This window comes from Aegilops tauschii, chromosome 5 (assembly GCF_002575655.3).
Source record: "Aegilops tauschii subsp. strangulata cultivar AL8/78 chromosome 5, Aet v6.0, whole genome shotgun sequence".
NCBI classification, from domain to species: Eukaryota; Viridiplantae; Streptophyta; class Magnoliopsida; order Poales; family Poaceae; genus Aegilops; species Aegilops tauschii.
In genome coordinates, this window is record NC_053039.3 from 296139903 (window position 1) to 296211991 (window position 72089).

The 72089-nt window shown below is 43.4% G+C and overlaps 1 protein-coding gene across 2 annotated transcripts; it reads right to left on the minus strand.

Moving 5' to 3' along the window:
* Positions 1 to 25590: 25590 nt before the first annotated feature.
* LOC109754694 (bifunctional aspartokinase/homoserine dehydrogenase 2, chloroplastic) lies at positions 25591 to 38505 on the minus strand. Of its 2 annotated transcripts, none has more exons than XM_020313602.4 (19): positions 38236 to 38505; positions 36965 to 37027; positions 36507 to 36571; positions 34940 to 35317; positions 34117 to 34205; positions 32534 to 32837; positions 32295 to 32347; positions 31806 to 32011; positions 31415 to 31502; positions 31219 to 31332; positions 29994 to 30092; positions 29722 to 29916; positions 29039 to 29121; positions 28215 to 28440; positions 27632 to 27777; positions 27200 to 27335; positions 26459 to 26542; positions 26279 to 26371; positions 25591 to 26103 (listed from the first exon to the last, which is right to left on the minus strand). In XM_020313602.4, the coding sequence occupies exons 1-19, from the start codon at positions 38313 to 38315 to the stop codon at positions 25858 to 25860; spliced, it is 2748 nt and encodes a 915-aa protein (XP_020169191.1). In that variant the 5' UTR covers positions 38316 to 38505; the 3' UTR covers positions 25591 to 25857. The 2 variants fall into 2 exon arrangements, with proteins under 2 accessions (XP_020169191.1, XP_020169192.1); XM_020313603.4 differs by having other exon boundaries at positions 34940 to 35314; positions 38236 to 38454.
* Between the last annotated feature and the right edge of the window lie 33584 nt (positions 38506 to 72089).

Here is a 72089-nt window from a genome sequence, read left to right on the forward strand (position 1 = left end):
TCTATCTCTATAGATCTTGATGCCCAATATGTAAGCAGCTTTATCCAGGTCTTCCTTTGAAAAACTCCTTTCAAACAACCTTTTATGCTTTCCAGAAATTCTACATCATTTCGGATCAACAATATGTCATTCAAATATACTTATCAGAAATGTTGTAGCGCTCCCACTCACTTTATTGTAAATACAAGTTTCTAACAAACTTTGTATAAACCCAAAAACTTTGATCACTTCATCAAAGCGTATATTCTGACTCCGAGATGCTTGCTCTAGTCCATGGAAGGATCGCTGGAGCTAGCATACCTTTTAGCATCCTTAGGATCGACAAAACCTTTCTGATTGTATCACATACAACCTTTCCTTACGAAAACTGGTAAGGAAACTTGTTTTGACATCCATCTACCAGATTTCATAAATGCAGCTAATGCTATCATGATTCCGACGGACTTAAGCATCGCTACGGATTAGAAAATCTCATCGTAGTCAACTCCTTGAACTTGTGAAAATTCTCTTTGCCACAAGTCGAGCTTCATAGACGGTAACATTACCGTCCATGTCCGTCTTCTTCTTAAAGATCCATTTATCTCAATGGCTTGCCGATCATCGGGCAAGTTCACCAAAGTCCATGCTTTGTTCTGATACATGGATCCTATCTCGGATTTCATGGCTTCTAACCATTTTTCGGAATATGGGCCCACCATCGCTTCTCCATAGCTCGTAGGTTCAGTGTTGTCTAACAACATGATATCTAAGACAGGATTATCGTACCACTCAGGAGTAGTACATATCCTTGTCGACCTACGAGGTTTGGTAGTGACTTGATCTGAAGTTTCATGATCACTATCATAAGCTTCCACTTCAATTGGTGTAGGTGCCACAGTAACAACTTCCTGTGCCCTGCTACACACTAGTTGAAGTGACGGTTCAATAACCTTATCAAGTCTCCACCATCCTCCCACTCAATTCTTTTCGAGAGAAACTTTTCCTCAAGAAAGTACTCGTTTCTAGAAACAATCACTTTTGCTTCCAGATCTGAAATAGGAGGTATACCCAACTGTTTTGGGTATTCTATGAAGATGCATTTATCCGCTTTGGGTTCGAGCTTATCAGCCTGAAACTTTTTCACATAAGCGTCGCAGCCCCAAACTTTTAAGAAACGACAACTTAGGTTTCTCTAAACGGTGTCGTCTCAACGGAATTGCGTGGTGCCCCTTTTAAAGTGAATGCGGTTGTCTCTAATGCCTAACCCATAAACGATAGTGGTAATTCGATAAGAGACATCATGGTATGCACCATATCCAATAGGGTGCAGTTATGATGTTCGGACACACCATCACACTGTGGTATTCCAGGCGGTATTAATTGTGAAACACTTTCCACAATGTCTTAATTGTTTGCCAAACTCGTAACTCAGATATCTCTATGATCATATATAGACATTTTATCCTCTTCTCACGACGATCTTCAACTTCACTCTGAAATTACTTGAACCTTTCAATAATTCAGACTTGTGTTTCATCAAGTAAATATTCTCAGCATCTACTCAAATCATCTGTGAAGTAAGAACATATCGATATCCACTGCGTGCCTCAGCACTCATTGGACTGCACACATCAAATGTATTACTTCCAACAAGTTGCTCTCTTGTTCCATCTTACTGAAAACGAGGCCTTTCAGTCACTTGCCCATGTGGTATGATTTGCATGTCTCAAGTGATTCCAAACGATCCATCTGCATGGAGTTTCTTCACGCATATATACCAATAGACATGGTTCGCATGTCTCAATCCTTTCAAAAACGAGTGAGTCCAAAGATCCATCTACATGGAGCTTCTTCATGCGTTCTATACCAATATGACTCAAATGGCAGTGCCACAAGTATGTGGTACTATCATTACTATTTTATATCTTTTGGCACGAACATGTGTATCACTGCGATCGAGATTCATTTTAGGTGCAAGACCATTGAAGGTATTATTCAAATAAACAGAGTAACCATTATTCTCCTTAAATGAATAGCCGTATTGCGATAAACATAATCCAATCATGTTTATGCTCAACGCAAACGCCAAATAACAATTATTTAGGTTTAACACCAATCTCGATGGTAGAGGGTGCATGCGATGCTTGATCACATCAACCTTGGAAACACTTCCAACACATATCGTCGCCTCACCTTTAGCTAGTCTCCGTTTATTCCGCAGCTTTTATTTCGAGTTACTAACACTTAGCAACCGAACCGGTATCTAATACCCTGGTGCTGCTAGGAGTACCAGTAAAGTACACATTCATATAATGTATATCCAATATACTTCTGTCGACCTTACCTGCCTTCTCATCTACCAAGTATCTAGGGTAGTTCTGCTTCAGTGACCGTTCCCCTCATTACAGAAGCACTTAGTCTCGGGTTTGGGTTCAACCTGGGGATTCTTCACTAGAGCAGCAAATGATTTGCTGTTTCATGAAGTATCCCTTTTTGCCCTTGCCCTTCTAGAAACTAGTGGTTTTACTAACCATCAACAATTGATGCTCCTTCTTGATTTCTACTTTTGCGGTGTCAAACATCGCGAGTTGCTCAAGGATCATCATATCTATCCCTGATATGTTATAGTTCATCACGAAGCTCTAATAGCTTGGTGGCAGTGACTATGGAGAACCATCACTATCTCATCTGGAAGATTAACTCCCACTCGATTCAAGTGATTGTAGTACTCAGACAATCTGAGCACATGCTCAACGATTGAGCTTTTCTCCCTTAGTTTTCAGGCTTAAGAAACTTGTCAGAGGTCTCATACCTCTTGACGTGGGCATTAGTCTGAAATCCCAATTTCAGTCTTCGGAACATCTCATATGTTCTGCAACGTTTCAAAAACGTCTTTGGTGCCACAATTCTAAACCATTAGCATTATGCACTGAACTATCACGTAGTCATCAAAACGTGTATGTCAGATGTTTCACAACATCTACAGACGACGCTGAGGTTCAGCACACCGAGCGGTGCATTAAGGACATAAGCCTTCTGTGCAGCAATGAGGACAATCCTCAGTTTACGGACCCAGTCCGCATAATTGCTACTATCAACTTTCAACTAAATTTTCTCTAGGAACATATCTTAAATAGTAGAACTAAAGCGTAAGCTATGACATAATTTGCAAAGACCTTTTGACTATGTTCACGATAATTAAGTTCATCTGATTATTTAATGAACTCCCACTCAGATAGACATCCCTCTAGTCATCTAAGTGATACATGATCCGAGTCAAACTAGGCCGTGTCCGATCATCACGTGAGACGGACTAGTCATCATCGGTGAACATCTCCAAACGTAGCAGAAATTCAAAATTTTCTACGCATCACCAAGATCAATCTACGGAGTTTACTAGAAACGAGAGGGAAGGAGTGCATCTAAATACCCTTGTAGATCGCAAGCGGAAGCGTTCAAGAGAACGGGGTTGATGGAGTCGTACTCGTCGTGATCCAAATCACCGATGATCCTAGCGCCGAACGGACGGCACCTCTGCGTTCAACACACGTACGGAGCAGCCACGTCTCCTCCTTCTTGATCCAGCAAGGGGGCAGGAGAGGTTGATGGAGATCCAGCAGCACGACGGCGTGGTGGTGGAAGTAGCGGGATTCCAACAGGGCTTCGCCAAGCGCTGCGGGAGGAGGGAGATGTGTCACGGGAGGGAGAGGGAGGCGCCAGGGCTTAGGTCTTGCTGCCCTCCCTCCCCCCACTATATATAGGGCCAAGGGAGAGGGGGGCGCAGCCTTGGCCCTTCCTCCAAGGAAGGGTGCGGCCAGGGAGGAGTCCATCCTCCCCAAGGCACCTCGGAGGTGCCTTCCCCCTTTAGGACTCTCCCTTTCCCTTATCTCTTGGCGCATGGGCCTCTTGGGGCTGGTGCCCTTGGCCCATATAGGCCAAGGCGCACACCCCTACAGCCCATGTGCCCCCCCCCCGGGGCTGGTGGACCCCCTTGGTGGACCCCCGGACCCCTTTCGGCACTCCCGGTACAATACCGATAATGCGCGAAACTTTTCCGGCTACCAAAATAAGACTTCCCATATATAAATCTTTACCTCCGGAACTCCTTGTGACGTCCGGGATCTCATACGGGACTCCGAACAACTTTCGGGTTACCGCATACTAATATCTCCATAACCCTAGCGTCACCGAACCTTAAGTGTGTAGACCCTACGGGTTCGGGAGACACGTAGACATGACCGAGACGACTCTCCGGTCAATAACCAACAGCGGGATCTGGATACCCATGTTGGCTCCCACATGCTCCTCGATGATCTCATCGGATGAACCACGATGTCAAGGATTCAATCAATCCCGTATACAATTCCCTTTGTCTATCGGTATGGTACTTGCCCGAGATTCGATCGTCGGTATCCCGATACCTTGTTCAATCTCGTTACCGGCAAGTCTCTTTACTCGTTCCGTAACACATCATCCCGTGATCAACTCCTTGGTCACATTGTGCACATTATGATGATCTCCTACCGAGTGGGCCCAGAGATACCTCTCCGTTTACACGGAGTGACAAATCCCAGTCTCGATTCGTGCCAACCCAACAGACACTTTCGGAGATACCTGTAGTGCACCTTTATAGCCACCCAGTTACGTTGTGACGTTTGGTACACCCAAAGCATTCCTACGGTATCCGGGAGTTGCACAATCTCATGGTCTAAGGAAATGATACTTGACATTAGAAAAGCTCTTAGCAAACGAACTACACGATCTTGTGCTAGGCTTAGGATTGGGTCTTGTCCATCACATCATTCTCCTAATGATGTGATCCCGTTATCAACGACATCCAATGTCCATGGTCAGGAAACCGTAACCATCTATTGATCAATGAGCTAGTCAACTAGAGGCTTACTAGGGACATGGTGTTGTCTATGTATCCACACATGTATTTGAGTTTCCTATCAATACAATTCTAGCATGGATAATAAACGATTGTCATGAACAAGGAAATATAATAATAACCAATTTATTATTGCCTCTAGGGCATATTTCAACATGTTGTTATGCGGTTTGACCAATAAAGATCTTCGTAGAATATGTGGGAGCCAATATGAGCATCCAGGTTCCGCTATTGGTTATTGACCGGAGACGTGTCTCGGTCATGTCTACATTGTTCTCGAACCCGTAGGGTCCGCACACTTAAAGTTTCGATGACGGTTATATTATGAGTTTGTGAGTTTTGATGTACCGAAGGTTGTTCGGAGTCCCGGATGTGATCACGGACATGACGAGGAATCTCGAAATGGTCGAGACATGAAGATTGATATATTGGAAGCCTATATTTGGATATCGGAAGTGTTCCGGGTGAAATCGGGATTTTACCGGAGTACCGGAGGGGTTATCGGAACCCCCCGGAGGTTATTGGGCCTCATGGGCCCAATTGGAGGAAGAGGAGAGGCGGCCAAGGGGCAGCCGTGAGCCCCTCCCCCCCCCCCCAATTCCGAATTGGACAAGGAGGGGGGCGACGCCCCCCTTTCCTTTCTCCCTCTCTCTCCTTCCCTCTCCTCTCCTAATCCAACAAGGAAAAGGGAGGGAGTCCTACTCCCACTGGGAGTAGGACTCCTCCTGGCGCGCCCCTCCTGGCCGGCCGCCTCTCCCCCCTTGCTCCTTTATATACGGGGGCAAGGGGCACCCCATAGACACAACAATTGATCATTGATCTTTTAGCCGTGTGCGCTGCCCCCCTCCACCATAGTCCACCTCGATAATACTGTAGCGGTGCTTAGGCGAAGCTCTGCGTCGGTAGAACATCATCATCGCCACCACGCCGTCGTGCTGACGAAACTCTCCCTCAACACTCGGCTGGATTAGAGTTCGAGGGACGTCATCGGGCTGAACGTGTGCTGAACTCGGAGGTGCCGTGCGTTCGGTACTTGATCGGTCGGATCGTGAAGACGTACGACTACATCAACCGCGTTGTGCTAACGCTTCCGCTTTCGGTCTACGAGGGTACGTGGACAACACTCTCCCCTCTCATTGCTATGCATCACCATGATCTTGCGAGTGCGTAGGAATTTTTTTGAAATTACTACGTTCCCCAACAGGAGCACCGTGAGGTCAGTTGATAGCAGGTTCCACTAAAATTGAGGTTTGTGCTTCTGTTTGCACAAATAGACAACATATGAAGATAGACAACCCTATTTGCAAAAATATGTAATTGGGTTATTTAAGCAGTGTCATTTTCTGCAGTGGCATATGATTAACAGCAACATCTTGCTATGAGCTGTGTTGGGATGTCCTCGAAGAAGAGAGGGTGATGCAGTACAGAAGAGATATGTATTTCCCTCAGTTAAGAACCAAGGTTATGAATCCAGTAGGAGAACCACGCAACACCTTGTTAGCAGTACCTACACACAAAATAACAAATACTTGCACCCAACGCGAACCATGGGTTGTCAATCCCTCGGTGGTTAATTGCAAGGATCAAATCTCGTAGTGATAAATAAATAACTAAAACACAAAATAAAATAAATAAATAAAAATTGCAGCAAGATTTTTTTTAATATATGATAAAAAGTAGACACTGGGGCCATAGTTTCACTAGAGGCTCCTTTCTGAAAATAGCATACGGTGGGTAAACAAATTACTATTGGGTAATTGATAGAAAAGCAAATAATCATGACGATGTCTAAGGCATTGATCGTGTATATAGGCATCACGTCTAAGACAAGTAGACCGAAATGATTCTGCATCTACTACTATTACTCCATACATCTACCGCTATCTAGCATGCATCTAGAGTATTAAGTTCATAAAGAACGGAGTAACGCCTTAAGCAAGATGACATGATGTAGACAAAGTAAACTCACACATGAATAAACCCCATCTTTCTATCCTTAATGGCAATGATACAAATACGTGTCATGTCCCTTTCTGTCACTGGGATTGAGCACCGCAAGATTGAACCTATCACAAAGCACCTCTCCAATTGCAAAAAATATCAATCTAGTTGGCCAAACCAAATTAATAGATCAGAGAGAAATACAACGCTATAACAATCATGCCTAAAAGAGTTCAGAGAAAACTCAAATAATATTCATGGATAATCTGATCATAAACTCACAATTCATCGGATCCCAACAAACACACCACAAAAAGTCATTACATCGAATAGAACTCCAAGAACATCGAAGAGAACATTGTATTCAAGATCAAAGGGAGAGAAGAAGCCATCTAGCTGCTAGCTATGGACCCGTAGGTCTGTGGTAAACTACTCACACATCATCGAAAGGGCAGCAAGGTTGATGTAGATCCCCTTCGTGCTTGATTCCCCCTCTGGCAGAGTACTGGAGAAGGCCTCCAGATGGGATCTCGTGGGACAGAAACTTGCGGCGCTGGAAAAAGTATTTCCGGCGCCTCTCTAATGTCAAGGGAATATTTGAGAATTTATAGAGGCGAAATTAGGTCAAGAGGTGCCATGAGGGACCCACAAGCCTGGGGGCGCCCCCCTGGGGCGCGCCTCCCGAGCTTGTCGCTCCCTCATGGCTCGTTAGGTCTTCTCCCGAACCTTCTAGGGTCTCTTATGGTCCAGAAAAAATTAATCCAAAGTTTTTTCTCCATTTGGACTCTGTTTGATATTGATTTCCTGAGAAGCCAAAAACAAGCAAAAAAAACTGCAACTGGCACTGGGCACTAGGTTAATAGGTTAGTCCCAAAAAATGATATATAATTACACATAAAACATCCAAGATTGATACTATAATAGCATGGAACAATCAAAATTATAGATACGTTGGAGACATGTCAAGTATCCCCAAGCTTAATTCATGCTCGTCCTCAAGTAGTTAAATGATAAAAACAGAATTTTTGATGTGGAGTGCTACCTATCATGTTCATCATGTAATTTCTCTTTGTGGCATGAATATTAAGATCCGAGTGATTCAAAGCAATAGTCTATAGTTTGACATAAAAAACAATAATATAAGGCATACCAACAAACAATCATGTCTTTCAAAATATCAACACTAAAGAAAGTTATCCCTACAAAATTATATAGTGTTATCATGCTCCATCTTCTGAACACAAAGTATTTATCATGCACAACCCCGATGACAAGCCGGGCAATTGGTTCATACTTTTTAACGCGCTTCAACTTTTTCAACTCTCACACTATACATGAGCGCAAGCCATGGATATATCACTATGGGTGGAATAGAGTATGATGTTGGGGGTTGTATGGAGAAGACAAAAAAGAGAAAGTCTCACATTGACGAGGATAATCAACGAGCTATGGAGATGCCCATCAATTGATGTCAATGCAAGGAGTAGGGATTGCCATGCAATGGATGCACTAAGAGCTATAAGTGTATGAAAGCTCAAAAATAAAACTAAGTGGGTGTGCATCCAACTTTCTTGCTCGTGAAGACCTCGGGCAGTTGAGGAAGCCCATCATTGAAATATACAAGCCAAGTTCTTATTATAATGAAAAATTCCCACTAGTTATATGAAAATAAAGCATAGGAGACTCTCTATATGAAAAACATGGTGCTACTTTGAAACACAAGTGTGGAAAGGATACTAACATTGCCCCTTCTCTCCTTTTCTCTACTTTTTCTTTTCTTTTTTTTCTTTTTTTCGTTGGGCTCTTTTTTTGCCTCTTTTTTTGTGGGCTCCTTTTGGCCTCTTTTATTATTATTTTTATTTCCCCACCTAGGACAATGCTCTAATAATGAATATGATGATCATCACACTTCTATTTACTTACAACTTGAAAGAAAATTACAACTCGATACTAGAACTAAATATGACTCTATATGAATGCCTCCGGCGGTGTACAAGATGTGCAATGATCTAGCATAACATGTATAAAAATGATGAACTGTGGCTGAGCCACAAATACTATGTCAGCTATATGATCATGCAAAGCAATATGACAATGATGATTTGTGTCATAATAAAACTGAATGGTGGAAGTTGCATGGCAATATATCTCGGAATGGCTATGAAAATGCCATAATAGGTAGGTATGGTGGCTGTTTTGAGGAAGATAAGGAGGCGTATGTGTGATAGAGCGTATCATATCACGGGTTTGGTTGCACCTGCAAAGTTTGCACCACATCCCAAGGTGAGAAAGGGCAATGCACGGTACCGAAGAGGCTAGCAAATTGCGGAAAGGTAAGAGTGCGTATAATCCATGGACTCACATTAGTCATAAAGAACTCGCATACTTATTGCAAAGGTTTATTAGCCCTCGAAGCAAAGTACTACTACGCATGCCCCTAGGGGGATAGATTGGTAGGAAAAGACCATTGCTCATCCCCGACCGCCACTCATAAGGAAGACAATCAATAATAAATCATGCTCCAACTTCTTAGCATAATGGGAGACCATACGTGCATGCTACGGGAATCACAAACCTTAACACCAATATTCCTACTAAACCACAATTACTCACTAGCACAACCCGCATATTACCACCTTTATATCACAAAACTATTCCAAGGAATCAAACTTATCATATTTGGTGATCTACATGAAAGTTTTTATTATATCCCTCTTCAATACCTATCATATTAGGATCAAATTCATAACCCATACTAATTTCCATTACTATTATCAACTCTCAAAAAGGTATAAGTGAAGCATGAGAGTGCAACTATTTCTTTAAAATCTAACCACCGCCGTGCTCTAAAAGATATGAGTGAAGCACTAGAGCAACTGTCTAACTTAAAACATATAAGTGAAGCACATAGAGTATTCTAACAAATCACGAATAATGTGTGTCCCTCTCAAAAAGGTGTGTCGAGCAAAGATGATTGTGACAAACTAAAATGCAAACAAAGAAAAGACTCATATAATACACGACGCTCCAAGCAAAACTCATATCATGTGATGAATACAAATATAGCTCCAAATAAAATTACCGATAGTTGGTAGAAGAAAGAGGGGATGTCTTCCGGGGCATCCCCAAGCTTAGATGCTTGGGAGTCCTTGAATATTACCTTGGGTGCCTCGAGCATCCCCAAGCTTAGGCTCTTGCCACTCCTTATCCCTTCATCCATTGTGATCTCCCTCAAAATTTGAAAACTTTAGCACACAAAACTCAACAAAACCTTTCATGACGGTTACCCTTGACGAAAGCACTTCCATGTCGCGGTAATTATCGTCATGAAAGTTGACACTTTCGTAATGATAATTTAAGTATTGTCATGGAATACTTTTACGACAGCACAGATATGACTATCTTGATTCTGTCATAAAATCTTCACAGATATGCATGCATGACAGCAAGCGTGATCTACTGTGACAAAGATGTATCATCATGGAAGTGTTTTTTTTTTGTAATGGCATCAAAGGAATTTCTTTTTGAAGACCAAAAAAATAAAAAATAAATACATTTAGAAATTTCTCATGGGAAGAGGCCCAGGGGTGCCTGGCGCCTACCGGGGAGAGGCCTGTGGGGCCCATGCAGCCCCAGGTCGTGACCCCCTGGGTCGTGAGCCAGAATGTTCAATTTTGTGCCAATGTCGAGCACTGCAACTGTGATATCTCGCCCGGTCGTTCATGAGGCCTACAACGGGTGCTACTGACAAACGCATCTTCACATCCATATGGTTAACATGACAAGTGACGGGTCTCATAGAGGAGGAAACGGGTCAAAGGAGACCGAAATGAGTCCTGGCATGCCGGCAACCGGCAGAAATGGCGTGCAGGGGTATATACCTAATTTATTTGCATTCCTTAGTGGCACAACCACAATTGAAATTCTTTTATTTAGTTGCACAATTGAAATTCTCGTGGCAGCCTTCGAATATCTGGGTCACTTTGCTTAATTGCACGAACCAATTTTACTTTTTTTTGTGGGGTGAACCAAATTTTCCTACATAAAATTGCCTTCGATGACCAGAACCAAATATATTTCTCAACATGCAAAAAATAAACATCAAGCCTCACCTGACAAACAAACTGCTAAACTAGTCATCGAGTCTCCGATGCATGCATCACCTGAAAACTATTTCTCGGAGTCCTTGTTTTATTTTTCCCTCTCATTATTGAGATGATAAGCATGTTTTATTTTCTCCGAGCAAGCGTGCAACTTGGTTGGAACGACCTGTAAGCAACGATGAGGTGAACATCTCACTCCTTTTCAAGGCCAAATAAAAAATGCCGTCCACTTGGTCATACTAATGCTTGAATTAAGCAGCTGGCCCTCCACGCACGGGTGTCGAATCCAAAGATTTATTTTACTTTATAATGTGCATACGCCATACTTGATACATTCATGCATGTGTGATGCAATATATGCCTTCTTTTATTTATGCTTTGCTTCTTCTAACTAGAAAAATGCAACTTCCGACGAGTAGTAGTTGAACACAATACCATAGAAGAAAATACAGCTCATTGATCGATCAATGAAGACTAGGAACATTTGAGTTTTGAAAAAAAAAATACATCTTATATTTTAAAGTGGAGGGATTATTATGTTTATTTAGCAAAAGGGATTTTTTGCGAATCATTTATCAAGGAAATTAATCGAGAGTGATTTGTATATGTTTAGAGAGGAAACCAAGAGTTTTTGCATGACCTTGCATGTTGGTCTAGTCTAGATATCTAGACTAGATAAAAAGGCGCTTTGTGTGACGATCCAAAAGACGTCGCCGTCGACGTGATGGATCAGCGGCGACAAACACCGGTATTCGAGCGCGTCACGCAACATCGCTCCATATTCTTATCGCCAACATGCATACATTTTCAAAAGGGGACGCAGCAGTTAGGCGTACAAACGCGACGATTATCTCTCTCCAGTAGTTGACTTGCTCTCTGCTCTTCCGGCCGGCCGGCCGGCCAGCCCTTAAACTGCTAACTGCTCGTTCACAGTTCATATCTTACGGGCATCTCCATTGTGTAGACACGTAGAATTTTTTATTTTTTTTTAAACACAGTATAAGCGCAGATGCTTACATACACGCACATACACCCACCGTTAAATATAGAGGACCTTGTTCGTGTAGGATCGTATTGCATAAAAAAAAAGGTCCCTAGCTAAATGGCTATGTGTTCCTCAAAAAAGAAAAAAGCTAACTTTTTTTTGAAAGACCGGCAAATCACCGGCTTCATTGATTTAGCAAAAAGCAGTGGAAACATGTAGATCAAGTGATCAAGTGGATGAAATTAGAAAAGTACAGCTATCTCCCCTCTGATTAGGCTAATTTTCACTAATTGTGTCCCCGAAGGGAGGCTCTATGAATTTGGCTCCGGCCAATCTCCATTGCTCGATATTGGTCCTAATCGCCGCGATGACATCTTCCACCCGAGGTGTTTTTGCCCGGAAAACGCAGTGGTTTCTTTCCCTCCATAATTCCCAGGCGATCATGATGATCAGAGTTCTGATTCCGCGCCTGTTTGCGGTAGCAGTCTTGTTGATGAGGAGTTGGCAAGTCTGAGCCAAGCTGAGCGGAGACCTCGTGTCTGGTGCAAGCGAAGAGCAGCCCGACCATCTGGCACATTTCCCCCAAACCTGTTGCGAGAAAAAAGCTAACTGGCTATGTGAGATCGTGTCAAAGGATGCATAGCACGTACGTTCACACACCTTTCTTTTCGTTGAGGCTGCGTACGGTCAGACGTTTGTTTATACCATCGTGCCTAATCGGATTGGGTATATATGTTTGGTGGCCAAATTATTCTTAAGCAATATTATCACTTCATCCTTCAACGTCAAGCTACATGAATGCATGCGTCTCAGCCACGGCGCCACGCCACACACAAACATGCTGTTCTTGCTATGTGCAAGAGGTGCTTACTATTTGAGGCCTTAGTGCTAATCAACACTGTTAATCATCTGATTAGTCTGGAATAAGTCAAATTACGGAGGATTATCACTTCTTCTTTTCTACCTCCTCTGTCTAAGTTTATTGGCAGCCCTCATATTGTGGGTCGAATTTTAACCATCTATATGACTAACAAAATATGAGCTGTATGCTACAAAAAAGTACGACAATGAATTTGTATTCGAAAGAGGTTTCTTGTGATATAATTTTTGTGGCATATAGTTCACACTTTGTTGGTTCAATTTATGATCAAAATTTGACCCAAAACACAAGGGGCTAACAAAACCCGGACAGAGGAATTATTTTCCTAATTGAACACAATTAGTCAAATAGCATTATTATACATCACGAAGGTCACCCTGACCAATGGAGTTGCTGCCACAGGATAGACAGCACCCTGGGTAGAGGGGTTGAGACCTTGGTAACTAGCAAATTATTAATTGTTCTTGGCTATGTGTGGAGTCTTTTCCTTGTTAAACACTTTGTTTACTACATTTGATATCTAAGCTTGCTTCTCCAATGCAATGCATGATTACCTTTTCCCTTGTTTTGAGGAGGCGTGGGACAAAACTTTCACTCCTTTTAGTGTTTAATTTCTTCCTCCGTGGGGATGGGTGCACCAAAATATTTATGTAACTTAGAATTATCTTTAAAAAATATTTTAAGGAATTATTTTACTATGACTCAAGGTGCACAGTCGATAAATCATTTTAAAGCATAAGTATAATACCATTTTCAGGAAATATGCAATAGGGGTGCCGTATGATGCGGCGTCTGAGAAGAGATGTATCTTCCATTTATCTAAAAAAAACTAACAATGTTGGCTTCAACGCTCAAAATTTTGTGATCTTAAGCTTATTGTGTCAGTATGGGGTTTTCCCAATATAGCAAGCGTGCGCTCTGCCGATTTTACTTTGGGAAAAGTAAGAAATACTACAAACGTTATTTACATAGAGTAGAGAACTAAAACTAAAGAAGTGCATGCCGGTGGCAGTTGCAGAATTGCCAAACCGGACTTATTAAGGTCCTCCTTTACAAGGTAAGCGACATCAACCACCGGAAGGGAAGCATCGTGAAAGATACAATGGTTTCTCTTATTCCACACATGCCAGAAAACGTATGTGTGCACCTTACAGAAAAGTTTCGATGTGACGATTTCAGAGACTCGATATACATGTTCCACCAATCCGCAAGAGATGGGAGATCCGGGGCCAAGTTCGAAGATATCGTTATTATGTCAGTATGTCAAAGTATGGTATAGTACATATATTTTTTTAACAAAACTTTATACAAATAAACATTGGCTCCTTTGAGAATTATACAATAGGTTTTGAAAAAAATATCGAGGCACCAAATGACCCCTTTGGACACATCAGGTTTGGCTTGTACAAGAGGCATATCATATGTTGGGTGTGGGTGCCACAGATGCTGGTGCTTCTGATGACACATCCATCAAAGTAAATGAATTTAGCACCAATATGTCGTTGAGCTCTGTGCAAATAGATGGCTTCTTTGGCATCAAACAAAGCAAAGGACTCACCTTTTCGCCCCTCTTTCCTCCAATAGAATAAGTGCACAAATCAAAATGACCTTGTAATATGTGTATCTTGAAACAAGGATCTAGGACTGACCTTTTTTTTCCTACTCAATGTTATTCTACTACCAATTACTTGCATTGGTAACTAGAAGCAGTATCAGGCTACTATAGGGATGGCAGGAAAATAGGACTAGCTTTGGACCTTTTCCTCTTAGCTACTCCATCACTATGAATGTTCACCGCGACATGTTCCAACCTAACATTCTGTTTTAAACTTCACCATTTTGAGATGTATATCCATTCTGAATCTTGCTTGGTTGTCATCATGCAACACCATGGTAATTACTCCCTCCATCTCATCATATAAGAGCATTTTTGATAGCTTCCCAGATCTGCGAGGAATTCCTTTAGGGACCCATGTTTTGAAGAGACAGATACATACTCCAGAATGTTTGATTGGTAGCAAATCCGCTTTGCTATAACTAAACCCATTGTATGCAAACCAAAATTGTTAAAGGACAGTACATACGAATCGGAATTTATCATGTACGTGTAAATTGCAGCCTGTTGTTCCCATCATGATTTAGTCATGCAATGTATTATCATGACACTCTAAATGGTAATCTTCAATATGATTTTTTCAGTCAGGTGAAAAAAGGATTTTGTGTAACCATACAAGCTTTTGGATTGGTCACTATTCAAGATACGAAAATTTCATCCGTCAAAAAAGTATATATGATAAGTTTGATGAGATTTGACCTCAGTTTATGGTGTGTTAGAAGGGATAGAGAGGGAATTGGTGGAATGAATATATATTGCTTGAGCCTCGTGGGCATATATATAGGAGTACATGATCTATTTGGAGTACAAGACAAGCCAGAATACTTCCTAGTCCATCCTATGTTTCCAAACTAATCATGATACTCAACATCCCCCCACAGTCACAACGGTAGCGACACAGACGGTGAGACTGTCCGAAGGTAATCCGACGGACATCCCCTCCACGGTAGTAATGGTCGATGCATCGCGGAAGTTGTGGCTGGAGTAGAAACCAACGAGGTTGCTCAAGCAAGGCGGCAGCCCTTTGTGCCATTTATCGAGGTAGCCAAGAGCATGGGTGGTGTAGCCGTGGTCGATGTAGCCGTGCGAATAACGCCGTGGTCGATGTCGAGTCGGGGTAGCTGGTGTCGAGGAAGTCGCCCAGGAGCCACGGGCGCAAGGAGGCGCCGAGTTAGTCATGGGCGCAGTGGTGTCGAAGTAGTGGTGCGCCGGGAAGAAGACGTTGTTGACGACGCTTCGCACCGGGTTTGCCAAGCCCGGGGACACATCGTGGACGAAGGCACGCATCGGTGTTGCCAGCACCGGACATGCGTAGACGGACAAAGACGAAGTTGACGAAGCGTCGCACCAGGCTTGCCAAGCCCGGAGACACGTCGTGGACGAAGGCATGCATCGGTGTTGCCAGCACTAGGCATGCGTAGATGAGGGACCTACACGAGCTGTACGCCATGTCGAGGAGTCGGAGGGGCCAGCAGAGAAAGAGACTCGACGACGGTTGTTGAAGGAAATATGCCCTAGAGGCAATAATAAAGTTATTATTTATTTCCTTATTTCATGATAAATGTTTATTATTCATGCTAGAATCGTATTAACCAGAAACATAATACATGTGTGAATACATAGACAAACAGAGTGTCACTAGTATGCCTCTACTTGACTAGCTCGTTTATCAAAGATGGTTAAGTTTCCTAACCATAGACATGAGTTGTCATTTGATAAACGGGATCACATTATTAGGAGAATGATGTGATTGACTTGACCCATTCCGTTAGCTTAGCACTTGATCGTTTTAGTTTACTGCTATTGCTTTCTTCATGACTTATACATGTTCCTATGACTATGAGATTATGCAACTCCCGATTACCGGAGGAACACTTTGTGTGCTACCAAACGTCACAACATAACTGGGTGATTATAAAGGTGCTCTACAGGTGTCTCCGATGGTACTTGTTAAGTTGGCACAGATCGAGACTAGGATTTGTCACTCCGATTGTCGGAGAGGTATCTCTGGGCCCTCTCGGTAATGCTCATCACTATAAGCCTTGCAAGCAATGCAACTAATGAGTTAGTTGCGGGATAATCCATTACAGAACGAGTAAAGAGACTTGCCGGTAACGAGATTGAGCTAGGTATTGAGATACCGACGATCGAATCTTGGGCAAGTAACATACCGATGACAAAGGGAACAACGTATGTTGTTATGCGGTTTGACCGATAAAGATCTTCGTAGAATATGTAGGAACCAATATGAGCATCCAGGTTCCGCTATTGGTTATTGACGGAGACGTGTCTCGGTCATGTCTACATAGTTCTCGAACCCATGGGGTCCGCACGCTTAAAGTTCTGTGACGATCGGTATTATGAGTTTATGTGTTTTGATGTACCGAAGGTAGTTCGGAGTCCCGGATATGATCACGGACATGACGAGGAGTCTCGAAATGGTCGAGACGTAAAGATCGATATATTGGAAGGCTATATTTGGACATCGAAATGGTTCCGGGTGAAATCGGGATTTTACCGGAGTACCGGGAGGTTACCGGAACCCCCCGGTAATTGTATGGGCCTTAATGGGCCATAGTGGAGAGAGAGAGAGAGGAGGCCAGGGCAGACCGCGCGCCCCCTCCCCCTCTGGTCCGAATTGGACTAGGAGGGGGGTGGCGCCCCCCCCCCCCTTTCCTTCCTCCCTCTCTCCCCCTTCCTTCTCTCCTAGTCCAACTAGGTAAGGGGGGAATCCTACTCCTAGGACTCCTCCAGGGCGCGCCATAGCTAGGCCGGCCCTCCCCCTCCTCCACTCCTTTATATACGTGGCCAGGGGGCACCCCATAGAAACACAAGTTGATCATTGATCTTTCTTAGCCGTGTGCGGTGCCCCCCTCCACCATAATCCACCTCGGTCATATCGTAGCGGTGCTTAGGCGAAGCCCTGTGTCGGTAGCTTCATCAACACCATCACCACGCCGTCGTGTTGACGAAGCTCTTCCACGAAGCTCTACTGGATCATGAGTTCGCGGGATGTCACCGAGCTGAACGTGTGCTGAACACGGAGGTGCCGTATGTTCGGTACTGAGGATCGGTCGATCGTGAAGACGTACGACTACATCAACCGCGTTGTCACAACGCTTCCACTTACGGTCTACGAGGGTACGTGGACAACAGTCTCCCCTCTCGTTTCTATGCATCACCATGATCTTGCATGTGCATAGGATTTTTTTTTGAAATTACTACGTTCCCCAACAGTTGTGGCGCCAATCGTCATGGGGCAGATGTCACCAACGGTGGTCAGAGTAGACGAAGTAGTCAGGGAAGATAGCGGCGACGCTGGCGACGGGCTGGTGCTGGACGAAAACGAAGGGGGTAGACGGGTGGCGGCGGCTACGGGGTAGCAGCGGCGTCAGCCAAAGAAGAGCATCGGCAGCATCCTGATGGCAGCGGCGGCTAAGTTAGGAGCGCGGCGGCGGTGCCCGAATTGGGCAAAGAACCCGACGGCGTGACGAAGACTGGCGCGGACGGTGGCGTTCCCGCGCCAAGGGAGGCGGCGCGGTACATACCATGGGAAGTCGACGTGCCGGGACAGCGGAGTGGACCATGGGCCGCGGTGCTACGGCCCGAAGGGGCGACGCAGCGGTAGCAGGCGGGTCGGGTGACGGCAGGAAGACCTCGGGGTGGCGGCGTGAATTGCGGGCCGCAGCGCTACGAGCCGAAGGGGCGACGCAGCGGTGGCGCGCGAGTCAGTGCAGCAGCGGGGACGGCCTCAAGCGGCGGCGGAGACCGCGTGCCACACTCGCTACGGCCCGATGGGGCGACGCAGCAGCAACGCGAGGGTCGGTGCAGCCACGGAGGCGACCTGGATAGGACGACCTCGGGGCGACAGTAGATCGCGGGTCGCGACACTACGACCCGAAGGGGCGACGCAGCGGCAGCACGCGGGTCAGTGCAGCCGCGCGGAGAACCACGGGACAGCAGCGTTGCGGCCCGACGGGGCGACACACCGGCAGCCCGATGCTCGATTGGTGGAGGGGTGCGCTGTACTCGGGACAATCTTCACGGAACCTGCTGAGGCGCGCGCAACCGACGGGCCCGATAGGTCGCACCGCGCGGGCGGGTGATCAATCTGATCGCGCGCGAGGTCGTGGACGTAGCTCAGTGGAGGCGGGGTGGCAGCGGAGTCCGAGCTGAAACCGGCGATGACTGTTGGCATGCGACGACGTGTGGACGAGCGCGTCCGCGCCAGCGCCCGGGCAGCGAACGCAGCAGCGGCGCCCGAGCGGCGAACGCAACTTCGTGTGGAGGCGGCCCGGGGTGGTATGGTCTAAATTAAACTTATTTAACTTTGACCAACCCTACAAAAAATGTGCTAAGGTCTACAACAGCAAATACACATAGTATGGTTTTTTATGGAGAATCTCCTGAGACTAATTTCATGTTCTACGTATTTACATATTTGATGTAGACTTGATCCAATTTAACAAAGCTTTTTTACGAGAAAACTTTCGATTTTTTCATAAACGATCAAGATAGTGCAAAGAATACCAGAAGTAAAAAGTTACATCCAGGTCCGTAGACCACCTAGCGACGACTATAAGAATTGGAGCGAGACGAAAGCACGCCGCTGTCATCGCCCCTCCCTTGTCGAAGCCGGGCAAACATTGTTGTACTACACAGTCATTCGTCGTGCTAAAGCCATATAGGACCAGCGCATTAAAACAGCAACCGCTGCTAACGAAGAGAAGTATAGATCGGAAGGATCCAAACTGCATACATAGACGAACGAAGACCGAATCCATCGAAGACAGACGCCAACCGGATCCCACGAAATTCGCCGGAGACACACCTCCACACGGCCTCCGACGACGCTAGAAACTCCACCGGGATGGGGGCTAGGCGGGTAGGACCTTATTCCACCTTTAGGAAGCCACCACCAGCTCGTCTTCCTGAGCATTGCACAAACCCTAACAAAACTTAAAAAAACACCTACAAATGAAGCCCTCCTACCGACAAGGGCCGATATCCACCGTGCTTCCATGGTCCAAGAACCATAGAAGACGAGGCGGACCAGCGTCGACGGTGGCAAGAGGCAAGGAAACCCTAGTGCCTTGGTCATAGGAGACTAGAGCTTATTTAACTTTGACCAACCCTACAGAAAATGTGCTAAGGTCTACAACAGCAAATACACATAGTATGATTTTTTATGGAGAATCTCATGAGACTAATTTCATGTTCTACGTATTTACACATTTGTCTGTAGACTTGATCCAATTTAACAAAGCTTTTTTACGAGAAAACTTTCGATCTTTTCATCAACGATCAAGATAGTGCAAAGAATACCAGAAGTAAAAAAGTTACATCCAAGTCCGTAGACCACCTAGCGACGACTATAAGAACTGGAGCGAGCCGAAGGCGCGCCGCCGTCATCGCCCCTCCCTCGTCGAAGCCGGGCAAACATTGTTGTAGTATACAGTCATTCGTCGCGCTAAGGCCATATAGGACCAGCGCATTAAAACAGCAACCGCTGCTAACGAAGAGAAGCATAGGTCGGAAGGATCCAAACTGCATACGTAGATGAATGAAGACCGAATCCACCGAAGACAGACGCCGACCGGATCCCACGAGATCAGCCGGAGACACACCTCCACACGGCCATCGATGACGCTAGAAACTCCACCGGGATGGGGGCTAGGCGGGGAGGACCTTATTCCACCTTTAGGAAGCCACCACCAGCTCGTCTTCCTGAGCATGGCACAAACCCTAACAAAACTTTAAAAAAACACCTACAAACGAAGCCCTCCTACCGACAAGGGCCGGTATCCACCGTGCCTCCATGGTCCAAGAACCATAGAAGACGAGGCGGACCAGCAGCGGCGGTGGCAAGAGGCAAGGAAACCCTAGTGCCTTGGTCATAGGAGGCTAGAGCGAAGGGGTTGACTTTATTAGAACGGAGTCAATACGTTAATTAATTTGGAGTGGAGGGAGCGCGCATATCAAGAAAGGTAATTATGATCGAACAAAAAATGTACTGTTTTTTCTCAGTTTGTATGATGTGATTTGTGTTTTTTAGAGTATTTATTGTTACAAATTTGGTGTAATAGTCAATCGATCGAAAGCATCACGTTTAAATGTATTCTACTGGAGATAGCAAGCTTGTGCTTTGCATAGATTCAAAAAATACCTGAAAATTTTACTGATATTCCTGCTTCATTTGGCAATCATATAGACGTCTTTCAAACACAAATATCTGAAAACACAATATTACAGTGTCATGGGTCTTAGGAGTACATACGTGCTCGATCCTAAGTGTCATGGCTATCTACCATCTCTCCTGTTGAACTTTGACGTACGTGCTTGATGTTGATGTTGTGACTGCATATACCCTCTCTTTCTCGTTAAACTTTCACGTTGAAACATCTTTCCTCGCAGATTTCCTACTCAGATCTCACCAACTCTTTACCCAACTCCTTTTCGGAGGTCTGTCCAAGGCTCCTTTCAAAGATAAGAAAATGGATGTTGTGACGCAGTCTTCCAGTATTTTCAGAGAATCCTTTACTTGCTTTAGTGATAAATCTGAGTTTGTTCACCAACCATAATCGACTACCAATGGTAGCCATCTATTGTATACGCTAGCAAATCGTGCACTTCTGAAAGTAGTATATGGTAACACGCCAGGACCGGCATGCTCTCTTCTACTTGTCCTTTTAGGTTAGCACTTGCATGGAATTCGCCTTGAAGTGATTTTACCCTTTGAACAAACATGTCGTACAATAAGTTTGTGTTTTTCTGTAAAATATGAGTGAAAATATAACACAATAAGCAAGGCCGTCTCTACGAATTTGAGACCCCCATGTGAAATGCAAAATGTCGGACGTCAGACAGTTTGCTGTGGCGGGACAAGGGTGCATCGGCGCATTGCTGGGTAGCGGATGCATGACCTGGAGACGAACAGGCAAAATGAAACGAACAAGGATCAAAACAAATTCATGGGCGTTGAGCACTTGACGCTGATCAGAGACGCCGAGGACCTTTTTGGATAAAAGATAATATATTGTTATCAATTACATCTTGTCTTTGCAATAACATAATGTCAAAAACTAGTCAAGATATCGAGGATGCATACAACCACATTACTAAAAAAAGGAAAAAAAAAACAAGCGTAACACCGAAATGACACGTTGAAGCTATAAATCACACATAGCCACAAACAACCACATTTGCCACCACCTTTGAAAACACACATACCACAGCGACAGTCTCTATATGGAGGCGATTTGATGGCTGGCATGGTTCATGGTTGGGGGCGCATTGGTTATTTTTCTCCCAGCAGTGTGACCCCAGGCTACTAACCGTCTCTATGGGGCGTAAGGTCGGCGGGTTTCAATCTCCGTATTGGAGGTTCCTGGCGGCCCACTCCGGTGATTGGATGTCTCCCACTTGGTGCATAGGTTTTGAGTGCTCGACACGGTCCAACATGGCATCTGCGACAGTAGATCTTGTCGCTGGCGGAGCCACATGTATTCCTGCAGGGGCCATGCCCCCCCTCCCCCCCCCCCCCCCCCCCCCCAAACATTGATAAAATATCTGAAGAAAAATAAAATGAAAGTGCTTAATTAGAAAAAAGTATACTCTTTGGCCTCCTCAAGATTGATGTATTTGCCTTTCGCCCCTCCATCATTTCCTCTCTAGCTTCGCCAGTGGATCTTGTGACTCAATTTTTGCTAGATGTGTGGGTTCCGCCCTTGTTTTAGGTCTCCCGTGAGACTAGCCTAAATTGAGCCGAACGAGGTCTAGACTCTCGGTGGCATGGGATCGGTGGAGATGACAGGGAGTCCCTACGCGATGCTCGGCAACATGTGTTGCGCGGGGATGGTTCCAATTGGGTGGCTAGGTCCACCAATGTTATACGTCTGTGTGGTGTGTAATGATGGATTGACAGGTGGTGGTAGCACATGGCAACGTTGGCCAGGTGGTGCTCTTTGAGTGCAGGGCTCGAGTTCTAGGATGTAAAGTCTAGGTTTCACCTTCGGTAGTTGAAACTGACAACAGCGTCATTCACACGATGTTTCCTTATTTAAGACATTGCATGGAGTTTGCTCGGCCTCCCCTCCAGGGTGAAAACTCATGATCTCGCCTCGGCGGTTGGATCCAACAGCGGCTTCGCCCATGCATCATTCTCTTACTTGAGGTGTCGCTCTTGGAGCACCTATCATGTTACCCGGGGTTGCCATCATTGATGGCTCTTGTTGTTTGCTGCAGGTTTTTGTTGATCATTTTTTTTCCTTTTTATGATTTGTTTGTGTGTATCCTCGGTGTCTTGAGTAGCTATTGATATGTATTGATGCAAATGCTATGTGTAATTGCTATCTTCTCAACATTAATATATTCCCTTTATTAAAAAAAACACCAGACCTTAAATGTAAGAAATATCTAGTGTTCACTTGCAATGTGCAATTGTAGAGGACTTGTTATATTGTCCAAACCATGGGAGGCCGTACGTGTGACAGTGAAATTTTAGAAAAGAAAACAAAGCATTGGCCGTCCAGCATGTGTCACGAAAACGCAGACGGCCGGCATTAGAGGCTAAGAGATAAAGTTGTTAAAGTAACGTAAGAACATTTTTCTCCTTTTTGCTGAAAGGGGCTGGAATGATACAAGTATTTGTCACTACCAGTTAGGACTACTAATTTGTATACACGCCATGATAGTCAAATGCTTAATGTCACTTCACTATAATTAATTACTAGATTTCAAAAGTATAAACCTACAATACGTGTAGATATCACACCATCTCATTGACCAAGTCATATGCATGAATGTACGGGAGTGCCTTATAAAAGATACACATAATTAAGCTTTTCCTAGAAGATATGTGCACATGCAGGCAATGCACCACACAATTCAAGCACCTTGATTTTGGTTGCTTCTGTTGACTTCCCTGGATTGAGAGATTTTAAGAATGTTTTATGGGAAGGCATAAAAACACTTGACGTGTTTGCTTGTTCTCTTGCTATTTCTTAAGTTCCCTGTTGTCACAATAGTAAAAGAGAAGGTGACATATGGCAATATATAAGCCAGGTTTGGACTATGTGTGGTGTCTAGACATCTCTACGTACTACCAACAAGAAATGAGTTTAATTTGGTTGGTGCCAATTTCATCACACGGATGTTCTAAGAGCAATAAACTTCATCACAGCTATAGTTCACTAGACATCGGTGGCAGTGGCGGTGCCCAAATCTAGAGCTGGAGGCTTGTGCTTGTCGCGGTCCTCTTGGATGCCTCGTGGTGGCACGGATGAGCTGCCGAGCGAAAGCTCCGCGTTTTGGCGCCGATGGCGGCAACACCCGTAGGTGCCGCTATTATATTGAGGATGTTATCGTGGTTCTCCTCTCTGTGCCAGGATTCCGGATGAAAACCCCTTGCCCGTCTTGGACTCGGCAGCGGCGACGCTTCGCACCGTACACCTTCCTATGGGCGTTGTCGTGGAACTTAGGTGTCTTAGGGCCTCTCGTGGCATAGTTATCCAGGTCTGCCTGTGTTAGCTTCCAGCAGCGTAGTCGCGTGCGTCTATGTCGGCCGGTTATCTCAGCTGTACGAGAGCCTCCTCGTTGCCTTGTATCATTCGGCCATGTACTTTGTGTTGTGCTCTCTATATAAAGCGGGATGAAAGCCTATTTTGAGGACAGTTCACTAGACACATAGTAAAAAACTATTTGGTCGGCGTTTGTATGTGAGTAGTAAAAGTTGATAGATTGAGGGGCTGATTACAGATCGGTTCTTTTGGCCGATTCTCATATAATCTTGAGGATTGGACCCCTCCCTAGATTCTCTCAGAATCTTAAACCCATTTTTTTTTACAATCCAACTAGTTAGTTACGATTGAAAAAAATATGGGTCCAAAATTTTCGAAGAATCTATGAGGGGTCCGGTTCCCAAGATTCTGGGAGAATAGGCCGAAAGAACTGGGCCTACATCCGATGCCTTGTGGACTGGCCTGGCGTGGTGCTAGATTTGTGTTGATGTCTAGCTCTCGGGGCATCATGTCCCATGGAATTCTTGAGGCGAAAGATGGATAAATATGTTGTGTTTCATTTTGCTAAATGATATCAATTTCATGAATTGCATATAGCAATGAATAAATCAGAAAAATCCTTTCTAATATTTTAGAGCAGGGGAAGACCTAGGCCAAGGGCTATCGTGCTTCGTTCTTGGGCCTACGAACAAAACAACTAAGAAATATCTTAAAATTCTGATCCTATATATACCTAAATAGTTCATCCCTACTACATATATTATCTTAACATACACACATGCCATCTCATCAAAGGCCCACCACAACATGCATGAGAGTTTTTTCTCCATTATTAATTGATCTCAGTCACACATTTCATTTCATCACACATGTCACCTCGTTAAAAGCCCACTCAACATGCATAGAAAAGTTTTTATTATATTAACCATTTATATACAATAATTAAATGCAATATACAATATGTATTTTTAGTTTTTGTTCATATATTACTAATTTAACTATTCATGTTTCATACAATCAAATCATTAAAGAAATATTACAATCGATTCCCGCAGCAATGCGCGGGATGTCCTCTAGTTTATATGATCCTAGCCCATAACAAGTAGCTCAGCTTGGGGCGTGCTCACTAGCTTTGTTCCACCCTTCCTCGACGGAAAAAAAATATACTAGCTTGCTCCATCCCTTATCAGGCCTTCATTTCCTGAAGCTGTCGGCTCATGTGGCCCTTGTATACTTTTGATGTCAGTTTAATTTGTGTTGTTTGGTTTACAAAATAGCTTTTCCCCCGAAGGCACGAGGAAAAGCCGAGATGAGTAGGCTCGAGGTGTATATATATTAAAAAATGCAGGGAGGTGTTAAGTCCATAGAACCTTGACGAAGAAAAATAGAGCGGTGGTATGTTTGATTCCGAACACTGATATCTTTTCTGGAATCCACATCTTCTCTCTGAGAGTTGATGACACTCTCTACAGTTTACTAGGAAGAGAAAATCAGGAGTCCACATGGATTCCACATTCAAACAAATCCTTACAAGTAGGAAATGGGGGCAAGCAAGTTAATTCACCTCCCCCCTCTCGCAGTTGCAGATATTTGATTCTATATTCTCAGAACTAGCACTTGCTTGCAGTAAGTTGAAATATATACCAAGCCAACAATAGCAAAGCACCAAGGCCGGCAGTTGTAGAAAGAGGCATTCCCTTCTTTATTATTGCATTGATAATTTAGTAACAGTTCTGGCATGGCCTGGGTGGCAAACAAAACAAAACAAAACACCTGATCCCTACACCCGCTACCAAGGAACAGCGCACGGCAAACAAAACAAAACACCTTATTTGCTTTCCTCGCAAGTATTCAGAACAAAATACTACCAGGTCCAATATTGTGGAAGAAGAGTACAGTTGCCGTCCATCTACCCCGGAAAATCTACCAATACAGTCACAGATGTCTATGAGGGGGCGCCGAGGTAGGACGCCAGCCGCAGGATGTCGCAGAAGACGCCTCCGGCAGTCACCTCCGCGCCTGCGCCCGGCCCTCGCACGATCAGCGGCTGCTCCTTGTACCTCGAAGTGGTGAAGGCGATGATGTTGTCCGAACCAGATAGCTGGGCGAATGGGTGGTCCCTCTTGTACCTCTGCAGTTCTACCCTTCCCTTTCCGTTCAGCACGTCCACCGCTCCCACGTACCGCAGTACCTTCAGGTTAAAAGACTCAATCACCTCTACTCAAAAAAGTTTGCAAACATCCAGAGTAGATGTATTGCAGTGGGCAATTTAGATTTGGGAATTTGAACAATTCTGGTTATAGTCACATGCTATGAATTGAATTAAACATGGGGGCAATTTAAGAAAGTGAAAAAGGTTTACTCACTTCGCCTGCAGCCTCAGCCTCATGGCGCTGTCTGGCCCAATCCTGGTCAAACGATGGTAGCTTTTGCATGAATTCATTTGGCGACGAGCATGACTGCAGGCGAACCCAGTTAGCATGTGTAAAGCTGTAGATGTGTAACAGGGTGTTGGCTATTATGAATAAGATATAACCGGTCCTTACCTTTAGCGCCTCTGGCACAAGGCTCTCTACCGGGATATCTGAAAGCTCAAGTCTCAAACCAGACTCCCTTGCAAGGATAATGACCTGCTCACCCAAAAGGCCACAAATTATGATGAAACACTTGACAATAAATGTTAATGGAAAACATAAGTTCGTAATAAAGATTGGAACAACAAAGTCGAAATTATTAACCCAGTATATTTTTTCTCATTTTACCCAAGTCATCAAAGAATATAACGTCTGTCAGAACTACGTTTTGGTTTGCAGATATGGCATTGTCTACCTAAACAAGGAAAAGCTAGAAACCTCGTCAAGTGATTGGATATGAAATGCGAGATCAACATTGCATTCGAGAAGCAGATGGAATAGTAAGCTTGAGAGAGATTGAAATGTTAACCAAGGGCAAGTGAAGGGAAACTGCATATGGGAACACCTGTTTATATGCACAAGACTAAATATATACTTGAGAGGAATCCTGCCAGAGAAATGGGCCAAGGAAGAATGTGGAACCTTGGATAAAGGCTCCAAGGGCATATCTGGTACCCAATGTCACCCAAGAGTATTTGACTTGGCTAATAGGGAAGGCTTAGTCCAAATCAAAATAGATGTTGCAAAGTTTATTGTTGATATGAAGATGGGAATCAGAAATGAGTCGACCAAATTGATATATCTGGGTAGAGCAGTATGGTAAAAAGTAGCATGGAATTTCTGGCAGTATCTTCAAAAGAAATCAAGATCTACCTTTCTGGCAACATCTGTTCCAGATAGATCATCTCTTGGGTCTGGCTCAGTGTATCCAGCTTCTTTTGCTTCAGCAACAACATCACTAAAGCTCCTTGTTCCTTCAAAATTGTTGAAAATATAACTCAGAGTTCCACTGCAATTGAAACAGTCAACATTGTGTCAGCCAGCATCCTAGTACTATATTTATTAACATAAAAAAACGCTGTGCCAGTGGACTGTTGTTCGCCCTGCTGCTATTCTCTTGTAACCAAAACATATTTCTCCTCTTAATGAAAAGGTGAGCAAAAGCTTTTGAAACAAAAACCTATATTCACGAACAAAAAGAGCATCTACTTCTGCAAGTAATTCCACTGACATATCTTGTGACTAGCTTAAAAATATAGTTTGTGAAAGTAAAACTTGGTTTGTGTTCCTGAAGCATAAACACACCTGAAAATGCCTTCAATACGCAATATCTTGTCACCTGTCTCCAGAAGACCTCGCAGGGTGCTAATTATTGGCAGGCCTGCACCAACAGTTGCTTCATAAAAGTAATGAGTATATGATGCACGCTGTAGAGTCCTTAGTTTCAGATACTGCACACACAAAAACATTTTCTTTAGTTTATACAATCCAGCAGACAATCTGGCATGCAGAGGTGCATGTTAGAGTTAGTACACAGGCGATGAACATTGATGTGTGTTCAGGATCTTCATTCTGAGAGCAACAAGATCTCAAATACAGAATTTAAAATTATTGAGCAGCCATGTTTCCGCTCACTGACTAATATTTGACGGCGGGGCATTTAAATAACTGGCTGGTCATTTAAATTGGTAAAGTTTTTGTAAAAATCATCATTATGTGTGCCTCTTTTTTCATTTCATATTTAGAACATATGCACCAAAGTAGACTCGGTCCATTTAAAGCTCGTAATGTGAAGTCAATTGATGTACAGTCCATGATCATTAAAGAGCTTAAATATTATTTCAAAAACAAAAGGCATAGAAATATGTTTAGCCAGCCAAACATTTACCCGATCAAGTGGACCAGAATTTGCTTTTTTATTCGGTGTGATGACATGGATACCCTTCTTCAACCAATCATAGTAGTGAGATGCCACATTTGTATCTGCTGTGCAGTCCACCAATACTTTGTTTGGAAACACATGGTCCTCAGACAAATGGCGAACAAAATTAGCAAGATCAGCTGGTTTTGCTTCCTTTTGCATTTCTTCTTTCCACCTGGTTAGGTCTACTCCCCTACACAAAGAGAACCCCCCAAAAAAACTGTGAGACATGTAAATGAAGAGGAATGCAACATATTAATATAATATTCATCAAGCTTCATGCACTAGCCAACGCAACCAAAAGTCCAAACTGATGGAAAGGGCTAGGCAATGCACATATATACTTCAGCAATATTAAACTAAAATACGAAATGATGGCCAAATTATTAATTTGGTTAATGAAACAGTTTCGGTGAGACAGAAAAAATATATCAGTACTGGTTTGTATCTAATTCAAAATCTCTCAGGATCCTGCCTAACTAATTGTAATGCAACATTAAATAACTCCCAAACTACAATATTAGGTCATTAATGAGGGAGCAAACAAAAGTGTAATGGGTAACCAGGAATTCTAGTTACATGATGCCATTGACAGTCATGGGAAATGCCCAAAAAAAAGACAACAGAGATTCATCGGAAAGCACCCACTTTTAGTCAATCATGGAAGAAGATTTATCAACAGAAATGAAGGTAAATCTTTGCAGAAAAGCAGCACAATCGCAAAACAAAGGAACAATTAGTTTAGGGGGGGGGGGGGGGGGGGGGGGGGGAGGGAGGGGTCGGTTATATACGTTTCACTCAAAAGCATCGTGCTTGCGCCAGTTATTCCGATGACACGCACATCAATATTCATATTTTCCTTCAGGATTGCTACCTGCATAGAAGTTCAATCAGCACGGAATAAAAGTGTACTGAACAGTGAACTCTACCTTCAAATTGTTCCGTTGTCAGGTCAAGCCCAACACTTCATTTTCCATGTAGACTTTGTAGCAAAGATGGCTTACACTAAAGTTCCAGTCATGTAGAACATAAAATGAAACAATTATATTATGTTATTCTCATGCATAGTTGCCCATGTTAGATAGGAAGATCTTAGCGTTTCCCTTCCAATCTGGTCGGGCAACTAGATGAAACGTCAGCGATGAACTACCGCTCGTCATTAATGACCGACGGTTATTTATTGTCTTCTTTATGTATACTCATCGGTACAGCTGACATCGTAAGTGCTAGAACTACAAAATACCACAACATGACACAAATGACCACTTTATTATTTCAAACCGAGTATTTATCAGGATTTTTCAACAAATCACACTGACAGCATTGTTTTAAATCCTAGGCATGAGATGTCAAATCTCTCCCTCTTTGTGGATATACATTTTATAATCGTTGGCATGAGATGTCACAACTCCATGATAAATTAAAACAAATGAATATTGTTCAGTACATAATATGAGTATCAGACTCAAGATACCTGGTCCCTGAGCTGGTTGAGCAGTGTTGCCCCAATCAAACCAGGTCCAATGACCCCAATAGCAAGTGTGGTTTTTGAGAGGAAGAACCTTGAGTGAGCAGCTCTTAGAGCCCTAACACAATCTTCTTGTTTCAATACAACAGTAATATTGTACTCACTGCAACCTTGAGCTATTGCTCGTACATTAATGTTTGCCTGCGCCAATTGTTACAGGGTAAATGAATCCAGTATAAATGGAAATCCCAATTTTACCAACCCAAAACTGTAAGCACCTTTGCTAGCGCATCAAAAAGGATTGCACTGACTCCAGGAGTACTTGCCATTCTCAGGCCAACAGCAGCAAGAATGCTGCAATCATGAATGACTTCAACCTGAAAAGAATTGTGTGCAACACATGAATTTGTCTGGATTAACACAATAAATACTTTGCTACACGTTTGCATGACAACAATAGTTTCTTTAGCAAAACATTGACAAAGACTACAACATGATAATTTCCAGATTACTCCCTCCTTATCAAAATATAAGAGCCTACAAAAACGTCTTATATTTTGGTACAGAGGTAGTATTATGTTTGTTTTGATAAAGACAATGCAACAAATATTCACAAAAAGTTGACAGGACAAATACTTTCAAAATTATTAACATATCGGTGAGACGGTGATGTTATGCCAAGTTTGATTTTCTTGATTTGCTTCTACATGTCTATTCATCTAGCCATGTTTGTCCATATACGAAAAAAGTCCATTTCCAACCTTGAACTCTTGCAGAAGTTTATTTTTCCACCTTGAACTATTGGAATAGTCCACTTTTCACCCTCAAGTGGTTTGGCAAGTAGTTTTAGCTGACGTGGATGCCACTTGCCACCTCACTTCCACGTCACCAGGTTTTTTTTTATATCGATGTCTACCAATTGTTCTTCCATTTCTAGTAAGGGCATGTACAGTGGTGATAAGGCAGTCTTATCTTAACCTCGCCACGTAACTTTGATAAGGCAAGTACAATGGGTTATATCTTAGTCTTATCTTTAGTAACTACATATACCTAAATATGTGGTGAGAGAAATCATGCTAAGAGATCATCTCTTAATTAAGAGAAGGCAAGCCGGTTTCTCTCTCATCCACCTCAGCATTTATCCTATGTGGCACTCCTAAGATAGCGCCATTGTACACGCCCTAAATTTCTGTATACCTGCTTTTCCCAAATGGTATAGTCTGTTTTAGATTGTTTGTTTTTGTCATGTGAAGTGGCAAGCAAGTGAGTTGAGGACATGTGGTGTCCATTGCACCCAAACCAATTGTGCAACAACCTGAGGGTGAAAAGCGGACTACTTCAATAGTTCGAGTGGTTCAATTCAAAGACTTAATAGTTCAGGATTGAAGAGTGAATAGCCAAATTTAGTGTTGAAAAGTATACTATTTAAGTTTGATACATCTATATTAGAGAAACTTTGGTTGGATTTATATAAAGGTCATGTTTTTCAAAGACAAGAATCACCTTAGAGAGCCTTCCTGCTGCTAATGCTTCACGAAACCTAACATGCAAGGCTGCAGAGACTGCTGCAACTTCCTTTTCTGGAACAGCAAAACATATCGAGTGTTCACTGCTAGCCTGCACATATCTTAGAGTGAGGAAGAACCTAAATGAATCATATGGATTATGGAGATACAAAAGATTGAAAGACATGAACTACCTGAGATATCATGATAACATTAGCTCCGACCTCTTTTACAGCACTAAATATGGCACTTGATGTACCTGGAACACCAGCCATTCCAGTTCTAAAAGAAAGATATGGAGATCATTAATAAAATAGAAGAAACCATTATAATACGAAGTCATGACATCTGCTTGTATGTCGATAGCTCTATTATGTTATGAGTTCAGCTTGCTAGGTCAGCACCAAACACTATTAGAATTGAAAAATCTACAATAAACTGGGACTCAACACAAACACAAGACACAGGCACCGTCTTTTGAAGCTAATGAAGATCATGATCGTACTGTATCACAGAGATTAAAAATCATAACCAGATTATTCAAATTACAACTTACAGGTTCAAGAACAAAAAATACCAACTTACCCTTCAACGTTAACAAGGGCCAATTTATCTATAGTAGCAAATGATTTGACACAAGCATCCAAATCAGCATCTTCGTTAGCAGGCTGCTTGCAAATCACAGTTCCAGGGGCAGAGAGATTGAACATGTTCCTAATGACAATGGGAATATTGTCTTTCATCACAGGTATAATGGTACGGGGATGCAACACATTTGCCCCAAAGTATGACTGCAAAGAACAGATCCAAGTTAGCAATGAAGTTTGGTGTTGCAAGAAATGAATAAATTTAGTGCACAGCGATCCCACTATTGCTAGGTTCTCATGCCCAACAAGCAACTCCAGCTCAACCAAAAGACTTTTAAAGTGGCAACCATTATTTATTTATTTATTTTGGAAGAGCCCCTGCTGCATATCATGCAGCTTCCCGCCAACTGTTTATGTCGCCATGCTCAACATAAGTAAAAGCTGAAAAATAGTAATGTGCGCAAGTGTTCAAGAATAGAGAAATTACCATTTCCCAGGCCTCCTGATATGATAATGTGCTTAAGATCACAGCCTCACTGACTGCATTAATCAGATGATTGTCAATCAGATACATTCTTAATTCCTTTGTGCAAGAGAAATAGAAGATCTCCATGCACTAGATACTCCCCCAAAATATTATGTGTGTGTCAATGTTCAACACAGCAAGTTGAATGAATCCAATAGAAAATATTTAGTTCAAAAGCACAATACCCATGTTTTACAAACCTTTTCTAGGATCGGCACTAAATACCCCATCAACATCGGTCCAGATTGTGACTTGGCGTGCCCTAACAAGAGAACCAATTATTGCTGCTGAGAAATCGCTTCCATCCCTTTTCAGAGTAGTAGGGATGTTTTCAGCTGTACTCGCGATAAAGCCAGTAGCAACTATTATCTCAGCAGGTTGGCGTGAAAACCATTTCTCGAGTCGCTTCTCAGATTCCTCATAATCAGGATCTACCATGTCAGGACCACTAGGTTTTACAACTAGAACTTCTCTTGTATCCATCCAACTACAAGATGCTCCAGACTGCATAAGTTAGATCAGAGAGTAAAGGTCAGTTTGTTCAGAACGGTTAACACTAGGTCAAAACATCTAGATTATGAAGAAGATGAAGGGAAAGTAATACATAAGCTTTGTCACTAGGAGAAAGCAGTATCATGAGCCACTGCTCCTGTAATTGAGTTTAGCCACAATATTTTTGCATCATCTCAGTACCGAACAACAGCAGGATATGGTGGTGAATGCACATCCTGTAAGGAACTTTAGGATAAGGGCTGAACTACAACATCACATAGCGTTGAAAGCTCACAAAGTCACAAGTCACAAAAACCCCTACAAATCTTTCCTACTTACAAAAGTTGGAGTTGGTGGTGAGTTCACATGTGGGACCACGCAAATAAACAAATGCACTTCTACCCACATGTGGGACTAGCAACCTTCCAAGAGACAAAAATAAACAAATTTGTTACTTTTACTTGGGTCACACTATCCCAGATAAACAAATACACTGCTACCCCTAATGTGAGAATAACAGTTGTAGAAACACAAATTTTAAATGCAAGTATGCACCCCAATTCAGGGTCTTGATTTTAGTTTATCTTCCCAACCAATTCTTCCAGTTCTATATCATATTATCATAGTAGAAGAGAGTGAGCAAATCACAATTCCAACGCGGCGATAGACGTTGTTCTCCTACCTAATCCACTTGTACATTCAACTTACTCATGCCCATTCTCCTATGTTTCAAAATTCAAATGTTATCTCACAATAGATCTTGCAAAGGACCTACTATGGTCCGCTTAAGATTCTTCAACGACTGCAACGTTATCTTTCTTTTTATCTCTTTTTAATCATGAACCATGTAACAGCCGCAGGACACGATCATCTTTTGACGATCTCCTAAGCCAGTGGTTACTCCTCGTCTTTTTTTATGGCTTCATAGCAATGGACGGGCATTGTGCTACTTAATTAAAAAGATCTTGCAGAACAGCCCTTCAAAACTTGAAGCTCCTATGCTCTCACCGCATATGCTTACCTTCCGTTTTCCTAGGTGTATTATTAATTCAGCTTGTGACAGTGTGGGACTATTAATGTAGTACGAATGTTATTGTGTAGTTATCGTTTAGTTAGCAAGTCACATAAGAAAATGCAACTTCAAATAGCATAGAAAAAACTGAGAAATTTTCCAATTATAGGATGTCGAAGCAGGCAAGCAGTATGTGTTGAAGTGCATAAATTTGCTGCAGCACTTATACATTAATAAGTTGTATAATATCAGAACTTTATAAGCACTTTTCATGTGTACCTTCTGTACAGCATACGATAGCATCTGAGATGACCACAACTCCCCATGCCCAACAACGAATTCAGAGAAAGATTCTGTTGCATGTCCAGCTGCAAGTACACACAAATAGAACCAAGATGTTACACATCTAAAAGGATTACGACTCTCACATTATTGCCTATTTACTAAATGGCAGCAGGTAAGTCAACCATTAGTGCATTAGTAAGATGAAAGATGGAAATAACAAAATACTAGTCATTGGTCAAGGATGTGCTCCAAGAGAAGTTGTAACCGATGAAGTGAAAAATGATGTAAAACAAGATTCTATGTCTTTCTGAAATAAAAGAAAATTAGATGAAAATTAGAAGTGAACATGCTAATCAGCACATGTGTACCACATGTGTCCCTAGCTGACAGTAAACCACATGTAAAGGCTGTTCCCCAACTAGTTTCCGTCATACATCAAGTGACCAGAAGCACATGTGTGGAAAGGGGTAGTGGATTCGCAAAAAAAAAAGGGTAGTGGGGAGTAGGGGAAGCGGTGGACAAATTGTGACCACTCAAACAAATACAATTTTTTTTAACTTTTACATGAAATAAATTCAAACAAGACAATGGTACTTCCAATGTAAATTTAAAGCATGAAAAACTCAGGATCTGGCAGACATCAACGATCTCCCCCATAACAGCAATAGCAATAAAAGAAAGAATCCAACAATCAGAGAAAGAGCATATTTCGAGGGGTGCTATACAAAAAACATTTTTTTGAGGGACCTAACAATCAATCAAGACTAGCCACTTTAAAACAAAATACCATGAATTATGAGGAATTAATATCTCAAACCTATATAAATAGCACGGAGCATTGCTCTCAGGTTACTGATGTCCGAATGCAACTCAGACAAAAATCTTGCAAGGTTTTCTCCATCAAGAAGATCTTTCGCTGCAGCCATATGCTTCTCAAAAACTTTATCCAATTCTTCTGTGTAAGAATCATCCCTTGACTGAGCCTTATGCACGAGACTGTACATCATGTCAGTAACTTTGGACATTGCAGAGACAATTATCAGCTTCCTCTCGGAAGAGTCACCAAGAACTACATCAGCAACATTCTGAATTCTCTGAGGTGTTCCCATGCAAGTGCCACCAAACTTGTGCACAGACCACATATCACCTTTTGGAAGATAGGTACTGACTTCAACTTGTTCAACTGAAATGGCTGCTGCAGTAAACAGCAAATCTTAGATGGTTACAACGTACATGTCTGGTTGATAGAAAGGTTTAAACTGTATGTACACCTAAAATATAACACCAACCAGAGCATATGAAATTGAAACCTAAGATGAAAAGCAGACATAGAAGAACCGCAAAAGCAAGGTCAAAAAGCGCTAAGCGTAACTCCCTAATTTTGCCTCTTCATAGCGCCTATGTTGCCTATATTGTCTCAACGTAGCCGGCCCCAAGTCCAGGTAAAGGAGGAGGGTTGTGATAGGCTTGGCGAGACAACGTCAAAGCTTAGCCACTCTTATGGAGATGCCACTTCATAGTGCATATCTCGCATAAGCGCACGCCTAGCACGATTAAGCACTAGGCGTTCTGCTGTCGCCTCGACAACGTCAAAACTTAGCCACTCTTATGGAGATGCCACTTCATAGTGCATATCTCGCATAAGCGCACGCCTAGCACAATTAAGCACTAGGCGTTCTGCTGTTGCCTAGCGCCTAGGCATGCTTAAGCGCATGCCCAGGCGTGCTTTTTTTAACAATGGACAAAAGTAGATGTCCCCAAGAACTAGGAGATGCTAATGAGAGCCTCCTATTTGGACCCAATGTTATAAATTGGCCCTCCTGGATATATTAATCTGGCTCTGCCCCTGGATATCCCAAAATAAGTTGATGCTACAAGATTGAAGCTTTCCCTTGTAACGGTGTTATTGAGATGGACAGTACCAAACCTGTTCATGGGCCTGTGGCCAGGCTGGGTTTGAAAACGAGAGCATGAACTGAGCCTGTGGACCAGTAAGCAACTAAATTCATATTCTATTTAAAAATATAGCTGCTTCTTTTTTTCATTAGAATGGTATAAACTAATATTTTTATTGAATAAAAGTAGGGTAAAGTAGAAAACACTACTTGTTTGGATTTGTTCTTGAGTCAGGTTGGGCTCAGGCCAAGCATTTGAGGCAGCCCAAACGTGGCCCAGCCCATAGCCAAGCCTTTGACCAGGTCTGGATATATCAAAATGCAGACCAAATTATAGTGTTCAAGAAATAGTGTTGGTGGATAGAGTTGAAGATTTAAAAGATTTTTTCACATCAAGTTGGTTAACAAACTTCTATTGCAAAAGGTATGGTAGTGCTAATTTAGAGTCCTTGAACAATTAAAACAATGGCCTGATAGAAGGCAAATTACCAGCAGCTGGTGTGAGCAGATTCTTCGAACCATGTCTTGGCAAATTTCCTTGAGAGTGACCTATCCTGAACAAGATAATGAAACAAATATGGGATATTAGCTGAAATTTGGCGAGGCATAACTGACATCAAAGTAGAACTAGTGAAGAAGTACAACATCTATATGGTAAAACTTGATGCAGATAGGGGCATAGCACAAGAGTTCCGAAGTTAATTACTCCGGAAAGGCTGGGAATATTTTTTAGGAACAATGTAGTCGACGACGTTGAGAAGATCAGAGATAGAAGATTGAGCATGCAACTGGGGCTTGAAATGCCAGGTGGAGCAATTGAAATGGTCAAATGACAGCATCGTCGTTGAGCGTTCAGAATTTGGATATTGGATAAATATAAGCCAGATCATTTCTAGTTGAAAGGAAATTAATTAAGTCACAACAACACTCATTGCACAAAACACTACCTTAGAGCTCCCATAGGTCGGTCCTGATTTATCTCACACTTCAAACATTGTGAAACTACTTCCCTGAAGATTTATCAAGCAGCATAACGTTAGTGTAAGATGAGATGGACTGAAAGAGCGGCAGTAAAAACTTCCAAATAAAACAAATAGTGACAGCGGTGCAGAATGTCCAATCTAAGAAGATACAACTTGGCAAAAAAAATTGGCATTAACTAACTTATCTCCGCTGAAAGTTCACAATCATGTTATTGATGGAATGTATCATTAGTAACCCATTTATTTTATAATTGAAGTAGACTTGTATATGGAGCACAAGTTTCAAACTGTGACTCATCAAGAACTCAAGATGAAAAGATATGACATGCCCATTTCTTGATCCATAGATCGATGTTCGTTACTTCAGATTCTGGTTGAAAACTCCAGCCAAATGAACTGTCCATTTCAATACTTCCAGTCCTTGCTTCAAAGATACAAACATCCTACCAGGTCAAGGCTAACTCCTAGCAACTATCATTACACCGTGCGTAAGAGAATGGGAATACACAGGTTGTTGTGTTCATACTAGTATGATGCGCACAAATCGCATCTCAAATTGACTTGACTATTGATACGCCCTTTCAGAGCATGTTCCCATAGTAGACATTTGGAGTTAGATGAAACTATAAACATGTGCGCCATTATCAACAGTTTTCTTTGACTGTTACTTTTTATATGTGTATGTTAGTAAACATATTATTATTTCAAATATGTACTATGAAAATATTACTCCTTTTTTTGCGAAATATGAAAATATTACTCCTGACAAAACCAATAATGCTATTTTCATCCAACCAATATAAGTTATAATAATTTTTCGTATTTTGGTGGTCAGTGTTAAAACAGTTTGACTGCAGGCGTTAAAGGAGGCCATGCACTTGCCGAGAACAGAGGAAGTAATATCTTTGACAAACTTATATGCTGTCCATTTCTGTCCAAGAAAATCGAGCAGGTCTATCCACACCGTAGATAGCACAGATTCCTGATGTCTGCGCCGCATCAGAGCATCGTCAAATTACCAAACACGGAAAGACCCGTTTAGTAGGCAACCTAAACAACATCCCCCCCAAATGAAACCCAGGAAAATCGCGCCCACAGTTAATACATTATCGGCGTATAAGATCGCCGCCAGCACTCGACGTGGTCGAATCGGGGACCGCGCCGTCGGAGCTTGTTGTGCCAACAGAGGATCCTATCGACGCTAGCGGCCAGGGAAATGATGAGAGTTCCCGAACCTGCCGGAGGCGGACGGCCGGAGCCTCCGTCGATGGGCGGCGGCTGGCGGGACGGGGCTCGCGACGGCGAGGCTCCGCATCTCGCGGCGGGGCGAGGCGGCGCGGACGGCGGGGAGGAGAGGGGGCGAGGAGTGGGGAGGGAGGAGGTGACAACGGGGAGAGGCTAGACGCCAAAAACCCTGCTTTAACCCCCCGCGCGCAGGCCGCCGCTATCACGTTGTCGAAGCAAATATAAAGCTCACGAACCTTTTTGTTTTTCGAGAAATTCACGAATCTTTTTGTTTTTCGATTAAAAAATATACTCCACTTGGGAAGATTTTGTTCCCTTTGGAGCTTATGTAACAGGCGAGAGTGGCAGGAAATTTTGTTCATAATAGGAACTCCCTCCGTATCATAATATAAGAGCGGTTTTTTAACACGTTACAAACGCAAGCGCTCATAAATATGCGCATACACTCATCTCTATAAACGCACACACGAACACCCTACTCCTATGAGCACCTTCAAAAGACTGAGTCAGCATCATCTTGAGATTTACGAAGTCACCGTAGACGCCTCGTCATCGATGAAAACGTCTTCTCCTACTGAGAGTGCATCGTTAAAAATCCTGAAATAAATCCAGAAATATAGATACATGCAACCTAAAATGAATGAATAAACATACTATAACAGATGTGTATGCATTCAATTTAGCAAAAGGTTATCGGTACTAAATTAGCAACAATTAATATGAATCCAAGGAAGTAGAACATTTTATATTCGTGAACGGAGGAAGTATTAAAGATTCCGTGTTACAAAATGGGCCTCAAATGGAACACCGGCATCGCTTTCGTGCGATGGAGCTTTTGGATTATCTTCGATATAGCCGCTTTCGGAGTATTTGACAAAAAACTACCACATTAAGGGTATCCGTCCCACAGAACTACCACTTTCAAAAAAGTGACTAATAACTACCGAAAATTTCAAATTTTGTGGCAAAAAACTACCAAGTCGTGTTGATCGTCCATTTAGCCGTTTTAACCGCTTAACTGACAGGGATGGCCCACATGGCAGGCGACGGCGGCCCTAACGGCTAACGGACGCCCGCTCGCGGCCATTAGTGGCCCGGCTCGGTCGGAACCAGCCAGGGGCTAGGTCAAAACGACCGACCGGCCGGCCGACCGAGCGAACCATCAGTCACTCACTCCTCTCCCCGAGCTCTCTTCTTCCTCTGTTTCCTCCGGCGACTGCGACGCGGCGGCGCGAGGATGCCTTCCTGGCCCAACAGCAACGAGACATCCGACGCCGACGATGACGAGTACATGGATGAGTACAGCAGCATGCAAATGGAGTATTTTGTAAGTGAGCTCACTCTGTTCTCTCCTATGCTAGGGTTAGGGTTAGGGTTTGAGCTCACTCTGCTCTTCCATGTAGTTCTTATGTGTGAGGTGTTGTGGCTGATATATATGGGGTTGGTACTGCAGCAAACTCCTGACACAGTGATAGATCCAAGTTTCAGTGGGCTTGTGGTTGAATCTGACCGTAAGTGCATCCTACACAGGCAGAGACCAGGCAGGTTTGTGGCATTTGAAGGGACTGACACTGAAAGGAGATTCATTGGATGTGCTACTACGGTAAGAGCAACTATTGTTAGTGGTTTTCATGTGTAGATTAATTTGGTGGTACATAGTGCAAACAACATTGATATTCTTGTTGTTTCAGTATCTGTTTACTGAAAACTGAAGTACAAAGCTGGTGTGGTGTTCATGTGTTAGCTAAATCTATGATAGGAACTGAATCTAGGCAACATCTAAAATTGGTCTAACTGAATTTCTTTGTTACTGCATTCAGACAAACATTGATATGTATGTATGAATTCTGTAACTGAATTTTACTGGATTTAGTTATCATTAATATTTCACTGCATTTTCAGGATGGTGTGAACTGTGGTGTTCTGGAGTGGGTAGATGCCCCTTGGCCAGTAATTCTGCAGAGGTGTTTAACCAAGCTGTGGGATATGTATCATGAGGAGAACCTTGGTAGAGTCCAAGACAAAGAAGCTCATGAGATAGAGGTTGAGAAACTGAAGAAGGAGCTGGATTCTCTTGCCAATCAGTACAGTCGGCTTGTGGATGATGTATCCAAACTGTTTGATTACCAGGATGGGCAGAAATCCCATGACATGGATTACACAAGCCATGAACTTAAGGAGAAGAAGCATCAGCTTGAGGAGCAGGCAAAGATTGAGGTTCAAATGGAGAAGCTTAAGCTGAAGAAAGAACAGAGGTGCATCCTGCAGAGTCAAGCTGATATCATTCAAAACACCAGGAAGGCCATGAAGGAGATACAAGTGGAGAGAGGCCTCCTTAAAGAAGAGAAAAAGAAGCTGGAGCATGTCATTTCTGAGCTACTGAAGGTTGGTCATGGGTCCAAGGAAAAGCTGGACAAGATCAAACAAGTTGTCATGGAGGAGTGATTTTTTAGGCATGGTTGGTAAGTAAATATGAGGCCTCTATATATAACTGGCCTAGCAATGAAGGAGTCTGATGCAAATATGCATCTCATCTGATGCAAATATGCATCTCAGTACTAATATTAGCTAATGAACTGCCTAAGCCTAAGAACTGCCTATGGTTTCAGATCATTTTGGTTGTGGTGTGGGGTGCTGTTATGGCCCTGATCTGTAATGCTCTAAGATGATGTTATCTTTAATGCCCTGATGCTAAGTTAAGAACCTTATTATCTAAGCCTGTTGCAGTTTCTACCTGTCTTTTTTATCCTACCTGCAATATGGTCCTAAGAAGTTTGTTGTAACATTTCACAGATTGCACAAACCTGGTAACACTGAACAAAGGTAGGTAGTTCACATAGGAGGCACCATAGGTAGCATTACATAGATAGCACAATACTTGCTAAAACTGAAGATTACTGACACTGACGAAACTGACATAGGTAGTTCAATTGACGAAACTGACATAGGTAGTTCAACTACTGACGAAACTGAATCTGAAACTTATAGTTTCAGATTCACTTAGTTGTCTGTCCTGCTAAGCGTCCGGATCGTCGTACCTCTTGCTTCAGTTGGGTGGGATTTGGCTGCACCTCCACCTCCTCTTCCTCTTCGTCTTCATCGATGATGATGATGGGAGGAGGACGGCGGCGAGCCTGCACAGCTGGCTGTGCGACGATCTGTAGGTCGTCATCGTCTTCGTGCACCTCTGCTGCGTTTGCATTTGATGTAGCTTGTGCTGGAGCGACATAGCGGTGGTCTGCCCACACTGCCTCTGCCCAGCATCGCCGGAGTCGGCCTCCTTCATTGCCCATAGGAGAATGTCAATGGGCATGACCACCTTACCTGGGTTTCCATAGCGCTGCTTCTCCTCGCTAGTCGCCTTCTTCCTCACTTCCTCTGCTGCATCTACCAGCCCAATAGCGCTGGTGTACCTCATGGCGACCTTCATGTAGTCGAGGAAGAGTTCTTGGTCGCCGCGTGCTGAACCAAGAAGCATGGCAACCCATCCCTTGCCAGTTGGGAATGGGTTTAGCCATGGGTATGGGGAAGGGGAAGAGGAAGAACCAGCCATGGTTGGAGCTAGGGAGAGGAGGAGTAGTTGTGGGTGCGGCAGAAGTGAGGTGGGGGAGTTAAGTGGGGGGAGGTGTTGTGTGGCAGTGGAGTAGTAATAGTGAGGAGATTTTACTAGTCTTTACAGGTGGTAGATGTGTTGTATTTAATGTTCACAGTTTCAGTGTGTTGAAACTTGTGATAATTTGCTGCCATTTCTCATCGGGAAAGTGAAAGTTAGGTTGGAATGTAACCAAATTTAAACCAAATTTAGAAACATTCAGCAGTGCTTAGATAGCATGATCCTTAACCAGATTCAGACATAGACAGAGACGAAACATTCAGTACCACGCATGAAAACGCATAAAACATAGATAGTTCGAGCTGATTTAAGCAAACATAGTACTAATACAAACGACGAAGATGACGAGAATTTGCTGCTGCATCTCCATTGTTGCATGCTCTCTCACTCTGCAGACGACGAAGATGACGCCGCTCTGAACATTCAGAAGTAACAACAATAAGTGCACGCAAATGCAGTATAAAGGAAGAAATAAGTTCAGAGACATACATAAACAGAAAACACAGAGCATGCAGAGAACATGCAGAGAACTAATCCTCTCTTCCTTCGAACGCAGCCAACATCCTAGTCCACCGAGTCCTTGTTACTTGGAATCGATGGAAGCTTGCCCTGTCTCTTGCCCACCAGATGACAAGGTCATCCGTGATGTGCGTTCCTTCTGGGAACGCCTCATTGAACTGCTTGACATCGTTGGCGTTGCGTTCTGCCATAATCCAATATGTAGACAGAATGGCAGGCTTGGGAGGGGGGCAGAGAGATCCAATAACCGAGCCCAGTGCCAAGCCCAAAATAATAAAGCATAACAGGGCAGCAGGCCCATCTTAGACAAGTTCAGTTTCAGACAAGTTCAGACAAGTGCAGAAACTAAGTTCAGAAACTAAGTTCAGAAAAGTTCAGAAACTAAGTTTAGACTTACCATTAGTTACCACTTGCATAGAAGTAGCCCTTCAATTTGGAGCTTGGATACCTCTTCCTTTTGGTCCCTGCCAAACCTTGTGCAGAAGTTGTGGCAGATCTTGGTGCACTGAAACCAGAATTTCTCCCTCTACCTGCAGGCCTGCCCCTTCTGGATGTACCAACAGGGGCTGGTGCTGATGTAGAAGGTCCTGGAGCAGAATGTGATGCTCTATTTGCTGTTGCAGCAGGGACTGATATGGTAGGATTGGCTCTTCTTCCTGTTGTAGCATGGCCTTGAGTTGGTGCAGCTGGTGTATCTGCATAAACTGCCCTATTTTCCTGCATTCAAGAACCAGGACACATTTAGTGAGGTAAATACCATGGAAAAAGGAAACTTGTAAGTCATGTAATTACCTGATGTTTGTTTTTCCTCATCTGAAGCTTAGGCCTCAGAGCCTTCTGGCAACTTGTATACTTGTGTCCTTCTAGCCCACAATTACTACATGTTATAGTCCCCATCCTACTACTATCTCTTGGACCTGGAACTTCAAACTGCCCTTTCCTCCTTGCAGTTTGTTTTTTCCCTGCCTTTTCTTTAAAAACAGGAGGCTCAATGTCTGGTGTGTTTGATTGAGGCCAGCAATCTGGACCAGGGACAGGGTATATAATTTCTTTGTATGTCTCAAAATATAATGTCTTCTTGAAAAATTCACTAACATAGTCCTCAGGATGCAGTTTTTGCTTTGTCATTGCAGATATGGCATGACTGCAAGGTACTCCTGACATGTTCCATCTTTTGCAATCACAGGTATATTTTTCCATGTCAACACAATATTGTTTTTCTTTGCTGGTAACTTGCCATATTGTTTCACCTGCTCTATCAGCCTGGCAATACTTGGCATATTTCTTGTTCTCTTCTAAAATCTCTGCATAGTTGGGTGTGATTGTCCACCTGCTAATCTGTAACTTATCTCTGGTCTGCTGCCTCTTGATCATCTGCTTGGTCCTAATCCCTTCAAACATTGTCCTTATAGGCTTAGCCCTAACATCCAGTATCATCTTGTTGAACACTTCACTCAGGTTGTTCACCACTAGATCCGTTTTGCATGTATGATCCATAGCAAACCTAGCCCAAGCAGAAGCATCAATCTTTTTAGCCATTTCCAAGCATCCTCACACTGTGCTTTCAAATCTGCCATCCCTAATTCATGACCATGTTTTGTGTAAGAGTAGCTAGCCTGGTCCACACATTTCTTTAGTTCCTGCCCCCTAAATCCAACTGCTTGGAAATTTGCATATATGTGCCTAAGACGGTACCTTTGAGGTGAATCAGGGAATACCTCATTTATTGCCTTAAGCAAGCCCTGTGCATTAACCAATTAGTAATGCACATGATCAAACTTAAATAATTCCAGTAGGTACTAAAACCACATTGATCAAACATATTTGTGCATAAGACACTAACCTTTTGCTTGTCAGATATGATGGTGTATGTTCCAAACTTGTTGCCACTACCAATGCAACATCTCAACTGAGTTAAAAACCAAGTCCAACTCTCTCCATCTTCCTTGTCAACCACACCAAAAGCTATGGGGTAGATGTTGTTGTTGCCATCCCTTCCTGTGGCTGCAAGTATTTGTTGTCCAGTGGTTAACTTGATGAAGCATCCATCAAGACCTGGATTAAGTGACAAATTAGCTACAGCATAGAACTACCTAATTAATAACAGTTAAATCTTCAAAAATTACCTATAAATGGTCTGCAACCATTAAGGAAACCTTCCTTTGAAGCTGCTAAACAGTAGAAAAGATACTTGAATCTAGGAGTAGGTGTTGGGTTTTCTGGATCTTCAAATGTTGTCACTATACACCTGCTCCCAGGGTTTGTATCAAGAACAGCTTGAAGATAATCTCTTAACCTCAAATACTGCTGCTTGTGATCACCTTGCACCACATCAACAGCCTTCCTCCTTGCCCTATATGCCACACTCCTTGACACATCCACTGAAAACTTGGTCTTTGTCTTTTTAATTAATGCATCCATAGGAGATCTAATGTCTTCTCTCAATGCTTCCTGTACTGATCTGGACAACCACTTTGTAGTAACCTTTGTGGACTCTGCACATGCTCCACAAGTGTGCACAATATCACACTTCTTGATGCAGAAAGTTTTCTCATGAGCTATTTTAGAGGCAGTGATATAAAAATCACATCCTTATGCTCTCTCTGAGCACCAAACAATAATCCTATCTGGGGCATTTCTATGCTATTGAAAGTTCCTCAATGTCCTAATGTGAAAATCCCTAAGTGCATCTCTGTACTCATAAACACTGGTGAAGCACAATCCCTTACAAAACTGTTCTTCCGGGTTTGGTAGTTTGGGATTGAACCATACCCTTTCCTTCAACTTCATATTCCTTCTCTTCCTACCACTTGGTAATTTATAGGATCCTTCAGGCTCATCTTCTTCATCACTAATGCCATAATCACCAGGAAAACATTTTTCATCAGCTTTAGGCAACCAATTTGGTTTTTCCATTTTCTCAGCCTCATTGTGTGATCTAATTGTTGGACCAGGATTTCTCACTGGCTTTAGTTTCTGTGCCATTGGTCTATCTTCATCATCAGATGAAGAAACTGCTTGCAGTTCCACACTGTTGCCACCTGAATCAGACAGAAATTCTGATACATCAGTGTCACCTTCAAAATGATTGAGGTCAGCTTCTCTCTGAAGAATACTTTTCTTAAGCTTTTCCTTTCTGTCCATGCTTGTATCCATCAACTTAGTGCAACTTTGTTGGGTGTTAACAAAATAATAATCTCTGTTTTCATCTGCATTACGCAGCTCATTTGCTCTCACAACTCTTATGTTCACACTCTTTTCATTTAGAGAGTGGAGCAACATCTACTGCACATCATCTTCAGAAGATATTTTCTCTAAGCCTTCTATCCCTTTATGAGCATCACTAACATAGTACATATAATCATCAGAGCAGCAACCCTCACTCCTAATAAGAGATATCAGAGTCCCAAATGATATGTCTGACTGGTACATGTTTCTAACAACAGAATCTCTGCCTTCTAAATGGGACCAAATTCCCCATTTCGGGTCATCAATACTGGACAAAAATGGAATGAATTATTATAAAGAATGCACACTGCTAAAGTTTCTAACAATTTGCAATTACTCTATTATCATACATTAGGGGAAATTGACCTAAAATACATCCTGTCAATAAAACTGAAAAAGAAGAAGATATGTTGTACCTGCCGCCTCCCGCACGAGGAAGCTTGCGCCGGCCACGAGGTGCACTTCTTGTCGTCGTCGGTGCTGGAGCCGCCGCCAACTCCTGGGATGGCTCGTCGGTGGTCGAGCCGCCGCCGCCAACTCCAGATTCAGGCTGTTGCGCCGCAAAGCTACAGCTGCCTAGCCACGTATCGACCTCCGAAAGGTCGACGCGGCCCCCAACTACGTCAGGAGGTTGGCCGCCGAACAAATCGCCGTCGGGGTTTGGATCCACCGGCGCCATTACCACCGCCGCCTAGGGATACAGAGGAGAGAGCTCGGGGAGAGAGATGGTTCGCTCGGTCGGCCGGCCGGTCGGTCGTTTTGACCTAGCCCCTGGCTGGTTCCGACCGAGCCGGGCCACTAACGGCCGTGAGCGGGCGTCCGTTAGCCGTTAGGGCCGCCGTCGGCCTGCCATGTGGGCCATCCCTGTCAGTTAAGCGGTTAAAACGGCTAAATGGACGATCAACACGACTTGGTAGTTTTTTGCCACAAAATTTGAAATTTTCGGTAGTTATTAGTCACTTTTTTGAAAGTGGTAGTTCTGTGGGACGGATACCCCTAATGTGGTAGTTTTTTGTCAAATACTCGCCGCTTTCGTGCTCGGATTTATTCGGATAAATTCCCTTTAAAGGCAAATTAGACACACTTCTTTTCTTCTCTGGAGGAGTAACACTATGCATTCCCCCCTTTGCTTGGGACGTAGAAGCACATGTGTTAGGGTTTGCGCCGTCTCCCGTCAATGTTATCGCCGGTCAACCTCGCCTCATGTGGCCTTAGGGCTACGGAAGCGCGGTGGATCCTGGCCCTCGCCGGTGGGAGGGCTCCGTGTTTAGGTGTTTTCTTCAGTTTCATTAGGGTTTCTATCTTGTTCAGGAAGGCGAGACGGCGACGGCTTCCTGAAGATGGATTAACGTTCTCCGCGCTTAGCCCCCATCTCGGTGTTGCGTCCAGCGTCGCTAGAGGGCGTGTGGATGTGTATCTCTGGTGGATCTCATAGGATTTAGTCGACGTTTGTATTTTGTGGATCCTCTTGGATCCGGTCTTCGTTCGTGTGTCTAAAGATTGGATCCTCCCGATTCATGCTCTTCTGCATCAACGGCGGTAGATATTCGGGTGTGTTGCTCCTGTGGGACCTTAGCATAACAACTTTTTGACTGTCTACTACAATAAGGTTTGCCTGGCTACAACAACAGAGAGGCGATGACGGCGACGCGCCTTCAGCTCGCTGCAGTGCTTGTAGTCATCACTAGATGGTCTACGGATCTGGATGTAATTTTTACTTTTAGTGTTCTTTATACTACCATAACAGTTGATAAATAGATATAAAAAATCTCAGAAAAAACTATGCATTCCCGCAAAAAAAAACTATGCATTCATATTATTTTCTCATTCTCGTACAAGAGGGACAACATATTGTGTGGCCTCCACCAAACTTTCTATTGTAATTCAACCTCGTAAAGTTCCCACACCCTTGCCATCTTTCAGTTAGCTGATGATTTTCGATTCATGCATCGTGATAACTTTGGTCCCATTGTCTGATCTTACATAAATACTCCATCTTCTTCTTATTACAAGATGTAGTGGATATTTCAATATATAGATTACCTGCGGACTGAAATGAATGAACAAACAAACTATAACACATGTATATACATTCAATTTAGCAAAAGGTTACTCGTACCAAGGCTGTGTTCGGCAACCCTCCGCTCCTTCACTACGGAGCCGAGCGCGCGGAGCACGCTGTTAGCCGCTCGCCGAATTATAACTGCATGCCGCTCCGCTCCGCAGCGAAGTTGCATCGGAAGGGATTCCAAACAGCTCTTATATCAACGACAATTAACATGGATCGAAGGAAGTAGAACATTTTATATTCATGAACAGAGGAAGTATTACAGATTCAATGTTACAAAACGGGGCCTCAAATGGAACACTAGCATCGCTTTCTGTCCTGTGCGATGGAGCTCTTGGATTATCTTCACTATAGCCGCTTTCGTGCTTGTATTTATCGGGATAAATTCTGTTCCATGCATGCCATTGCCTTTCCTTTAAAAGGCAAAATCGAGCCAATTATTTGTTTTCATTGTTTTTTCCAGCCTTTTATTGGGTGGTTGGTGATTGTGGGGCGATCTCGCCTCACCCCGTCTCGTCCTCCTTTCCGTCGTGACCGTGAGTGCTCCAAAAAAGACACTGTGATTGTGGTGGTGGACTGGTGGCCGTGGTCGTTTCTGCTCGGGGAAGAAACAGAGGCGGCCTCTGGTGGCCGCGGAACGCCGGAATCACATTGGCTTTCTGGTCGCCCAGGCAGTTCTTTGCGATGAGCCCAGAGCTCGTGGCCATGCTACCGGCTTGGCTTGGAGATACTCCTACTTTTGCTGCAGTGCAGCCATGTGCCGGGGATCCATCCATCCAAAGATCCAACGCAAACAGCACCAAGGACAATCAGCGCAAGGCAGATGCCAATCACCTTCCCTTTACTTTACTGTCAGCTTGACAGCCACTTCCCATGGCTGTCTTTTCTTTTTCCACTGCATGTACGGGGCCTGCGTGCGTGCGTGTCGCTGCAAGATTGGTTTTACAGTACCTCGCTAATTGCGGAGCTAGCTAGCTGCGCCTGCGTAGCGGCAGTTTGGGTTACTCTAAAACTCACTAGCCACTCATTAGTGTTAGCTTGCAAAAACGTTTTATATTACGGGACGGAGGGAGTAGATTTCGACACAGTGCTGCCTCTTCAGCAAAGGGAGGAGGCATGCTCGTGTCCTGCCCGACTATGTGTGTGTGGAGTTTGTGTTCTGAATGGTAAGGTATCATAGGGCCTACAGAGTATATCCGGGTGGCTCCAAATTATTGTGTTGGAGGAGCAACGGCTCCTGGTCGAAGCGAGTGGCTGCATCAGTGTATTAAGAGCATCTCCAAAAACCGCGTGATATAAGCGCCGTGCTAGAAAAATACAGTTTTTTACGCACATCCAGCCGCTCCGGGCGCTTCAGCGGAGGCACGAAAAACCCGCGCGCGGCATAAATGGTTCAGCGCGCGCGGCGAAAATGGCATCGTGCGCCGCTTATTTTGTGCATCCGCTCTCGCGCGCTGTACACTCGAGCCCCCGTGCCGCGACTTCCACCTACCCCCAATCCAGGCGCTGGCGCCGCCGCCCGCACCACCTCATTTGCTTCGGCGACCCGACGGCGCTTCCCCGACCTATCCCCGCGCCGCCGTTGCTTTCTCCGTCTTCCTCTAGTCGTCGCCGCCCCTCGCGCGGGCCATTCCTCCGACGAACACCGCCCGGCCGCCTACTGCCGCTCGGCGCCCACAAGTGTTCGACAAAACGCTTGCAAGGTATGTATTGCATCAACTTCACATTTTTTACATGAATTTGGTGCATGTTGTTTTGTAGTTTTTATAGACTAGTTTAAATTCAACATTGTAGACGAGTTCGTCATATAATTTTTTCGAAGAAGAATTTGATATTGAAGAGGAGGAGGACCTTGCAATGATCCTAGCTATGCACATCAATAATTACCGAAGCACGGTGGTTCGGTTATGGGTCGACGGAAAATTCGGAGGGATAAACTATTTGTTTGAGTTTTAATAAAATTGAACTATTTATTGTTGATTTTTTTGTGTTTGATCTTCTTGGTTTTGTTTGGAGTGCATATATTGTTTGTGCTGGGTGCGCGCCCCTTTTTTTGCAGCGCCTGCTGGAACGGCTCACGCGTGCTATATTTTGCAGCGGCCGCTGGAGCCAGCGCTCAGCTGCGCGCAAAAACTGGCTATTTCGACGCTGTAAAGACGTTTTTTGCACGCCGCGTGTTGCGCGCCTGTTGAAGATACTCTAACAGCCAATGGTGGCGCTAGAATTGGGCCGAGCCCCGAGCCGCCCTGGCCCAACTTTGAGCAATGTAGCAACGTAGCTATAGTTAGGGCTACAAGAAAAGTCTCATGAGCGGACTGAGATCGACTTCGAAAGAAAAATGAGCTGGGTTTGAACATTTCATGTAGCTCAATCAAGAAACGAGTTGATCTTGAGTCAACACTGGCTCGCTCAATTCTAGCTCGATAGATTATACCCCCTCCATTTCTAAATATAGTGCGTATAAGAAATGTTAAAAGTCAAACTTCCTAAACTTTGACTATATTTATAGAGGAAAATATCTACACCTATAATATTATATAATTATCATTAGATACATCATTAAACATATATTTATATTATATTTATTTGATATTATTTTGTTGATACTTTTCTCACTAAACTTGGTCAAACTAAACAAGGTTTGACTTTTAGAAAATCCTATGTGCACTACATTTTGAAACACAGAGAGTAGTTATATCAAATAATCATGGTACATAATAAAAGGAAACAAGACAATTTATCATAGATTATGTGGATGAGCTATCTAATCTCAGGTTCAACCAGCTATGGTCACGTTGTCATTTTGTGGATTTACTGTCTGGAACTCGGTGACTGGAACTTGATTCACGTTTAATAATATGGTTGTGTGCATCCAGTGATGTAGAGGCCGGGGCAATCCTCTTTTTAAAGAATAAAAACATGGAAGTTTAATAAAGCGGTACGTGGTCAGTCGTATGTTAAATATTTTGTTATTTTTTGCCAAAGCTTGAGAGCCGATGCACCTTTGTTTCTTCTCTTGCTAGTTCATCCACCATCTCTTGCTATTAAGTTCTAGTCCAACCGTCTTGAAAAAAGTATAGTACCATCGTGTTGATTTGAATACTATTTGATAGTGGTTTATTATGTTTTGTTGTGACCTACCTTGTTCAAAAACTCGCATTAGATTATTAAAATCATGTCAGTTAGCTTGAAACTAACTCAAGATATACTCAAAATCGTTACAAGCTGAGCACAAGCCACTCTCTACAACTTGACCTTGAGCTTCGCGCAGTTTGAGTCGCTCAAATCTATACAATTACTAAGCTCCCATGATTTGTACGCTCCTGGTGCATCGTGATTTTTGGGGTCGGTTGTGGGCCTATTTATTGGGCTGTGTTTCGGCCGTTACATGTATATGAGCCCACTCAATGCTGAGTTGTAGCGATTCATGCGGCCTTTTTCCTTGTACGCGTAAGTGTGTGTCTGCTCTCTTGGCGCTCTACTTCTCAATAGAGTGCTGATGGTTCAGGTTGTAAGCCTGCTATCGGGTGAGGTGGTGCGTCGTCAATAACATCCACATATTCTTTGTGTTTTTCTTTATCGGTTCTTTGATTTTTTTTGGTTTCTGTGTGTTTTCTCTACTGTTTTTTTCTTTTCAGGGATTTTTTATTCATATTTTTTTACAAACACATGTCCACTTTATTTAAATATACATTGAATTTTTGTTTATACAAGTTCTACATTTTCAGATACATGTTAAACTTTTTTTAAATACTTGTTTACAATTTGATAAATGTACATTGAATATTTTTAAAATACATGCTGAACATTTTGTAACACATATTGAACATTTTTATTCAAGTACAAAGCTCAATGATTTGGAGCCTCCTGGTGCGTCTTGGGCCGTGTGGTCTCTATAGGGCCCACTTGTAAGGGGTGTGTCGCTTGTTGGGAATAACACATGCATATATACTCATAAAATGCCGGCCAATTTTGAGAAGGTTCTACATGTATCTCTTGGGTATTTTTGTTCTTTTCTATGTTTTCTCTACCTATTAAAAAAATATTTTTCCTGTTTTTCCTTTCCTTGTTCTTGTTTTTTTTTTGCTTTTCACATTTTAATTCATGAACATTAAAGAAAAATCTTGAAGGTTTTTTGGAATTCATGATGGATATATTTAAAGTTCATGAACATTATTAAAGTCTATAGAATTTCTTTAGTTTCTGAACCTTTTTCAAATTTGAGAACATTCTTCGAGATCCAAAATATTTTTTAAATTCATGAGCATTTTTATTTAAAAAGTTTGTTGTTTTTTAATTTGAAAAACTTTGGAAGGATAATTTTTTAAACATCTTTTGATTTAATGATTTTTCTCAAATAAATAAGTGATAATAGGTCTTACTGAGCTAGCATTGGAGCGAAAGGAAAAAAGAAACTGAGCGAGTGAGAGCTTGATGGCCTGGCCCATAAGTGAGTGTTATATCAGCAATTTCATCGTTTTTGCTGTGGAATAGTAGCTCCCAAAAGGCTCACACAACCTGCACTGGCTGACACCGAGTTTAAAACGTATAAGCACACCCAACCACGCACCGAACAAAAAAGCTCTATCTCAAAACAAAAACCATCTTCAACAGCAGGCCAAGAAAATAAGCAAGAAAAAACCAGCAGCCCAACACAATATCTAGATGAGAAAACAATGCCAAAACATAGCTAAAACCCAAACCAACACAGATAAACTAGAACAAAACAACCGACCGTAATAATGCGCTAAAGAAGAAGAAAAAGAGTTACTTCTACGAGTGAAAAATGGCGCAGCAAAGCGCGCGGTAGCCTCTAGTTTTAATACAAGTTGAGATGAGCCTAGTCCAACTCACTCGAGCTCGACTCATTTGGAGCCCTAGCTATAGTGATTGCTTCGGTCAATGAAGGAGTTGGGCCTTATGCCCAAGCTGCGGCCCGGGCTGCCTGGGCCTATCTTCGTTGTTGAACATGGTGTATGAAAGATCGTGAATGTCGCCTAGAGGAGGAGGGTGAATAGGCGTTTTAAAATAATTACGGTTTATGCTTGAACAAATGCGGAATAAAATAGTGTTTAATTTGTCAAGCACAAAACCTAAAACATCTAGGCTCACCTATGTGCACCGACAACGTATGCTAAGCAAGATAAACAACTAAGTGATAGCAAGATATAAAACATGAAACACTATGGCTATCACAAAGTAAAGTGCATAAGTAAAGGGCTCGGGTAATAGATAATCAAGGCACGCGGAGACCGCGATGTATGCTGAAGTTCACACCCTTGCGGATGCTAATCTTCGTTTGAAGCGGTGTGGAGGCACAATGCTCCCCAAAATGCCACCAGGGTCATTGTAATCTCCTCACGCCCTTGCACAATGCAAGATACCGTGATTCCACTAAGGGACCCTTGAGGGCGGTCACCGAACCCGTAAAATTGGCAACCTTTGGGGGTGGTCACCGGAACCCGTACAAATTGCTCAGGGTAATCTCCACAACTTAATTGGAGACCCCGCCGCTTGCCTTGGAGCTTTTCACCACAATGATTGAGCTCCGCGACACCACCAACCGTCTAGGGCGCCCAAGCACCCAAGAGGAACAAGCTCTAGGGTACCAAGCACCCAAGAGAAATAAGCTACTCAACTTTCATCTTCACGTATCACCGTGGAGAACTCAACCGATGCACCAAATGCAATGAAAAGGGCACACAGAGTACCAAGTCCTTCTCAACTCCCACCAAAGCAACTAATCCTAGGGAGGAATACAAGAGGAAGAAAGAAGAAGAGAACACAAAGAACTCCAAGTCTAGATCCAAAGGGGTTCCCCTCACTTAGAGGGGAAAATGATTTATGGAAATGTGGATCTAGATCTCCTCTCTATTTTCCCTCAAAAACTAGCAAGAATTATTGGAGGGATTGAGAGATAGCAAGGTCGAAGAAGGACAACTATGGGGGGCAAACACGAGCTCAAAGGATCAGATCCATTGGGGAAGAAGACCTCCTTTTATAGGTGGGGACAAATCCAACCATTATGTCTCATCCCGCATTAAAGCGGTACTGCCGCTCCTAGGAGCGGTACTACCGCTTAAGGCGGCAGTTCCAACTTCAGTGTAAAAAGCAAGAGAAGAGCGGGAGCGGTACTACCGTCCACTTCGAGCTGTACTACCACTACAAGTCGCAGTTACAGAGGAAACACGATAGCGGTAGAGCCACGGAAGTAGGCAGTGGAAGTACTGCGTCAAGCGGTACTACCGCTGGGGCAGGAGCGGTACTACCATGCCCTATTGTCTCCCCACTACCGCCGATGCGAAAATGTCCGCGCAGAACCAACGTAGTGCCTGCGGCACTGGAAGATAGAAGTACAGCTTGAAGCGGTACTACCGCTTGGGTGCTTCACGCAAGCTCCAAGCAAAACAGATGGATGCAATACGACCAAAACTGCCATAACTTCTGCAAACAAACTCTGATTTTGATGAGCTCAAGCTTGATAGAAATCTAACGACTAGAGCTGTCAAATCACCATCGGTGTGAGACCTCCATCGGTGAAGAACCGACATAAACACCATCATCATAAACATCATAGAAGATGCATATGAAATCCATTTTTTAAGAACTCAAGCTTGCCAAGAAGATGACCAGAAGCACAAAAACTCACACACCGAAAAGCCAAACAAGAACCAAGAAAGATGATGCCAAGTATGCAATGGTTTGAGCTCTCTACGAATGATACAATCAAGCTACTCACTTGAGAGCCCCCTTGATAGTACGACTATCGATCCTATAACCTAGTCTCTCAACTAACACCATGAGACCGGTAAAATAGAAAACCTATCAAGGACAAACCTTTGCCTTGCGCATAGTCCACTTGAGATAGATCATGACGATCTTGTCCTACTCAAGTTGGACCACCTTTCTTGCTTGCACTGGCTTGATGAAGACTAGTAGATTGTTCCCCCATACTCCACTATGGGTGAGCCACTCTTCGGCACACCTTCACAAGTCCATTGTCACCGCAATGGATGGCAAGCTTCAAGCATGATCTCTTTGTGATGCTGCCCTTGAACTTGCACAACTCAACCTTGATGATGATCACTAGTTGATGTCATCCTCCATGGGTTATATGATATCTTCCTTTTTGATGCATGCCCATGGAAACAAACCTAACCCCACAAAGAACTCTCACATGGACCATGGGTTAGTACACAAAGCGTAATGGACAATGCTTACCATGACATGAGATTACTTGATCCCACTCGGTGCATCTTCTATGCTTTGTGTGTTGACTAGCTTGATTCACTATTTGACTTAGCCTTGATCAATGATGAGTGATATTTTTACACTCATTTCAACTCTGTTTAAACCGAGATATTTCATTTAAAAGAGATATTCGCATTGATGTTGCTACTAATGACTAATGAATGCAAAGTATTCCACAAATCCTCTCCTTGATGTGTTTCCATGGGAAATGGGCAAAAAAGGGAAGAAATCACGTGTGGGAATGGAATGGAAGGGAAATGGAGGAAGAAAGAATCAACAGGAAGCGTCCGCGTGAAGACAGAGCAAAAGACGGTGTTCCATATGGGTGCACGCACCAGTATGAGCACCCGTTTGGCATGGATTTCAAGACAGATCATCCACCTGTACAACTTTTATTAAAGGGATAATTAGTTTTATGCCCTTAGTTGTGTCACACTCGGCTGTTTTACCCCTAATTTCCAAAAGCCACCGGTTCTGTCCAAGTCACTTCGCTCTTCTTATGCTTTTGCCCTTTGACCGTCAGTTTGAAAACTTCATAACTAATTCATACTAAATCAGAAAAATACAAATAAGAAAATGTTTAGAAAATCATCATCTATATGTTAGTGTCATTTGCGTTCATGAAAAAAGTGTTGGAAAGTGCACATCTGAGCTTTAGCTCTTACGATACCACCATGAATATTAAAATCTAAAAAAACTTGGTGGCAAAGAATGACAAATGTTTTAAGTGCTTGCCAAGTTTCATCAGGGGATGACATTCGTGGAAGTCGTGACAAAAAAACAATCTAGCTCACTTTATCACTATAAACTTTTTTAGTGATGACCAAATAACGAAACACTTCGTTGAATAACGTGTTGTTAAAGAAAATAGCTGCACCGCCCCCCTTCAAGACAGGAAACTATAGACAGGTACCTGAGGTGCCCTGCTGAGAGAAGAATTTGTCAACAATCAAGCACTTGAGCTTGCAAGAATAAATATATGATGTCTATGCTATTATTGGGATAAAATGAATAAAAAAGTAGCAGAATACGAGAAGGATTTATTTTCTTAAAGGGTGTATACATTAGAGTGTACCTGCTTGGTAGGCATGAAATCACTGACAAAGAGTTGCCTAGCTCCGATGAGCTTGCAAGCATAATTTGGAATTTCATAGAAGCGGGCATAGGTAGGGGTGTTGATTGTTTTTTTGCCACGACTTCCACGAATGTCATTCCCTGATGAAACTTGGCAAGCACTTAAAACATTTGTCATTCTTTGCCACCAATTTTTTTGAATTTTTTTAGACTTTACTGTTCATGGTGGTATCATAAGAGCTAAAACTTGGATGGGCACTTTCTAACACTTTTGTCGTGAATGCAAATGACACTGACATATAGATGATGTTTTTTTGAACATTTTGGTATCTTACTTGCATTTTCCTGATTTACTATGAATTAGTTATGAAGTTTTCAAACTGACAGTCAAACGGTCAAAGGACAAAAGCATATGAGGAGTGAAGTGACCTGGACAGAACCGGCGGCTTTTGGAAATTAGGGGTAAAACAGCCGAGTGGAACGCAACTAAGGGCATAAAACTAATTATCCCTTTATTAAATGGACCACATCGAAATGTCAACAGAACAACGAGCACGAAAGCCAGAACATCACCATCTTCATCCAGAAACCCTAGTCGTCTCCATTTCCATCTCCATAGACATCTCCACCACCATAATGCTCTCTCATCTATTTCATACTTGTAATTGTGCATTGCACAAGGCATCCATTGTAAGCCATATTGCAATCAATCAATCTCAAGATGTGCTCTTCAATGTTTTCTTCCCGCAATCTTATCTCCATGTGTGAGTAGTTCGGTAAGGTATGGGTTGAGGCATGAGTCTTACAACCCAAGGTATTTGTTGAGGGGATCAATGGAAGACTTTGACATAACGCACCGTATGTGTGAAATAAAATTGTTCCGTGAAGATGTCTCTTGTCTTGTCCGCGATCTTCATCCCTGTAGGTACCATGATCATGGAGATCGAGCACCGATGAGGATAGGAGCAAGGAGACCATGAAGTGTTATACCGAACAACGGTGACAGTAAGATTCAGTAGGGTAACATGGATCATATCCCTGGGGATAAATGAGGTGTAGTCATTAAACGCCCAAAGCTCTTGTCTGATTTCATTATCTTAATTATGGAGGCAACCCCGCACGATGGATAGGGTCTACGGTAGAACAACTGATTATTGATGCAGGACTTGTGCCAGTCAAGATATTATTTGGACATATCCCCCACTTCGATCCGTAACAAGCACATCTCGATGGGTGACTTCCAGTGCACAAACAAATATCCTATTTGATCCTAGCACAAATGCAAGGTTGTAAGCATTAAGACCTCATACCCGTACCTCTTTTTATTATAAGTGTTTGAGGCACTATTTGCTTGCTGATCCGGTCAAAAGCTCGATTTGACACTTTGACAAAAGCTTGCTAGAGACCATCGCTTCAAGGGAATCTTCCTATTGTGGGTTCGATAACCCAGGGTCACCTCTAGGGAAATAGGTGCGAGATACTCTTTTCCGTTCCAATACCAGATCAATAAAAGGAGGTATCAAGCCCTTTCTCTGGTGCCGTTGTCGGGGAGGAGTTCAGTATTCCTAGTCTTTGTGTTTCGAGTTTTTGGTAAAGTTAATTTTTTGTTTTTGTCTTTACTTTTCTGTTTTTAGTTTAAGTTTTATTTTTGTTGCAAGTCTTGTCAGTTAAAACCCCAAAAGATTACTATGGTTCGTAATCTTGGGAGTTTTGCTACTCCAAGCAACAACTTCATGCATGAACCTATAGCACAACCTGAGGTTGCAGCCGCCGAGTATGAGATTAAACCGAACTTAGTTTCCATGGTTCAATATGACCAATTTGGAGGCTCTGCTTCTGAGGACGTCGGTATGCACTTACACAATTTCACTGAATTGTGCAACATGACACGCATAAATGATTATGATCCTGAAGCTCTAAAAATGCATCTATTTCCTTTCTCTTTGAGAGGAAAAGCTAAGGAATGGCTTCTAGCTCTACCTAGAGGCAGTATTACTTCTTGGGCTGATTGTTGCAGTAAATTTTTATCCAAGTTTTGTCCACTTGCAAAGATTATGCAATTATGTTCTCATATTACAGGTTTCAAGCAGGAGGAACATGAGCCACTAGCGCTTGCGTGGGACAGAATGAAAGAAGCTACAAGGAACTGTCCCAATCATGGAATGGAGGAATGGTTAATCCTTCATATGTTTTATAATGGCTTAGATAACACGTCAAAAACTATGCTTGATACAACTGTAGGAGGAATAATCATTGGAAAGCCCATAGAAGATGTCAAGAAACTACTAGATGGTACGCAAGATAACAATGCCCAATGGCATGTTGAAAGAACCACCACCAAGAGGGTGAATGCCATAGAAGAAAGTAACACGGAGTTGACAAAGAGGTAAACGTGAATGCCATCACTAATGAAGAAACTAGTGATGTAAATTGTATTGCAAATAATAGCTACAATCTTAATTGGAAAAACGATGGTTATGCTCCTAGACTTCCTTATCCTAGTAATGGAGGATCATCCAACAATTTTAATGGAGCTAATGGTAGCAATAGAAACACTCTTGAAGAAACTCTTAAAAGTTTTATTGCTAGCCAGACTAAGCACAATGAAAACTTCAAGAATATCTTGAAGAATCATGATAACTTACTTGGTTAATTGACTAGTAAGGTTGTTGGACTAACAAATGATGTGCAGATACTTGAAGGAAGATCCAAGAATATGGAAGCACAAGTGGCTAAAATAGCAGAGAGCCAAACATTAATTTTGGCTAAGTTTATAGATAAACCGGAGCCTAACCCGAAGAAGTAAAAATGGTAAGAAGCAACGAAGAGAAGGCTGAAGTGCTTGATACAAGCCATGTGCCAGAGTATAATTATACCATTGCAGATTTTGTAAAGATGATATCCATGAAGTATCCACTACCGAAGGTAACTAATAACAAAGCATATAATGTATTTATTGAACAGGTTGCTGCCAAGGTACGTGAACTTGATGATGAAAGAAAAAGCTCTATAGTAAGTTACCATCTAAGCAAGAGGATGCTTTTGAACCTACAATAGAGACTGAGATAGGATTGAATAAATTCAGTGCCTTATGTGATCTAGGGCAAGTGTTTCCACTATCACCAAATATGTTTATGATAGTCTCAATCTCGGTCCTTATGCTAATACCGAGATTATATTGAATATGGCTAACTCTACTTTTACTTAGGCAGTAGGCATCAAGCATGGAGTTATAGTTTAAATTAATGATTGTCATGTCATGATTAATCTTGTGATAGTAAATATCACTGGCACAACGAGGTGCTATACAAACGGTTTTTAACCCCTTTCTGAGACGGCATTTTAAACCGTCGCCAAGTGAGTGTGCGATAGGGGCGTCCTTCCCACACGACCCAGAAATCGTCGGGGATAGGGAGTCTTGATGCATATAGTTGTCCCTATAAAACTGTTTCTGATATCTCGAATATCCCAAATGCTTCATCCTTGCAACTCGTTTGTGCTCGCATTGCCATCGCAGTCGGTATTCTGTGGTCCTACATTTACGATGCACGACCCATCACAAACAGTTCGTGATTATAGTACGTGTACGATAAGCAGACAATCACACACATTTACTTTTCCTCGACTGCGTGCGATTTGATGTAAGAGCGCATACAGTTGTCCCTATAAAACTGTATGTGAAGCTTGAATACATCCCACACGATTCATCCGTCGTACCCGCGTCGGATGAAGACTTATCGCACGCGTTCTTCTATAACCAAACGTTTGCGATGCGCACAACATCATAAACAGTCCATAATTGCCAAGCATGTGTGATAAGGTGACTTTCACAAACATTTAATAAGAAGGAACCGTGTGTGATGCTGTTGTTAATCGCACACGTTTTTGCTTGGCTGATCGTGTGTGCAGTAGAGATTGATCGCACACGTAGTGGATCCGAGAAACGTGTCTGATATCCACGTCTATCGCAGACATTTCGCTTTCGCAAATCGTGTGCAGTGTAATCCCTAATTTATCCCTAATTAACCCCTAATTTAAAAATCACATATTTTGAATTTGAAAGTAGGCAATCACTTATTTCATATCGAACCATGTTTATTACAAATATAGGTTCAACCACGAATGCATAATTCGATGCACAGGTACATATATTGAAGAACTACAAAAGCACCAAGTAAAGAATGATGAACCACAGTTGTACTAAAGACTGCAAAGAGAGAGGCGAAAGACATTCTGGTTGCTAGAGAAGGTGAAGCGGAATGCCCATATTGTGCCCTCCTCCATGCGTAATGCGCGCACGACTCTAGGCCAACCCCTTGTGATGGCTGCCCGTCCATCCTTCACTGTCTTCATTAGGACTTCTCGATGCTCACTGTAGTCTGGATGAAATACTTTAACCTTCATCGCGTGTCCACCAATCATGTACTTTGTGAGGTAATCTTGAGTAAACTGCTTCGGGAACCACTGCTAATGAAAAAGATTCAGACATTGTTGTCTAACAACTCATTATGGGCAGTAAAAAGAGAAGGCTGCAGAGTTTGTAGTTACCATCCTACAGCTCACTGTTGTGTTGGATAGAGCATAAACAAATAATTTGCTTGCCACCGTTCGTATCTTTTTGTTAATAATCCTTATCAGTTTCCTCACTTGATGCTTGTTCATGAATATATCATTGCCCCATATGCAAAAAGGGTCGATGCGTGGATCCTTGCCAAGGGCATATATACCTACAAGCAACAAGTCAATATTAGAAGCTAACAAGTGTCCAGGCCTAGATCTATATGCACTACATTATGGAACGACGCGGGGAGTACAAGCCGAGGGATGAAACTAACGTCGGCGGAAAAGGGTGGCCACTCCCGTTGTTGTCCTGCATAAGTAGTGGAAAGGCATGATAAGTACAACAACCTTAACATCAAATAAATATAGCAAAGGTAAACAACAACATCTCCAAATGATAGCTTGAATGTGTTGGCTTCAGCATGTTGTTAAAGCAGATATAAAATGGAAGGGAATGTTACCTACAACAGGCTTAACAACCATCAAATATTGGAATTCAAACTGGTATTGTTGAAAATGAATAGAACGTAGGTCATGCTTAAACATCACACTGGATAAATGTGTAAAACTAAAATAAAGGGCATGTGTCAACTACACCAGGCATAACTGGAACCAAATATAGCCGCTCAAACTGGTATTGTTGCAATCGAGCGACACAGTTCCGACTTGCACATAATGAACATCACATTGTGAATGACTGAAATAAACAAGGCATAAATGATCAGTATAACAACCAAATATAGCCATTGAAAACTGGATAGAGTCTCACTGCAACCAACCTAACAAGCAAATACAGATAAACAGGGCATATGCTTGAAAGTTGGACAAATGCTCACTATAACCAACCTAACAAGCAAATACAGATAAACAAGGCATCTGCTTGAAAACTGGACAAATGCTCACTGCAACCAACCTAACAACCAAATATAGATAAATAAGGCATCTGCTTGATAACTGGACAAATGCTCACTGCAACCAACCTAATAACCAAATACAAATAAACAAGGCATCTGTTCGATAACTGGACAAATACTCACTGCAACCAACCTAACAACCAAATACAGATAAACAAGGCACCTACTCACTATAAACAACTGAATATAGCCATTCGTGAAACTGAAGTGGACAATTCATACTTAAACATCACATACCCTATTGAACATTACATTTTTGCATAACTGAAATAATTAAACATGGTACAGTTAAAACACTGCATGGCAAAAGCTACTACAACAAAGGGTAGGGGTTGGCAAGCTAGAAAAGCTAAAATTTGCTGATAGGATGTTGCCTCACATGTCATGGACGGGATCTTTCCAGTTGAAAGAGCACAGACCCAGGTGTGCTCTCTGATGTCACAGATGGGTTGTTTCACCTTGGAAGAACCTTTGTGGGTGCCCTCCTCGTGGTCTTGGTTGATGAGATCTGACTTGGCAATTGAGGATCCCAAGCCGCCACCGTAGAATGTGTCCTTCAGAAATGACAAAATGAGCTCGATGGCATACAAGGATCACAAATCCTTGACCGTGTGGCGGAGGAGATCAGCGGTAGTGCCGTTGAAGAAATCAACGGCGGTTGAACCAGAGGGGTTGGGGACGGACCACTTAACCTGTGACATGGCCTGCGTGAAGCCGTCGCTATCGACGAGCTTGATGTCGTAGCCAGCTTTCCCGAGATACAGTAATACGCTAGCCCGCTGACGTGAAGCCTTCGGCATGGCAACGTAGTCAACATCTTCGTCGGCTTCCGCATCGAGGTGTTGCTCCGGGATCGACAGGTCGGGGCAAACGGCGGCCACCTCGCCAACATCCATTGGAGAGGCCATGATAAACCTGTTCTTGGCCGAACGCTCGTCGGGCTCCTCGGGATACATGGTCGAGCTTAGGCTACGACATTCTGGAGCAGGGGATGTGGATCTGGCGGGGAGGGACACTGCAGGCCTCATCTAAAAACTCAGGGGAGTGGGGCGACGGTATGGGAATCGTTGGGTAACCTGAACTTTATTATCTAAGCTAGGAGGAACGGGCAGACCGACAGGGGTTGGTGGCGCCAGTGACGGAGCGCTAGGCTTCGAGGGGGAGGGGGCCGAGTGGGGGACTGTGGAGGGGGGTGAGCGGGGTGGTGTTTGCGGATACGCCGCAGCTACTGAAAATTTTAGTAATGGTGGGTGGAGATGGTGGTGGACGAGGGAGGGCGACGGTTACTGAAAATTTTATTATGCATGTCGCCATGACCTACCATAAGACGGACCAGTGAATCTATCGCTTGGTCAAACGACAACTATTGTTGTCGATAAAAAATGGATAGAATATATATAAACCGCTTGGGCCAATAGATTGAACCATCATAAAAAATCGAACGAGAGGGGCCACAAAACCAGCACCGCCTGCATGCAGCCCAAAATGAAGTACGTTGGAAGGGGTGATGTGTGTTTTCAATATCAAATAATTTACAATTTAGATGTGGCGCCTGCCTCTCGATACAGACAACAACCATGAAAGCCAGGTAGTTAAGGATGAGATACGCAGGGTACGGTGTCGGTCGAACCTAGCAATCCGAGTGTGTGGGAGGGAATCCTGACAAAGCATGAGCTCAAGCTTTGGTTGAACGACATGTGACGGTGACCGGCCCTAACACGAACTAGGAGGAATCCATTCGTGGCCAACAAATACCCCTCGTTATCTGTCACAGGGGTGATATATATACACTCGGGGAGCCCACAGATATGTGTGTCGTCACAAAAAACCGCACAAGGGAGACGTGGTCGATCAGAAGATCCCCTATACACTGCATGCGGCCCAAAAATATGTATGGGTGGTGTGTGATGTGTTCAAATCCCGAATGCACAACTTCGATGGGGCACCACTACATTACAAACCGAACACCGTACCCGACCCCAAGCCAGGTTCAATACGTACGATGTCGGTTCCCCAACTTCGAGGGGGGGTGTCGTCCAACGCATGCGCTCATACTTTATTTGGTCTAACATGGCACACATAGCAATAGGAAACCATCATGGTCAAACCCCTCTCGTATGTTGGGTCAAAGGGTTAGATTGTGTGGGCCCCCTTCGTTACCGGTCAAGGATGATACATATATATACCTCTGGGAGCCCACACATATGTGCGGTGTCTATAAACCGCACAAGGGAGACATGCACGATCAGGACACCCAGCCCCCTATACCCTTCATGCGGCCCAAAAAAATGTATGGGTCTGGTGTGTGATTTGTTCAAATCCCGAAAGCACAGGTTCGATGGGGCACCAACTACATCAGTAACATTACAAACTGAACATCGTACTCCCGTGGCCTGGTTAAAGACATACGATGTCGGGAACGCAACTTCGAGGCAGGTAGGGGGGGTAGGGGTCGGGTGCCGTCCAATGCATGTGCTGAAACTTGATTTGCTCTCACATAGCACATAGAGCAAAGAGTAAACCCTTCTCATGCGTTGGATCAAAGGGATAATTTGTGTGGGCCTATAGATGTCGATCATTTTTTGATTTTTGAGAACAAAAAATAACCAATAAAAAACATATTATACAAATTAGCAAAATAAGGATCCCAAGGTTTATATAATCATCATGACAGGTCACTATAGAGACATTTAGATGATAAATGTCTATAATGACCATATCATAGCATTTAAATGAAGCTTCAGATATGCAACTTCCCACTGGGTCACCCATCCTTAGACTACTCCAGCCCGAGCACGCTTAACTTCTGCGTTCTATTCGACTAGGCTAGCGGATGGGAAGCCGCCCCTTGCTAATAGGAATTGCCTCCTTGCCTTTAAGGTGTTTCACGCTGGTCACCCTGTGGGACCTACTCCCTACTATCACACACGTTGTGCTTTTAGAAATTGTGTGCAATATTTACATGGCCAGTGTTGGGGATGTGACTATTAGGTATGACCCGCCCAGGAGGGGCCGGGTCATGCCACTGGCGGCTTGAAGATGAAGAGGCCCGATAAGGTCCAAGAAGATATGAAGACGGCGGTTCATAGAGCAAGCCAATTGAAGGCCCAAGACCCGGAGCCGACTTGAGGCCCACGGGTGTGAGCCGCCATATGTTTAACTTGTACTGTAAGGCAAGCTTGGTTAGAAACCGAGCCAGACACGTTTGTATGAACCGGCCGGGACTTTGTAAGACCTGTATATATAAAGGGGTGACCCGGCGGCGGGTTAGGACAAGAAACAACTCATCGAGAACTAGGTCAAGCGTATCCGCTCCCTGGTAATCAAAACCCAAGTAATACAACCTAAAGCAGGAGTAGGCTTTTACCTCGTTGAGAGGGGCCAAACCTGGGAAACTCTCTATGTCCTTTTGCTAGGGCATCTGCCGTGTAAAGTCCACGACAGTTGGCGCCCACCGTGGGGCCAGCGCACGGTGGTTTTGAGTTCTTGAAGGGCAGCTTCTCAGGGATCAAGGGATATGCCGTTGGCCGGATGACCAAGATTCGTCGCGGCAAGATCTACATCAATGAGCAGGCTGGGGTCCCGAGGCCGATTCAATCGAATATGGGTACCGGGTCCCCTTTGGCGGAATCCACATCTTCATCGGCAAAATCGGCGAGTCGGAGCATGAGCCGGACACCTGCACCGACATCATCAAGACGGCGCTCAGCGCGCACGGCCCGCCAAGGTTCAAACTGTTGTGAAGCATGTTTTTCTGGGTTTTACTCACGGAGCGAATCTTGAGGAAGGATCTGTGCCCAGTGGAGAGACAACCATCTACTCTGATGATGAGTCCTCAAACGGCGAGACCAATTCTATGTATCAATTGCAAGACGGTGGGCTTGGGGGTTGTTTCGATGGCGACAGTATTCCGGACCCCTATGAGCCGTCGAACAGGGTTGCGATCTTCATGGCCGGCATCCAACCGGTGCTCAATTCAACAACTGTTGCAGCTATGACTTCCGGTTCAACAGCCGAGGCGACGGCCGGAGCGAGCGGTTCTGCTCGCCCACTGGCTCAGGTTCTGTCCGAGCTTTTGGATGCTTTGGCAACTTTAATGGGGGTAGAGGTAACCCCAGAGACTCAAGCACATCATAAGGTGGATGTGGCGAAGCTGCGAGATGAGATAGCTCAAGCCAAGGAAGAGCTTGCCGCTGAGAACGCTAGGCTGGCGACAGAGCGAGCCGCCTTGGACGCGCAATCACAATGGATTCAAGCTGAGGCTTCCCGGCTAAGTTTGGATCATACTGCATCCAACGCTGTGCTGCAAAGGAGGCACCAGAGTCGTCTACCTCTCGAGTACGATGCGAGGAATATTTTCAACACCCCTAGGGCAGGTCCAAGTAACCCACCCAGGTAACCCGGGCTGTTGAAGTGCCCGCGGCCGGGGCAACGGCTCAACCGCATGTTGCGGATCTGCCCCGTTTGAATTTAACCCCACCTCAGCAAGTGCCTACACCACCGAGTCATTTTTCTAATCCTCTGGATAATATGATTGTTGCGGCATCGCGGCTGGCGGCTCTTCCAGTGCAAGGTGAGTCGCCCATGGCGGTTGAAGCCCGAAAGGCTGTAGAGCTTCTTTAGACAGCGGTGGCTCAGCAGGCGGCTTATTCGTACAGCCGCGACCGGATTCATTCAAATCCACGCCACAGTCGGAGTCACAGCCGGCGTATTGAGTCGCCGGCGGTTTCAAGCAGTGAACGGCACCGTAACCAGCCCCACGGGCATGACCCACCACGTGCTAATAATGAGGCTCAAAATTTGGTGGATCAGGCCAGGGCACGTCGAGAGGCGGAGCTGGCGGCTCAGCTGTTGATACGTCTCCAACGTATCTATAATTTTTGATTGTTCAATGCTATTATATTATCTGTTTTGGATGTTTAATGGGCTTTAATATGCTATTTTATATTATTTTTGGGACTAACCTATTAACCGGAGGCCCAGTGCCAGTTTATGTTTTTTTGCCTATTTTAGAGTTTTGCAGAAAAGGAATACCAAACGGAACGAAACCTTCGCGATGATCTTTCTTGGACCGAAAGCAATCCAAAAGACTTGGAGTAGAAGTCTGGGACTCCACAAGGAAGCCACGAGGCAGGAGGGCACGCCCAGGGGGGTAGGCGTGCCCCCCACCCTCGTGGGCCCCTCATAGCTCCACCGACGTACTTCTGTCGCCTATATATACTCTTATATCCTAGAAACATCAGGGAGAGCCACAAAACCACTTTTCCACCGCCGCAACCTTCTGTACCCGTGAGATCCCATCTTGGGGCCTTTTCCGGCAATTTGCCGGAGGGGGAATCGAGCACGGAGGGCTTCTACATCAACACCATTGCCTCTCCGATGAAGCGTGAGTAGTTTACCACAGACCTTCGGGTCTATAGTTATTAGCTAGATGGCTTCTTCTCTCTCTTTGATTCTCAATACAAAGTTCTCCTCGATGTTCTTGGAGATCTATTCGATGTAATACTCTTTTGCGGTGTGTTTGCCGAGATCCGATGAATTGTGGATTTATGAACAAGTTTATCTATGAATATTATTTGGTTCTTCTCTGAATTCTTACATGCATGATTTGATATCTTTGCAAGTCTCTTCAAATTAAAGGTTTAGTTTGGCCTACTAGATTGATCTTTCTTGCAATGGGAGAAGTGCGTAGCTTTGGGTTCAATCTTGCGGTGTCCTTTCCCAGTGACAGTAGGGGCAGCAAGGCACGTATTGTGTTGTTGCCATCGAGGATAAAAAGATGGGGTTTATATCATATTGCTTGAGTTTATCCCTCTACATCATGTCATCTTGCTTAATGTGTTACTCCATTCTTATGAACTTAATACTCTAGATGCATGCTGGATAGCGGGCGATGTGTGGAGTAATAGTAGTAGATGCAGAATCGTTTCGGTCTACTTGACACGGACGTGATGCCTATATTCATGATCATTGCCTTAGATATCTTCATAACTATGCGCTTTTCTATCAATTGCTCGGCAGTAATTTGTTCACCCACCGTAATACATGCTATCTTGAGAGAAGCCACTAGTGAAACCTATGGCCCCCGGGTCTCTTTCTTATTATATTGCATCTATTTTATTTACATCGTGTCTCGTTTACTATTTTGCAATCTTTACTTTCCAATCTATACAACAAAAATACCAAAAATATTTACTTTACTATCTCTATTAGATCTCACTTTTGCGAGTGACCGTGAAGGGATTGATAACCCCTTTATCGCGTTGGTTGCAAGGTTCTTGATTGTTCGTGCAGGTACTAGGTGACTTGTGTGTTGTCTCCTACTGGATTGATACCTCGGTTCTCAAAAACTGAGGGAAATACTTACGCTACTTTGCTGCATCACCCTTTCCTCTTCAAGGGAAAACCAACACATGCTCAAGAGGGAGCAAGAAGGATTTCTGGAGCCGTTGCCGGGGAGATCTACGCCAAGTCAATACATACCAAGTACCCATCATAAACTATTCTCCCTCGCATTACATTATTTGCCATTCGCCTCTCATTTTCCTCTCCCCCACTTCTAAAACGATTTTCGAAAACCTTTGCCTTTTCTTCGCCCCTCTTCTGTCGTCTCTTTTCGCTTGCTTCTTGTGTTCTTGGGTGTTAGTGTGCCTGTTTGCTTTGATGGCTCTGCCAAAAAGCGTTGATCCTCATCTTAGAAGGTTGGAAGAAATTGAAAACAACATTAGAAGCTTTATGTCTTTGCAATTTGAGCATAATAATTTCTTCAGAAACAACCTTAAAGAACAAAAAAGTTTTATGGAGTACATGAATAAAGAGCTCGATGATATGTCTAAGGAATTTTATGGTTTGAAATCTCAGTTTGCTCATCTTGAAAATTTAGTAGGCCAAATTTCGGATAAGCAAGCCACCTTAGTTAATAAGATGGCCACTAAACCGGAAGATCTAGATGATAATAATGATGAAGATCTAAAAGTGATTGATGTGACTCCTATTAAATCTTTGTTTTCCAATATGAATCTTGATAAAGATGGGACTGGATATGAGTCAACTTTAGTTAAAAGGCGTCCCAACGATTCAGAGTTTTTAGATCTTCATGCAAAAATTAATAAAAGTGGGATTGAAGAGGTCAAAACTTTACATAGCAATGAACCCACTATTTTGGATTTCAAGGAATTTAATTATGATAATTGCTCTTTGATAGATTGTATTTCCTGTTGCAATCCGTGTTAAATTCTCCTCATGCTTATAATCAAAATAAAGCTTTTACGAAACATATCGTTGATGCTTTAATGCAATCCTATGAAGAAAAGCTTGAACTAGAAGTTTCTATCCCTAGAAAACTTTATGATGAGTGGGAACCTACTATTAAAATTAAGATTCAAGATTATGAATGCTATGCTTTGTGTGATTTGGGTGCTAGTGTTTCCACGATTCCAAAAACCTTGTGTGATGTGCTAGGTTTTCGTGAATTTTATGATTGTTCTTTAAATTTGCATCTTGCAGATTTCACCATTAAGAAACCTATGGGAAGGATTAATGATGTTCTTATTGTTGCAAATAGGAATTATGTGCCCGTATATTTCATTGTTCTTGATATAGATTGTAATCCTACATGTCCTATTATTCTTGGTAGACCTTTCCTTAGAACTATTGGTGCAATTATTGACATGAAAGAAGGAAATATTAGATTCCAATTTCTGTTAAGGAAAGGCATGGAACACTTTCCTAGGAAAATAAATAAATTTCCTTATGAGTCTATTATGAGAGCCACTTATGGATTGCATACCAAAGATGACAATACCTAGATCTATTCTTGTTTTTATGCCAAGCTAGGGGCGTTAAACGATAGCGCTTGTTGGGAGGCAACCCAATTTTACTTTTGTTCTTTGCTTTTTGATCCTGTTTAGTAATAAATAATTCATCTATCTTATGTTTAAATGTCGTTTTATGTTTTAATTAGTGTTTGTGCCAAGTAGAACCTTTGGGAAGACTTGGGTGAAGTCTTTGCGATCTTGCTGTAAAAAAAAGAAACTTTTGCGCTCACGAGATTAGCTGTCATTTTTTACTGGAGAGTGCTTTTAGGTTGATTCTTTTTGCAGATGATTAATAGACAAATTCCTCACTTCACCCAATTTATTTCGGAATTTTTTGAGTTACAGAAGTATTCGAAAGATATAGATTGCTACAGACTGTTCTGTTTTTGACAGATTCTGTTTTTCGTGTGTTGTTTGCTTATTTTGATGAATCTATGAGTAGTATCGGGGGGTATGAACCATAGAGAAGTTGGAATACATTAGGTTTAACACCAATGTAAATAAATAATGAGTTCATTACAGTACCTTAAAGTGGTGGTTTATTTTCTTATACTAACGGAGCTCATGAAATTTTCTGTTGAAGCTTTGTGTTGTGAAGTTTTCAAGTTTTTGGGTAAAGATTTGATGGATTTTGGAATAAGGAGTGGCAAGAGCCTAAGCTTGGGGATGCCCAAGGAACCCCAAGGTAAAATTCAAGGACAACCAAAATCCTAAGCTTGGGGATGCCCCGGAAGGCATCCCCTCTTTCGTCTTCGTCTATCGGTAACTTTACTTGAGGCTATATTTTTATTCACCACATGATATGTGTTTTGCTTGGAGCGTCTTGTATGATTTGAGTCTTTGCTTTTTAGTTACCACAATTATACTTGCTGTACACACCTTTTTGGAGAGACACACATGAATTGGAATTTATTAAAATACTCTATGTGCTTCACTTATATCTTTTGAGCTAGATAATTTTGCTCTAGTGCTTCACTTGTATCTTTTTAAAGAACGGTGGTGGTTTTATTTTATAGAAATAATTGATCTCTCATGCTTCACTTATATTATTTTGAGAGTCTTTTAGAACAGCATGGTAATTTTCTTTGGCTATAAAACTAGTCCTAATGTGATGGGCATCCAAGATGGGTATAATAAAAACTTTCATATAAAGTGCATTGAATACTATGAGAAGTTTGATTCCTTATGATTGTTTTGAGATATGAAGATGGTGATATTAGAGTCATGCTAGTAGAGTACTTGTGAATTTGAGAGATACTTGTGTTAAAAGTTTGTGATTCCCGTAGCATGCACGTATGGTGAACCGTTATGTGATGAAGTTGGAGCATGATTTATTTATTGATTGTCTTCCTTATGAGTGGCGGTCGGGGACGAGCAATGGTCTTTTCCTACCAATCTATCCCCCTAGGAGCATGCGCGTAGTACTTCGTTTCGATAACTAATAGATTTTTGCAAGAAGTATGTGAGTTCTTTATGACTAATGTTGAGTCCATGGATTATACGCACTCTCACCCTTCCACCATTGCTAGCCTCTCTAGTACCGCGCAACTTTCGCCGGTACCATAAACCCACCATTTACCTTCCTCAAAACAGCCACCATACCTACCTATTATGGCATTTCCATAGCCATTCTAAGATATATTGCCATGCAACTTTCCACCGTTCCATTTATTATGACACGCTTCATCATTGTCATATTGCTTTGCACGATCATGTAGTTGACATAGTATTTGTGGCAAGGCCACCTTCATAATTCTTTCATACATGTCACTCTTGATTCATTGCACATCCCAGTACACCGCCGGAGGCATTCATATAGAGTCATATCTTGTTCTAAGTATTGAGTTGTAATTCTTGAGTTGTAAGTAAATAGAAGTGTGATGATCATCATTATTAGAGCATTGTCCCGTGTGAGGAAATAAAAAAAAAGAGGCCAAAGAAGCCAATGAAAAAAAGAGGCCAAAGAAGCCAAACAAAAAATGAGAGAAAAAGAGAGAGGCACTACTGGAATAAGCTAATTTGCCATCTGCCAGCTCTTTGCCGTCTGCTAGCAGATGGCAAAGAAGGTCTTTGCCATCAGCTACCCAAAAGCAGACGGCAAAGAAATGGCAGACGGCAAAACAGGCCTTTGCCATCAGTCACTTCTTTGCCGTCAGCTGGCGGACGGCAAAGAATCTTTGCCATCAGCTGGCGGACGGCAAAGAATCTTTGCCATCAGCTGGCGGACGGCAAAGAGAGAGGTGGCCCCCCACTAACGAGCCGTTTACGAAAAAAAAAACGCCCCCTCTTTGTCGTCTGCTAGCAGACGGCAAAGAGACAAAACGGCGGATGGCAAACCAAATCCACACCCACCGCCCCCCCGCCCGTTATCTCTTCTCTCCCTCTCTCCTCCCCGACGCCCACCAGATCCACACCCACCGCCCCCCGCCCGTTATCTCTTCTCTCCCTCTCTCCTCCCCGACGCCCACCAGATCCACACCCACCGCCGCCCCCGCCACCTGCCGCCGAACCCGCCCCGCCGCCCGGCGCCGCCCCCGCCCCGCCACCCGCTGCCCGGCGCCGCCCCCGCCACCCGCTGCCCGGCGTCGCCCTGCCACCCGCCGCCCGGCGCCGTCCGGCGCCGCCCCCGCCTCCCGGAGCAGCCCCCACCACCCCTCCGCCCCCACCCCACCCGCCGACGCCCCGCCACGCGCCGCCCGGCGCCGCCCACGTCGCCGGCCCACCCGCCCCACTGCGTCCTCCTGCGACCACGCGTGACCCTCCCCTGCGGCTAGGGTTTCGGCCACCACATCGCCGGCGT

What these genes read in the sequence shown, in the direction of transcription:
- LOC109754694 (XM_020313602.4), bottom strand. Translation starts at nt 38,315, where the DNA reads ATGCGGAGCCTCGCCGTCGCGAGCCCCGTCCCGCCAGCCGCCGCCCAT. An exon ending in ACGATGCTTTTGAGTGAAAC is followed by an intron (nt 28,441 to 29,038) that starts GTATATAACCGA and finishes CTCTTTGTGTAG; the next exon opens with GGGAGTAGACCTAACCAGGT. An exon ending in GAACAGATGTTGCCAGAAAG is followed by an intron (nt 26,543 to 27,199) that starts GTAGATCTTGAT and finishes TTGGGTGAGCAG; the next exon opens with GTCATTATCCTTGCAAGGGA.